This window comes from Lactuca serriola, chromosome 5, assembly GCF_051521515.1.
Source record: "Lactuca serriola cultivar US96UC23 chromosome 5, Lser_US96UC23_V15, whole genome shotgun sequence".
Classification (NCBI taxonomy): Eukaryota; Viridiplantae; Streptophyta; class Magnoliopsida; order Asterales; family Asteraceae; genus Lactuca; species Lactuca serriola.
The window spans coordinates 317,632,083-317,704,171 of NC_136412.1; the positions used below are offsets into that span (position 1 = coordinate 317,632,083).

Below are 72,089 nucleotides of genomic sequence, written 5' to 3' on the forward strand. Positions count from 1 at the left end.
AAAATACCAAGCTGCTGTTGTTTGATGTTTGTCTTTGGAGGAAGAGGCGAAGAAAACGAAAACAGTGAGAGTAGGAAAACCACTATGATATGCAAACAAAATGGCAGGGACAACGTATTCTGCAACCGCAATGAACATTTAAGTTCAACATGTAAATAAATAATATATGAAGAATACATGGATTGAAATCTATTTCCTGATTTTTTGAGATTCACTCTATTCTAAACGGAATGGAATGATGAAAAAATGTTGATAATCTGAACAAGAAAAAAAAACTAATTAAAGGGGAGAAGAAATGGTAATGTCGAATTCAATATGGAATATATATATATATATATATATATATATATATATATATATATATATATATATATTGTGGATAAATAGATTTTTTTATTGTTATGATTGAATTATATAAATTTTAAAATCATAGATGATTTACATGGATTACAAAAGAAAATGAAGGACATTTTGGGCAATTTAGTTTAGTAAAAGAAGCGGGAAAAATTGATTTTGGGGTGTTTGAAGATTGCCACGTGGCGAAATTATGTTTATTTATTAAATTAGGGGATATATATATATATATATATATATATATATATATATATATATATATATATATATATATAATCATCTTATTAAATTACATGACATTAATTATGTTTTACTTACAATCCAAAAGAATCTATATTTTTTATTTGAAGTCTAATATTCTTTTCTCTCTCTCTCTCTCTCTCTCTCTCTCTCTCTCTCTATATATATATATATATATATATATATATATATATATATATATATATATATATATATAATTTGTTTATTAAAAAATAAAAATAAAATAGAAAAAATGATGAATTAAATAAAAGTATTTTATTTTTGTAACCAATCTAAATATTATTTTTACATAATATTATAGATATGCCTATATACATCAAATATTATATATCTTTTTTACCAATTTTTAATTAAATAATTCGTTATCTTACTATATAAATAGATTTGTTATTAAACCCTAATTTCCACGGGTTATAATCTAGTAGACAATAGACTTCTATCCATTAAAGTTACCCATGGATTTCCCCTAAAATATAAACTTTAAATTATATACATATTAATATGGGTAGCATTTATGAATAGTGTCAAGGGTTTTCTTGGGTGGTTTCTGATTTTCATTTCGTTGGTTGGGATGATCCGCTTATCGGCTCTAATTTGTTTGAATTTTGTTGCATGCTCAATAGATGTTTCAATGTCGTGCATTAACTTATCATTGCTCTTTGGGATAATCTTCTGATTTTATGGCTTTGATTTCTTTTGCTATTGTTCTAAGTTTTATTTTGGTCACTTTGGATTAGTGTATGCTTTCTTACACTTCTCTCTACAAAATATTGTCGCCTTAGATGGGTTTCAATTTTGCTTGCTTCTTTGATGGCTTCTGATTTTATTGAGGCAATGATTTTCTGATTTTGATTGTTCTTTACCAAGATTGAGATGATGATGAGTTTTATTTGTGAAAAAAGTTTGATTATCAGACATCGTGTGAAATTCACAGTTGTGTTTTGGCAAGTCAAATCATAAGGCATATTCGATTAGAATATGCAACCACTGTTCACAGCCATACCGGTGTTGGATCCCTTTCTTTTAGCCTCCTTTACATATTCTTTGTCGATACTGGGTATGTGTGTATATTTTTTATTTAGAGTTTGCTTTGAATCTCAATTTCGCTTTAGATGATTTTGAAATTTGAAATTTCACGTGATTTTTGCAATGTTTGATGTATCCATGCAAAAAGGTGTTGAATAATGGTGCTCAAAACTTCCAGTAGCTTCTGTCCCTGTAACGACCGTCACTTGAGGTAATAATTATTTAATATTTCTTTAATTAATTGTTGGGCTAAGTATTTAATAGATGGATTACTTGAATGGACCATTAGTGAGTGGGTCGAATAGTTGGGCTGCCCAGAAGACGTACGTTGAGCGTAACCTTGGCGTATGCGGGGCGTAGAGGAGGTTCCCGAACTGTCAACATGAAAACAACACCCAATTAATGATTGGGTTCCAACACATAACCATAAGTCCATGCTTGGGGTAAAAGACTACTTTACCCCCCACCCCCCCACCACCCCCATCTTAGCTTGATTCAAGCCCAATGCCCAATCCAAAGGCCCAAAAGTCAAACTATGAACCAAAGCCCAACATAAAATTAGGCCCAAACCTTTACATGGTCTTACCATAAGGCCCAACCATTTATTCCAGTCCAAACATTTGGCCTTCTAATAGTCCAATATCTCACAATCATCAAGGCCCAATTATGGCCCATTTATGACCTAATTTTCCAAATTAGGCCTAAACCCCTCACATGGGCCTTACCCTAAAGCCCATCCAAATATTCTAGTCCATATACTTGTTCTTGGATGGCCCATCAATAGCCCAATCACAAAAGCCAAATAGAAAGGCCCAAGTAAAATTAGGGTTTTCACATAAAATGACGATTAGGGCTAATTGTTTCTTACTTAACCCATTAAGGAATTAACCCATAAATTCCAATATTGTGTTACAATAATTATAGGGGCATTATTATGTATTATTTAGAAATTTAATTAATGACTTCAATGCGGGTCCCGACAATCCAAAACTAATCATCACCAAAAGTATGGTTTTCTAAACCCTAATTAGGGTTTCCAACCCAATCGTGTGTCAATCAGTCCAATGGTTAAATTTTTAGATTAATTAATGTTAAATAAGTCAGGTACCACCCACTACCACCTCGGGTATTGGTGGTCAACGGTGGCAGCCACCACCTCGTGGTGGTGGTTATGATTCTAGACCAAAATACATCAATCCCATCCCAAACAACGGTCCAATCACATGTAAGAGCACACAGCTATCCAAAGTGGCGGTTGGTGGCGGCGAAATGACAACGTGAGGTGGCAGCCACCACCTTACGGTGGTGGTGGTGGGTGTTCCGGCCAAAAATCACACATACACATCGTACCCCAATAAAACTCATAAAATACGCTCCCACACACACACACACACATAATCACGCTTCACGGTGGCTGGTGGGGGCAGAAAGAGAAAAGGTGGCGGTAGCCATGGTGGGTTTCAAAGCTTTCCGGCCAACAAGCACACACACCTGCATCCGACATAGCAGAAGAAACCCACCTACATATGAGCGAAGACACCACCGAATAGTTGCATGGAAACGCACCCTATCATAGTCACCATCTAGGTGACTAGTGGAAGTTGGAGCAGCAGCAACAAGAGGAGCAGCCGTTCGGAGCAGCAATGTGTAAGTCCCCAAAATTGCTTGTGTATCAATCAGATCCAATTGATGGTGCGGAATCCCAATCAATTGGATGATGTTAGATCAAATAGAAGAGAAGGAGAAGAAGAAATAAGATGAATCTAATGATGTATTCAGTAAATTGAGTGATGCTCCATATACATAGATTCTCTCACACACACTATTCTTCTCTCTAGAACATGCTCTTCTTTCTCTCATCTAGCCTTACACTCACATGACTCCTCACCCTATATATATGAGATACGGGCCACCAGCAGCACACGAGTGTACAACTGCAAAATTACGGGAAAAATATATTTTCTTAGAAAAGCAAAGTATAAACCATCTTTTTGACCCAACAATCTCCCCCTTGGTTTATAGCTGTGTTTTCTAATTGGCCCAACAAACTCCCCTAAAAAGTGGCTAGCGTTTCTTGTTAATCTTCATTGGGAGCTTGGCTTCAGCTTTAATCTTCAAATTTCTTCACAACATCAAGATAAACATATGAATCTTCAATAAATGAATTCATCTTGAGCAGTTGGGATTTCTGCAGAATGTGACATTGAACGCACATTGGGTGAGGAGGCTTCTTGTAGAGATTCATGAAAGATGGCACTTTCAGCTTGAGAATCTTTAGAGAGAACAGAGAGAACGAATCTTCTGGATCACTTCAGCAGGTTTATAGATAGCATCAGATTGATTGAGGAGGCTTCAATGCAATCTGTCACATAATCTTCAATCACAGCTTGACCATGCTTCTGGGGTTGACAGATTGAATGTTGAAAGAATAATCTTCATTTCTTGCTCCTTCGAATGAAAATTCTTCGATGCTCACAGATGAAGCTTTGGCTCAGAAAATCTTCAATACAGTCTCCACGACTCTCATCTACGCCTGAAATCACTTTTCAAGACAAAACTAAACTAAAAGAAAAATTAGCACACAAAAAATATTTTTGGATTTTTAATATTTTCTAAAAAAAATAAAACAGAAATAACACTATTTTTTATTTTTAATTTTCTATTTTTTTTTTTGAATATTTTTTTTAATTCTCCCCCTAAATTTGTGCATAGAGGAAAAATATGAACAAATTTAACAAAAACAAAAATATTTGGGATCAAAGTTGTTAGACAGTCTTAATCCGTTTGTCAGTACCTTCCCCTGCATGAATAGATCTGGTCGATCGTCGGTATTGTGGTCCACTTAAACACGAAAAATTATGACAAATTTTGGACATGCTATAAGTGACAAGACAAGTTGATCCTATGTTCCTAGATAAAACTTCTTAAGGACCATTCATCTGACGACGACCAAAGATATTGTTGTCAACCTAAGTTGAGCAGCGAGATCTACAAACAATCTAGAATTGTTCAATTTTAGATGTACTAGAACATGTTTCCCGCTTCCTGATATACCCCAATAATCAAGAACTTTCGAGATACTCCTTACTTTAGGTGAGCAGACTATTATTCATAGAGAGGATAGATTTAGATTATGATTAATTATAGTTTTATGGGGATTGAGAAGTAGAAGGTTGCATATGCTGTGTACCAGGTCGGAGTGTTAATCAAACAAAGGAGATAGCATATAGCTAACAGATAGGAAGAATTTCATAGACATAAGATGCAGAGAAATAGATTTGCATATGTTGCAGTCCAGGTCAAATATCTTCCAATCACATAGAGGAGGCAACATATGACTAACAGTAAGAAAGAAAGAAAATAATTTTCTACAGACCTACTTTATTGGAATTCCCTAGTCGCTCCGTCAATACCAGAATTAAGGACAAAATCCGTACATCGAGGAAAAGTAAAACCACAGTTCTAGATACGGGTTCTTTAGTGTGACTGGTGGATTGTCATGTATATCTCCCTGCTCAACCTATCCGAGCGTTGTATTGTCAGGCTAAACGGATCTATCTAGGTCAAGAATTGTCAATTCATTTCATTTCTTAAGTTCATCTTTGCCTAGTCAAGCCCATTAAATTATTTGTGCCTACCAGCGCATCGAACACAGAGCCTAGACAATTCAGCTTTGGTACCTTACACAGATCCAGATTGCCTGTTATCACCTTTTGATATCACTTCCCAATAATAACTACTAACGAAAAACTATTAAGATAATGAAGAATTGTCTTTAAAATGAATCAGAGTAAGATAAACTCAGGAGTATAAAGAAGAAAAACTCAAATTGTAAGTCACCGATTGAATTTGCATCCAGAAGGTCTGAGAACAGCACGCATAAACTCAGAACAGATCCGAAAATTCTTCACATCGTTAAGCACAAACCCTAATGTGTGATCCCTTCCTTTCTTCCTTTCCCGCAAATGACACATACTCTCAAACAAAGTTCTGAGTGTTGCACAATTGAGAGATGCCTTCTATCATGTGCCTGGAACAACCACTATCAACACACCAATGTCTGATGATATGCCTCCATAGCTGCTCCGACACATAGCGAGATCAGTTGGTCTTTGGAAACCAGTCCATTTTGAAACTGGGTCGACCTTTGTCATCTTTGCAAGGAACATTCTCCCACGACATGTCCTGCTTATCACAAACAGAAGATGTAGAAATATTAGAATCGTTAGAAGATTTGGGAGAGTGAGCCTTTGGAACCCATTTGTAGTTGGGTTTAACCCATTTCTTTTTCGATCTGATGGGTGGCTCAGTACTAGCTTTTGATCTTGATGTCGGCCGTTGAGATGACTTTGATTTTGGCTTCACGGGAGCATCTTTTGGATTTTGCTTCTTGGTCGGCATTCCCTTCATGCCTTTAGGATTCAGATTCTTGGCCTTGTGGGTTTGATTCTTGGCCTTCTGGGCATTCCAGTCACCATTTTGTGATTGTGATCTCGAATGATTTCCTTTGGAGAATCTCACTCTTGGCGCATTTTGCCATCCTTGTCCGTAGTAGGGAACATATACGCGATTTGGAAAATTTATGGCAATGTGTCCAGGTGTTCCACAGTGAAAGCAATTCTTTTTCTTCACTGGGAAGTTGTTTCTTCCTGCCCCTGGTGGCGTATCCTTGTCTTGTCTCTTGCTTTTCCCACACACAGAATTGCAACATGCACTCTGTTTAGCTGTAAATGGTGGCCTGTATTTACCTACAATAGGTTGATTAGAAGCAACAGATTCAGAGTTTAAGGGTTCGTTTGTTTGTTCATTAGAACTCTCCTTGTTCTCATCCTCTATTACTTTGCCTGCACAAGAAGTAGAAGTATTAGTATTGTTCATGTCAACACCCTCAGTTGTCTGTTCAACAGCTGGTTTACCGTATACCATAAATGGTTCTTGGTCAATCTCTTCCTGAGTCAAAGGTTTTGCAGTATAATTATGATTGAAGGGAGGAGAGACACTCTCAAAACCTAGTCCTACTTTCTTTTGGTTTCCACAAGTGACATCCTTCCACTGCATTTGGTTTTATATTATTTTCGCAACAACTTCGCTTGACCCATCAAATTTTAAAATTGAATTCAGCATTTTCAAAATGTGTTTTCAATAAGTCAAGTTCAGCGGTCACAACTTCAAGTTTTCGTTTGATATGGTCATAGTTCTCACATTTGTTGCTGTAATCCTCTTGTAATTTCCTAAAGTCCTTTATTTTATTTTCTAGTTGAGTCTTTAAGGGTTTTTGGTTTTTCCTAAGTGTGTATCCCTCATATTTTAAGTCCTCGTTCTCTCTCTTGATTATATCTACTGATTCTCGCAAAAATTTCATAGTTTTAGCACAAGATGGAGAGCAATCGGATTCATTTACCTGAATTGTTGTGGAACTCATTTTCTTTTTTTTAATTTATTTATTTATTTTTTTTAATTTCCCTTTGACTTAAAAAACCGAGAAAGTCAACCTTAAAAGTCAAATTTAAAAAGTCAAACTCAAAAGTCAAACTTGAAAAGTCAAACCGAAAAGCTAAATTTGAAAATTTAAAAGTTAAACGAAAAAGTCAAAGATTAAAGTCAAAGGTCAAACTTGAAAGTCAAAAACAAAATATGAAGGTCAAAAGTTAAAAATAAAGTCTAAAATTTAAAACTAAAATTTTTGGGATGAAAATGGAATTTAAAAATTAAAAAAAAAAAATGATTTTTAGGGTTAAAAGTGCCAATTTTCGAAAGTAATAACCGAGAAAGAGTCTTTAAGAATTGAAAACGGGAGGAGAAGAACATCAGGGTTGCTAGAGCAGTTGGTAGGGCGCTGTGTTGTTGAACCAAGGGACCCGGGTTCGAATCCCGGCAGCCCCACTTCCCTTTCCCTTTTTTTTAAATGCGAAGGTTGCTGTGCGAGGATGGCTGCGAAGCGAGGACGAAGCCGAGAACGATGCTGCTGAGCCGTGAACCAGAGGCGAGACCGAGTCGTATACCGAAGCCACACACCAAGTCCGCACACGGAGCCGCACACCGAAACCCTAGCCGCACACCTTCAACAGCTTCGTGAAAAAACGACGTTTTTCACCTTTTTTTGTTCCAAAACTCGATCAAAAACTCGTTTTTATGAAAAATGCAAAGAAGAACCCCCCTCCCCCCCCCCCCCCCCTCTAATTTTCAGAGATCTATCCAAAAACGCTATTATCTTTTCAAAATAAGATCAAATAAGCTCCAGATCTGACAAAATTGACTGATACAATCCAAGCTCTGATACCAATTGTAAGTCCCCAAAATTGCTTGTGTATCAATCAGATCCAATTGATGTGCGGAATCCCAATCAATTGGATGATGTCAGATCAAATAGAAGAGAAGGAGAAGAAGAATTAAGATGAATCTAATGATGTATTCAATAAATTGAGTGATGCTCCATATACATAGATTCTCTCACACACACTATTCTTCTCTCTAGAACATGCTCTTCTTTCTCTCATCTAGCCTTACACTCACATGACTCCTCACCCTATATATATATATATATATATATATATATATATATATATATATATATATATATATATATATATATATATATGAGACATGGGCCACCACCAGCACACGAGTGTACAGCTGCAAAATTACAGAAAAATATATTTTCTTAGAAAAGCAAAGTATAAACCATCTTTTTGACCCAACACAACGACGATGGACATGGATAGAACGTAGCATCATGAACAGAGAAGAAGCTAAGACTACGAGCGATAGCAACAACAGTCTGATGAACGTCCGCTCGGGTCCTCGCTGTTGTCGGTAACGAACCAACGATGGAGCTGAACAATGACCCACAATAATGGCAAGGGTGTCGGTCGATAATGGTGTTTGCTCGAAGGCGTGACTGGTCGGAGGAACGTGAACAAATGGCGATGACGGATGAAGAGTCACACATGGCGGCTGACAAAAGTTTAGGGTTAGGGGTATGAATCGGTATCCTCCAAAACGAGAGGAAATGCGAATTTGACTGATCCCGTGAATTCAACCAAACATAGATCCATTTTTCCAATTCTGGTCCCTCTCGACAAAATCTTCTTTCAATTTAAGTCCCAATTTTACCAAACAGGCCCCTGCCCTTAGAAATCTTTTCAAAATAAATTTGGATTTTACCTTTTAGCCCTTGCTTCCAAAAAATCAATTCACAATAAGTCCATAATTTACCAAACACACCCTCACTTCTGAAATCCTTTTCAAATTAAATCCATAATTTACTAAACAACCCTCAACCTTCAAAATTCTTTAAAACTAATCCGGAAATTACATTTTAACCCCCAAACTCTTAATTATGACATATTCAGCCCTTTCTTTTCTTTTTCTTTCAATTAAATCCAAATTTACACAAATAGCCCCTCCTCTTAAAATTATTTTCAATATAAGTCCAAAAACTACAAAACGAGTGTAATTCATTATCCTTTAGCCATATGTTCAAATATTCTTTCCACTAAGAATCCTAAAAGCACTCTTTAGACCTCCAAAACAAACTATAACGCCAATTACACACTTTTTCACTAAACTCTTTATTTAAATATATACATATATCAGAATAAAATAATACTTAAAACACATCTTCAGATTTTAAGGTTTGTCTTGGAAACGGGGGGTTACAACTCCAATGGATCCTTCAGAAACGTAATGAGGTGTAACGACCCAAATTTCACATCCAAAAATTTTCTTTTCAAATCCATACTTTAGAAAACGATTGTAATTAAAACATTGTCGGGTGAAACCATTTCATAACATACATCGTATCTGAAAACCGAAACATGAAAACAATCAACTATCAGAGTACAAAATCCCAGAATGACTCATGGTGCAGAAAACAAGGTGCGTGTATGATGTACCGCTACCGCGCCAGCTCCTTCCCCCTTTCAGAAGAGGTACCTAAAAACAAATCTATAACCCGTAAGCACGAAGCTTAGTGAGTTCCCCCATAATACCTCATACCATACAAACATACATTGAACAGCTAGGAGATACGGGCCTCAGCCACACTCCGCTAGCTGGGAGATACGCGCCTCACCCACACTCCGCTATCTGGGAGATACGTGCCTAGCCCACACTCCGCTATCTGAGAGATACAGGCCATGCCCACACTCTTCTATCTAAGAGATATGGGCCTCACCCACACTCCACTATCAGAGAGATACGGGCCTCGCCCACATTCACTGCTCAACCATAACATACAAGTATCACACAGACAACTAGTATAAACAACTCTATCATACTAGCATATATCATAATCAACTCAACTATGAGATACGGGCTCTGCCCACACTCCGACACTAACATATCATTTATACAGGCCGACCTTGGTGCCTTAGACCCGTTGCTACTGGAAGGAAACTCACCTCGAAGAGTAGCTACCGAAAGTCTGATTGCTATACGTCTGGCTGCTGCACCGGCAATCCTCCGGCTACAAATCCATAAACATAGATTAGCCACTTATAAATACCCTTAGGTCAATTGACTGACCCACCCCTGGTCCGAGGTCAACTCCTTGGTCAAAGTCAGCTTCCAGTTGACTGGACTCGCCGAGTCATGGCACAGACTCACCGAGTCCTTCTCTTACTAACCTGGTCCTACTCGCCAAGTCCCTCTTCCCACTCACTAAGTCACCCTTAACTCACTACTCGGGACTATAGAACCGACTCGCGATCCGACTCGTCGAGTCCAAGAACAACTCACCGAGTCCCCACGAGCAGATCTCCCACTCGCTTCCAAATCCTCACCAAAGCATCCCTTAAGAGGATTTGGGGTTCTGGGACTATTGCTACACGTTAAATTGCTAATTCTGCGTGCAGATACAAAGGGTTGGACCTTCAACACTTAAACCCCTCTTACTCAGTGACAGTTCATATTGCTCGCCGAGTTTAAAGAACCAATCGTTGAGTTCCATGCAATCTTCATAGGACTCGCCGAGTTGTTCATCCAACTCGCTGAGTCTAAGACCATCTTCATAGAACTCACCGAGTCCCTTCGACCCACTTCCCATACAGACCAAAACTGAGACATGCGACGCTTCTAAACCATAGATCTATGCTTCTAGGGCATGCTTATCACGTAAAGTTGCAAACTTTACGTGCATGCATGGCCTTATTAGCTCAAGAAGGCAAATCCAAGCTCTTTAAGAGGTCATATACTCAATAGGGACCCCAATAACTCCAACCACAAAGACTTTACACTTCTAAGATGTCCATAAGGTCCCAATCTGAAGTCCTTTTAGAACATAGAGCATAAATACATGGAGTTTGAGGTTTTCGGGCTTGAAAACCACTAATTTGAGAAAAAAAGGGGTCTAATGAACTAGTGATCAAGGTAAGAACTTTTCTACCAGAATGGAAGCTTCCCACAGTGTAGATTCCGGATCTACCTCCCCTCCTTGTACACTTCAACCTCTTCCTTCTTCTTCTAAGCTCCAAACCTTCTTCACAAAGCCAAAATCACTCTCAAGAACAATATGGGGGCTAGGGTTTCGTTCTACAGCTCTCTGGAAGTGTTAGGGACAAAGGAGGCCAAGTTAGAGCGTTTAAATCGGGTGCAAACACCCGGATTAGGGTTTTTGCCCAGACAGGGTCTACTCGCCGAGTCCATGGACCGACTCGCCGAGTCCAAAGTTCAGACCCCGCGTCTTATCCCGCTCCTACTCAGCGAGTCAGTCCTTCAACTCGCCGAGTCCAAGGCTGTAACGCCCGTAGATCCGGGCTAGTCAATTTAGAGGCAATACGGGTCGAAAATGACTTTTCAACAAAAGATTATTTAGAATAAATAATCTTAAACAAATTGTATAATATGTCACAAGGTTTTCGTACATATAAAGAACGCCGAAATCCGAGTTATAACGAAGAAGTTATGACCCGTCGAAGTTTCGCGACAGAACCGGCACGACACCAGGAGCGTAAATAGTGAATTTATGATAGAGCGAGATTTAGCCTTAGCGATCTAAACGAAAATCGTATAGTATTTTAAACTAAGAACATCGATAAAAAGAACTCCCAAATCTGACTTCGTATGAAGAAGTTATGATTTTTCGAAGTTTCGGATTAGCGGTGTACAGCCTGAAATTCGAATTTTAGTTCGAGCGGTTTTTGGCTTACGCGTCCTAAATGAGAGTTGAAGCTATCATTAATAGGAACTCAACGATAAAAAGACAGACGAAAACGGAGTCCGTATGAAGGAGTTACGAATTTTTTGCGGCCATTTAGCAGTCTAATCTCCTCCTACTGTTAAATTTAAGATCGGTCAAGAACTAGCCGATGGAGTCTAAATGAAAGTTGTAGATCTTGTTTTTACCTACGCGTGGAAAAAAATAACGTCAATAACGGAGCTCGTATACGAGAGTAATGATTTTTCTAAGTCGAGAGGCTGTTGTGCGAAATCGGGTGACGTGGCGCAATCCTGGCCGTTGCTTCCTCCCCAAGGCTAGCCACCAGATGGTGACACCTGGCCATAAAACTCGACGAGTTTGAGGTAAACTCGACGAGTTTTGGTGATTTCCAGCCTATAAAAAGGGTGGCGGGGCATCCTCATTTCTCACACCTTCCAACTTCTCTTTCTCTCTGTAGAATCTCTCTCTAAGCCTCCTTAAGCCTCCTAAAGTCTAGGAAAACCCCCTAGCACCCGAAGGAAGCCCCGAGGCTCCCGGAGTCCCGAGAAAAGGGGTCTTTCGACTCGGGAACGCTGCTCCAACGAAGCCCGGTTTTCGAGAAACCCGCTGTAAGTGAGCTACGCCTAACCTATCTTTATTTTAGCTTACGTTTTAATATAGTAATGTTATTAGGACCTTATAATAAGTACTTGGGCTATTATTATGGGTTATATAAGTATCGTTTAATGCTTATATAATAATAATAATAGCTAGACTATTAATTAATCGCGGTTATCGTTAGACTAAACCCTAGTGGCAATGATACTAGGTTTTGCCAAAGGAAAAGTGTGTTAAGAGTAACGAAGTGCTGTCCAAGCGCCGAGTCACCACCTACTCAGGTGAGTGCATAGTTACTTTCAGCTTACACATAGATATGAAGTATTTTATATAAATTACGTGCTATGTGTGCATATTATTTGAATACTTGCTATCTATGTTGGATGAACATTGTTATACATGTTTTCAATGATTTAAACTGTATATGTATTTTATATCTACAAAATGTGTTGGGTAAAACATGGGTAGATGTAATAGTTGTTGTGTGATGAAATAAAATAATGAGAGGCCTCGTTATAGATGTTATTGATGAATCAGTCATCTAGCGGAGTATAGATGACGATCACGGACTATTCTAGACAGTCCAGTGGAACACTAGCAGGCTCACAACCTGTAGGTGTTTATTCGAACTGTGTGTTTATTTGAATTGTGTGCTCACCAAATGTACTCCATCCCCCACATGGTTGCCTCAAGGACATTTATTGCTGAGGAATCCCCTTAGCAGTAGTGTCCGTCCCGATGATAATCCTTAGGGTAGGTCCCTTATGATAAATGCTTAGGGACGTAATGTGAGGATAACGGGAACGGGTAATCGGGTTTGTTTAATTTAATGAAGTTAATAAATTTATTTATTGTTGGTTGAAAACCCTATGTGCTCACCAGGCTCCCAAGCCTGACCCACTCAGTTTCTTGTATTATAGGTAGTGGCGCATGAGCATAGATGTGATGTCTTGGGATGAGAGATTAATCTGATATAGGCCTGTAGATATGAAATAATGTAGTAAGGCTTATATTGTACTGTTTATGCTTTTGATCTGTACGAACATGACATCCCAAGTCTTTTAATGAAATACATTTCTATGGAAATGCTTTTGATAAATCTTTATCATATTTTGTTTTGGGACAAATCCGCAACACTTTTATTTAAAATGTTACTCTGATTTTTAAACAAAGCATAAACAAACCGGTCTTTTCTGGCCGTGATTTTGGGGATGTCACAGTTGGTATCAGAGCATTAGTTTAAGCAAACTAGGAATATGGATTTATTTATAGACTTAAACTTAGAATGCTAAGCGATGATTGTGAGGTGTGAGCACTAGATTATTTTAGGAATTATGCCTAAAATGCTTTATGTGCTAAATGCTTTGTGCCTGATATGCTATTATTTGTTCGGATCTATGGTCTGTTGCCGACCGGATCTGGAAACCTTATGTGTTTAGGATTCTAAACGTACGACTACGATATTAGAACTAGCATGTAACGTTTCGGGGGTGATAAGGACGATTTGAACATCAGTCCTAAGTAAAGATCTAAATTCACCTTATTCGGTGTATAGATCAAGATGGCAAGGACCCGTAGCGGAAACGTGAATGCAAATGGGAACAGAAACCAACCCCCAGTGATTGACCAAATACCGGTGATGGAAGCCGCTGTTGAGCCAGTCACAATGGCCGGAGTGCAAGCGATGATCCAAGCGATGTTGGATCGTCAAATGGAGGAAACTAGACGTTTTCTCCAACAAAATCGAGAGGAAGCCACTATTTAGATCGAACAGGCCGAGTTGAACGAAGGGCAGACTGAGGAAGGAGACTACAGTGAAACTGTTGGTCAAGTCAACCCACTAATAGCTCAACAAAATAACCAAGATGACGGATTCGAAAGAAATGGATGCAAGTACAAGGATTTTCAGACTTGCAAGCCATCGACTTTCACGGGAAAGGAAGATCCAATTGGGGTCATGGATTGGATCTCGGAAATGGAGTTAGCTTTCATGACATGCGGTTGCAGAGGGAAGCTACAGACCACATTTGCAGTGCGTCAGTTTCGAGGAGGCGCTGTACGTTGGTGGAACACGTTGGGGAAGACTCTGAGCCCCAACCAGCCCCTGCAATTGACATGGGCAGAATTTCTGGTGCAATTCAAACGAAAGTACTGCTCAGCTCAAAACCTGCTCGAGCTAGAGAACCAGTTTCTAACCCTGAAGAAGGGGAGCATGTCAATCGATGAATACACGAACAACTTCACAGAAAGGATGGAATTTGCCTTGCGTCTTGTTCCGGATGAGCTGACGAAAATTGATAAGTACACAAAGGGATTGCCATGGGAGTACGCGGTGCCAGTGCGTCAGGCACCTACCTTGGAGGCAGCTATCTGGGCTGCCAAGTCCGTGGAGGATATGATCAAGGGAAGAGCCGCCAACAAGACCGAGGTTGGTGAAAAGAGGAAGTTTGAGGGGTCTGCAAAGCCCGATGAGAGAAGCAAGACCAGTACCAGGAATTTTAGAGGAAGGAGTGAAGAAAGATGGTGCGAGAAGTGCAAAAAGAAACACTCTGGAAAATACGGTGAGGAGGTGACTTGTTTCAAGTGTGGGAAGCATGGGCATTATGCCAACGAGTGCAAATTCAACAAAAGGGTGTGTTACGAATGTAATGAGGAAGGGCACTTCAAGCAAGACTGCCCAAAGAGAGAGGGGGGCTACAAAGCCAAATGTGTCGCCAAAACCAAAGGCAAGAGCATTTCAAATGATCCTTGATGAAGCAGATGACAATGCGAGGATTCAGGAGTGAAGGCTTGACATCCGAAGGTCGAGTTATGAAGTAGCCATAGAATCATATGATGTATCCTGATAAAGGCATAGTCTAGGGTGAACTTGAACACCTATGTAATAGTTTCAAGGAATAATAAAAAAAACCCCTTCGTATTGATATTTGATGTGTTAAGCTGGTATGTGATTTTCTTGTGTGGTGACTTGGAAAACTACGGGACAATACTTAGGACGAGTATGAGTAGGTGTGAATGGTAGTAGAGGCCTATACTACCGGAAGCACATGACTCACACTTGGATCAGGGAAAGTCACAAGGTTACCAAGAAGCTAGTAATTGATTTCGTTTTATTCAAGTATGTCGTTACCATTATTTCGGTAATGACTAAGAAGATTGTTGTTATCCCGACCCTAGTGGTCATATCCCATTGAGTCCGACTACGATGAGTAGGTTACGTGGTTCAGAGAACCAAGTTTGATGTAGCGTCCGACTTAAACCAAACGATTGAAATCAAAGCGATCAATAGAAGTATCGTGCTCGTTGTTAAAGAAGTTGGTAGCCAAAAATGCCTAATGTTAAAGTGTGATTATATCACATTAGAACATGAAGGAAGGCATAGTCTGTTTTAGAATTTAACTCTAAAATACCTGAGTCTAAGCGATGCAACATACGATAATGGGTCATTAGAATATGACACATCGATCTATAGTAGTAATAAAAGAACTCATCTCAAGTTCGTATCCAGTAAGGATCGAGATTGTGACTTAAAGGTCATAATTAGTCTAACCTGAGGTAGAGAGCAGGTGTACGATCGAGTACTGCTTACAGTCAATGAGTCTAAGAGATAGACTTGAAGGAATATAGAAGTTATAATTATTACCTAGGATGAAGAGATGATGTATGGGGTCATTATATGAGCCCTTTTTCGTTGATGATTCCGGGACGTAATCATCCTAAGGGGGATATAATTGTAACGCCCGTAGATCCGGACTAGTCAATTTAGAGGCAATAGGGGTCGAAAACGATTTTTAGACAAAAGATTATTTAGAATAAATAATCTTAACCAAGTTGTATAATATGTCACAAGGTTTACGTACATATAAAGAACGCCGAAATCCGAGTTATAACGAAGAAGTTATGACCCGTCGAAGTTTCGCGACAGAACCGGCACGACACCGGGAAGCATAAATAGTGAATTTACGATAGAGCGAGATTTAGCCTTAGCGATCGAAACGAAAATCGTAGAGTATGTTAAACTAAGAAAATCGATAAAAAGAACTCCCAAATCTGACTTCTTATGAAGAAGTTATGATTTTTCGAAGTTTCGGATTAGCGGTGTACAGCCCAAAATTCGAATTTTAGTTCGAGCGGTTTTTGGCTTACGCGTCCTAAATGAGAATTGAAGCTATCATTAATAGGAACTCAACGGTAAAAAGACAGACGAAAACCGAGTCCATATGAAGGAGTTACGAATTTTTTGCGGCCATTTAGCAGTCTAATCTCCTCCTACTGTTAAATTTAAGATCGGTCAAGAACTAGCCGATGGAGTCTAAATGAAAGTTGTAGATCTTGTTTTTACCTACGCGTGGAAAAAAATAACGTCAATAACGGAGCTCGTATACGAGAGTAATGATTTTTCTAAGTCGAGAGGCTGTTGTGCGAAATCGGGTGACGTGGCGCAATCCTGGCCGTTGCTTCCTCCCCAAGGCTAGCCACCAGATGGTGACACCTGGCCATAAAACTCGACGAGTTTGAGGTAAACTCGACGAGTTTTGGTGATTTCCAGCCTATAAAAAGGGTGTCGGGGCATCCTCATTTCTCACACCTTCCAACTTCTCTTTCTCTCTGTAGAATCTCTCTCTAAGCCTCCTTAAGCCTCCTAAAGTCTAGGAAAACCCCCTAGCACCCGAAGGAAGCCCCGAGGCTCCCGGAGTCCCGAGAAAAGGGGTCTTTCGACTCGGGAACGCTGCTCCAACGAAGCCCGGTTTTCGAGAAACCCGCTGTAAGTGAGCTACGCCTAACCTATCTTTATTTTAGCTTACGTTTTAATATAGTAATGTTATTAGGACCTTATAATAAGTACTTGGGCTATTATTATGGGTTATATAAGTATCGTTTAATGCTTATATAATAATAATAATAGCTAGACTATTAATTAATCGCGGTTATCGTTAGACTAAACCCTAGTGGCAATGATACTAGGTTTTGTCAAAGGAAAAGTGTGTTAAGAGTAACGAAGTGCTGTCCAAGCGCCGAGTCACCACCTACTCAGGTGAGTGCATAGTTACTTTCAGCTTACACATAGATATGAAGTATTTTATATAAATTACGTGCTATGTGTGCATATTATTTGAATACTTGCTATCTATGCTGGATGAACATTGTTATACATGTTTTCAATGATTTAAACTGTATATGTATTTTATATCTACAAAATGTGTTGGGTAAAACATGGGTAGATGTAATAGTTGCTATGTGACGAAATAAAATAATGAGAGGCCTCGTTATAGATGTTATTGATGAATCAGTCATCTAGCGGAGTATAGATGACGACCACGGACTATTCTAGACAGTCCAGTGGAACACTAGCAGGCTCACAACCTATAGATGTTTATTCGAACTGTGTGTTTATTTGAACTGTGTGCTCACCAGATGTACTCCATCCCCCACATGGTTGCCTCAAGGACATTTATTGCTGAGGAATCCCCTTAGCAGTAGTGTCCGTCCCGATGATAATCCTTAGGGTAGGTCCCTTATGATAGATGCTTAGGGATGTAATGTGAGGATAACGGGAATGGGTAATCGGGTTTGTTTAATTTAATGAAGTTAATAAACTTATTTATTGTGGGTTGAAAACCTTATATGCTCACCAGGCTCCCAAGCCTGACCCACTCAGTTTCTTGTATTACAGGTAGTGGCGCATGAGCATAGATGTGATGTCTTGGGATGAGAGATTAATCGGATATAGGTCTGTAGATATGAAATAATGTAGTAAGGCTTATATTGTACTGTTTATGCTTTTGATCTGTACGAACATGACATCCCAAGTCTTTTAATGAAATACATTTCTATGGAAATGCTTTTGATAAATCTTTATCATATTTTGTTTTGGGACAAATCCGCAACACTTTTATTTAAAATGTTACTCTGATTTTTAAACAAAGCATAAACAAACCGGTCTTTTCTGACCGTGATTTTGGGGATGTCACAAAGGCAAAAATGCACTATTTTAAAAATATTAATCACAAGGAGTACGTACCAGGAACTAGGTGCTACATGAGGAAACTTCCTAACCATGAGAACTTTAATGTTAGCCTACATTCCTTCTCTTTTTCATCAACAAAACTAAACCAAAACCTCGTATACTTGAACCACAAATTCCTCTAAATCATTATATTAAAATCACCAAAATCAAATAGACCAATGATCTTCCAAATAGAATACGAAATTCTACTTTACTTAGGGTTTGAACCACCACACTGATTGATGTCTAAAATCAACAAAACCTCATACCAACTCAACTAGATACACACCAACCTTGACTCTCGGAATGCATAACATAACATGATATGATCCTCCGAACAATAACCAACCGATCATAAGAAAACTTCGAATCACAGATGGATACCTTGGAAACTTTCGTTATTATTACCTCCTCTAAAACATTAAGAATCCCATACAAATACACAAGCAATAACTCTGACAGTCCCAACGTAGCACCAATTCTCTAGCTAGCACAAATAGGCTAACCATACACCTCGCCTATAATTTCCTATCGAACAACTAATCTCAAGAATCAATCATAAATACAGGAGGCATCATTCTCATAACAAGGACACACAAGAGAAAATGGAAAGTGTTGGTACCAAATCTTCTCTCTTGATTACCTGAAGCACTCATCTAGAAAATGACCTAATTGATTTCAAAGAAGGAAGACCCTTGATCCTTCCATTTACAGTTTTAACTGAAATGAATCTGTTTCCTACATCTGAAATATACCGACGCAACCATAACACGAGAGCCCTCTTGCCCACTTCCACTCTTATAGCAGCATTCACAACCATCTAGACCATCCAAACGAATATCCATAGTCTTAACCTCTCACTTAAGTAGTTCCTGGACATATACTCACTCACTAGCCCCACATTGGGGCTATTCCCCAAATTTGAAAATATGCCCGACCTCTCCTCCCCTCGAACATATGATACTGGAAGAACATAACCTTGTCGTAGAAAACGACATCCCAACCCATCGGCCAACCACCCAGCCTTATGTTGCAATCCTCGATTCGATCATCACAATCGCTTCCTACTTGAGTATCGAGACTCAAACTGTCACTACTTATAACAAGGCCCTGAAGACCTTAGAATCAACTAACTCACATAGGTTTGTACCATTCAGACCTAAAATTCCATGACTACTAAGTCCTAAACAATTACTAGACTCGTCCTATTCCTAAACAACCATAACCGAAATACCGATAAAGACGAAAAAAATATTGCAACGGATCATGGTACCAAACCATGCTATTTACCCTCAACTGGCTTCTTAGTAACCGTTTTCAACTCTTCCTGATCCATGTACGGATCCTGTGCTTCTGGTAGTATGCCTATACTACATTCCACACCTATCCGTAATCGTCCCAAGAATTTTCTCACGGTTCCCAAGTTACTACTCATAACAAAAACCAATCGATCTAATCACATATACCTACGCTCAAACAAGTACACACCGTTAGTCTTCCTAGATTCTCCTTCTAGGATTTCTCTTATGAAAGTGCTCACACTGACACACTCTAACACTATTACTAGGCCACTAGGAATTGCCACTCCACCCTGATATCAACCGTAAAAGAATCTTCTATCAATGTCAACTAACTATCTTACAAATACAATTACATGCAATAAAAATTAAACAGTCCTTCAACTAAAGGATCTAACACTACAGAGGTTGGACTCAAACAATAGTTACACAATAGGGCCAATTCAAGCATTCTAAAACAATTTAATCTTTGAGGCATACAACCTAACTTATTCACTTAATAGTTAATTAATATCAATATGGGTTTCACATAGCACAAAGCAAGAAGCATTCGAGAAACAAATCCATAAGGCAACAAGGCTTCATACATATTAGAAAATTCTAAAATGCAATTCCTTAAGGTCCTTTGCCTACACACTTATCATGCATCTCTAACAATTCACATATAAGGCACAAAAAGCCATCTCTCTTAAGGAGGTGTCCTAGCATGCAACCCTGAGCATATCCTTATTCGAACCTCTAGCATGTGTATCATACTATAACATATATAACATATCAACATGTATGGCTACTCTGGGAATCATTTACTTGAGCTCCAACTGATTGCACGCGTTGCATCCTTTCTTTTTTTAAAACTTTATAGAAAATGTTTTTGTAAAAAGAAATCCTTCAGTACACAATTTGAGTTCTTACACACTATAGAGTGCGCCCGGATCCCTCAAACTAAGGATCTGATACCAATTTATAACTTCCCAAATTTCAAACAAAATTTTTCATTTTAAAAACATAGGAAACCATACCATTAAACAATAAAAAAGTGACATTCAATTATTTGATAACATAAATCAGAGTAATAAATTCATAAGTGATGAAAATCTCAAAACCATAAATGCAGATGCGATGCAATCATATCGTGCTCTTCCCCGTACTGTAAGCACAAAGATTTGCGAGTTCCCCAAGATACCACATACCAATATGGAGCTCACTCAACATACATATTGGGCCTTGCCCAACATACATAAGAGTCCTCGTCCCATAATATAACGGGTCTCACCCAACGGGACTCGCCCAATATGCATAACGAGTCTCAACCAACATACATAACATACATGCAAGAGTTACAAAGAAAATTTAGCATCTTCCATAGTATATTGAAAAGACTCACCTGAACTACTAAACAACAGAAGCTCAATAGCAACTTCATCAATATAACAACTAACCTGAGCTACCTAATGTTAAACCGAGACTAGTCCTTAGTTAAATACTAAATTCTACTAAAGTTTGACCAAAAGTCAAACTGGCCAAAAAAATATACGGTCAACCACTATTAACCACTGTGCTGCCACCGACTCCTTGGTCACACCACTATCATTAGAAGACATGACAGTCACAATACACATTTTGGAGAGCGTCGTGACAAACCTCCCACCGCATCGTGAAGAACAACATGCCAACATAATTCATTAAGCTCCTAAACCTTAACATCCAATGTTTCAAAGCTCAGATCTGAAGCTTCTAGTGGACTTAATGGATAAAGTTCCTGACTTTTATTCATTACACCATCAAGCCAAGTCCAAAACTCAAACCCTAATTCTCACACTAATCCAAAATGACCATTAAGATATGCAAGACACTTAAATGAAGATGAAGTCCAGATCTTAGCACCACAACGGGTATGGAATACTAAAAGATCCTACTTTTAACCCTGGAGTTGTCCAAACCCAACTCAAATCCGTTAAATGGAACCAAAACATGCATATAAACCAAGATCCATCAAACTATAAGCATAAAGGTGTAAGCCTGAAGACTTATAGAGGTACAAAATGAATCAATAAGGTCGATGAAGCTTGGATAAGAGCCAAGAACACCAAAAACTCTTGAATCTTCACACAAAAGGCTTCCCAAGACACAAAAATCACCAAATAAGGAAAAAAAGGAGTGAGGAAAGGATATGGTTTCATGGTTAGTTTTTTTTAAAAATGGATGCTGGAGGAAATGAAAAAACCCTAAACAAACATTCCTTAAATATGACCCCCATGGCTCAAGACCTACGACTTTGGGTTGTGGAGGCCACTGCACCGTGCAACAAACCTGCACCATGCCACTAACATCAAGCAAACACGATCTTTATTTAATTGACGTGGCCACACCGCGAACACCAAGCAACAACGTTGTGACTTAAGGTTTTTCTCCAAAACCTCATTCTTGAAATCTCAAAGTCTTTAGCTGATCGAACATGGAAATGGATGTTACAACACCATAGCGTCTTCAACTTCTGAATACATTTTCATGAAAACCATAGTATCTTAAATACTAATCTAAGACATGGTAGGTACCACATTCCTAATAAATGTATAAATAGAGGGACCACTAAACCCGGTTCGGGTGTCTGGCTAATATTCTGGAAATGTTGCTCCTTTTTCTAAAACTAGGACTGGTTCATACGGTAGGCAAGAAGGGTGTCTGCCTAGCCTATCTCTTCAAAGCTCAGATCTGAAGCTTCTAGTGGACTTAATGGATAAATTTCCTGACTTTTATTCATTACACCATCAAGCCAAGTCCAAAACTCAAACCCTAATTCTCACACTAATCCAAAATGACCCTTAAGATATGCAAGACACTTAAATGAAGATGAAGTCCAGATCTTAGCACCACAACGGGTATGGAATACTAAAAGATCCAACTTTTAACCCTGGAGTTGTCCAAACCCAACTCAAATCCGTTAAATGGAACCAAAACATGCATATAAACCAAGATCCATCAAACTATAAGCATAAAGGTGTAAGCCTGAAGACTTACAGAGGTACAAAATGAATCAATAAGGTCGATGAAGCTTGGATAAGAGCTAAGAACACCAAAAACTCTTGAATCTTCACACAAAAGGCTTCCCAAGACACAAAAATCACCAAATAAGGAAAAAAGGAGTGAGGAAAGGATATGGTTTCATGGTTAGCGTTTTTTAAAAATGGATGCTGGAGGAAATGAAAAAACCCTAAACAAACATTCCTTAAATATGACCCCCATGGCTCAAGACCTACGACTTTGGGTTGTGGAGGCCACTGCACCGTGCAACAAACCTGCACCATGCCACTAACATCAAGCAAACACGATGTTCATTTAATTGACGTGGCCACACCGCGAACACCAAGCAACAACGTTGTGACTTAAGGTTTTTCTCCAAAACCTCATTCTTGAAATCTCAAAGTCTTTAGCTGATCGAACATGGAAATGGATGTTACAACACCTAGCGTCTTCAACTTCTGAATACATTTTCGTGAAAACCATAGTATCTTAAATACTAATCTAAGACATGGTAGGTACCACATTCCTAATAAATGTATAAATAGAGGGACCACTAAACCCGGTTCGGGTGTCTGGCTAATATTCTGGAAATGTTGCTCCTTTTTCTAAAACTAGGACTGGTTCATACGGTAGGCAAAAAGGGTGTCTGCCTAGCCTATCTCTTATAGGGACCCAAATTTTTTAGTCCATATTACGTTTTTTGTTTAACAAAATAGTTTTATGGGCCCAAAACATCAATATTGTATTGTAGTGCATGAATTTTTTCTCTTTGAAGAAATTGATTGTCAACATGAAGACCAAGAGATAAAGAATGAATACATCGAATCAGAATTCGGAGGCTAAAACCGAAATGAAATGGGAAAACGATATAAAATTTACTACGTGTCTTGTTATTACTCTATGGAAACAACAATTCACCCTCCTAAAGGTTGTCCATCCCCATGGTTCTAACGGGAAGAAATGAATGATTCTTGTTTTAAAAGTTTAATCTATCTCAAGATTCTCACATCTAAGTTTCATATGAGAGGAATTTAATTTTTTGATTTTGGTTTGTTATATTATGATTATATTATACAAGTTAGTAATAATTTCTAGATTATATTGTATATAGATTAATTTGAATGTATGATTTTGTTTATATTTATATTTTCTTTTTCAATTTGGTTATATAATCTAAATAGGTGTCTTCAATCTTTTTTTTTCATTAATTCATAGTTTATATTCATTAGTCTTTGTTGATTTAGAATTTTTTTTTCATTAATTCATAGTTTGTAACTGCTTATTTTGTAAGTTGTGTGAATTACAAATTGGTCTTTTTTTCATGTATTTTAATTTGTTGCTGTTTTTAGTTTATTTGTTGTTATAGTAATATTTGAAGTTTCAAGTAAAAAAGTTGAACAAATATACAACTAGTACAACTTTAGTGATAAGGTGTTTTTGTTATTTTCTACTTGCTAGTTATTTTCTTGTACTCTTACTAGTGATTTTGCATCAAAACTTTTTAACAAAATATTTTCTTGATGAAGTAATGGACTTTTTTTAAGTTACATCTTAAAGGGACCTTAGTTTTTATTTAGTCTTGGGCTCAAAATATATTTGGACCGCCCTATCTAAGACACCTTATTAAGAACTCTATTTAATTTATATATAATAGAAAATGGTTTTCCGTTCTTCCTTGTTACCCATTTTTTTTATTATATCCTTCTGCCATCATATTTCTACTTGTTAGTTACTTTAATTGTTTTTATTTTGAAAAAAAAAACTATAAATTTCCATAGTTACAATCATTTACCAATATATGCTTGAATATAGTTTTACATTAAACAACTATAATAAGTGATAACGCTTAGCTTATAACAACACTATGAAGTAAGACTATAAAAATTATTCTTTAGAAAACTAACCAAATGATACACAGTTTTATTCAATTACTATGTACACGTGTCATATCCCTCTCTTTTTCTTTTAATATTGCATTTTTAGTTTGATAGCAGCATTGTTTTCCACGGATCCGATCCACAAATTGCCATCTCTCTCCATTACTTCACTAGCATATTTCCATTTTTTACCATGCACATCCTCCAAGATTTCTAATATCTCACCATTAACCCCTAACTTTATTGCCAACCCTTCACCTTTTCCTTTAGCGATGTGTGAACTCACTCTAACAAAGTTAATGGGAATAATCTTACTCAAAACATATACAATCCAAGGTTTTGAGTGAACCCATCTCAAAATTTTACTTTCTTTTGAATAAATTGCCACCCAAAATTCTCCTTTTTGGTTTCTCTTAATATTGTCAGGGTACCCTGGAAGATTAGCAAATACTTCAAGTGTTCCAGCTTTCGATGTTTTAAGCCAAAACCTCATAATTCTACATATTGTTGTCTCGGCAACAAGAAGAAAATTACCATCTTGACTTAATGTCACTCCATTTGGAAATGTAAGGTTATCGAGTATTACAGTGACCTTTCTGCTTTCAATGTCATATTTTAGTAATCTTCCACTTTTTTCATCAGTGAGTACGACAAGCATGTGATCCCTACATAAAATGGATACAAGATAAGAGATTAGAAAGAGAAAAAAAAAATGTAACTTATAAATTAGTTTTATGATAAATTATTGATAAGTTAGTTTATAAGCTAAAAATTAGTTATTAGTTACATTTTTATAAGGCATTTACCTACGGGTGTAACGTTGACTGCTGTCAGTAAAGTAGACAACTCCATTGGTTTGGTCAATGTCTAGCGAATTTGTGAACATTAATGGAAGACCTTGGTCTTTTGATACCAGTGACGTGGCTAGCCCACCATTTGGGCCCAATGAAAGTAGCCCAAAATAAGCATCAGCAATCAACAATTTTCCCCTGCTATTGTCAAACTTTAAGCCCAATGGTCGTCCACATATATGTTCCATTTCTGGCCCACCACACCCTTTCCTGTGAATAAAATAATACTTCGAGATATTTTATTTTTAAATAAGTAATATCATTCAAGAAAAAATTTTAAATACTATTACTCTAATTTTTGTTTGCTTATATTATCAAGTAAATTCTATACACTTAATAAAAAATTTTAATTGAATTTAAAAAAAATTGTATGTACGAAAATATTGATGCGTCATTGTTGGGTAACATATTCGAGTTGGTCAAAAATAGTTATCCAATAACTTAAATGAAGCATTTATATGTATAGAATTAGATGATATGTACAACAAAACGCTTGTAGAGCTAAAATGACGAACAACCACGATGTTTATTTATTTATTTATTTTTTGAGTAAATTACACGAATGGTCCTTATGGTTTGGGGTAATTTGCAAGTTTGGTCAATAACTTATTTTTTTAACTCGGAAGATCCCTACTGTTTGTTTTTATTGCACACTTGGTCTCTGTCTTACCTAAAAAAGACTATTTTTGCTCTTGATTTTTTAATTTATTTAAATAAAAACACCCAACCCCACCTCCACTCCACCTTACCTTACCTTACATATCCCATCTTATTTAAAATAAGTTAAAAAAATCAAGGGCATAATAGTCTTTTTAGGTAAGACAGGGACCAATCACACAACAAAACAAACAGTAAGAACCTTGCGAGTTAAAAAGATAAGTTAGAGACCAAACGTGCAAATGACCTCAAACCATATGGATCATTCGTGTAATTTACTTTTTTTTTGCCCTAAATAAAAATAGATTGGGAAAACTATAAGATTGAATAAAATAACTAAAAAATTTATTAAATTGGTTATGATGACTAGTTTTAAAGACTTTTTTTGTTATGAAGATATATATAACAATTAAGTTAGTCTTTATAGCCATTAATTATATTTGTAAAATGTTGGACTATAAATGTTGTTGTAATTATTATTAGCATTTGGAAATACACAAAAGCCAACATAGGTTAGGATAAATATCAAACACTATTACCAACATACACTTATTTACTAATTTTTGTTTCTCTTATTATCTTTATCTATTTATGCGGTGTGAATGAGCCTAGGCGGCTGTTGTGGACCACAGTGAAAAGCGCTCTCACCCAAATGTTATTGTAGTGTTTTTCTCTCCATTGTAAGACCATAGGACGTACATGACACGAACATCCTTACATAGGGCACACATGACTCGAACGTCTCATGGTGATGAGCCGGAGAAGGAAAATCATCGTGCACACCATCCCGATAGTCTTGTGGTAATGACCTAGAGCCACGATCGTGGCCTCATGTGGTATATACCACGAGAGACGACAACCAACAATAATCTTCCTCTTTGTTCCTCTATCTTCATCTTTCGTCTCTGTTTCTTTATGTTACAGTATCTTTCTTTATTGTAGGTACACCGACAATAGTCTTGTGGTAATGATCTAAAGTCAGGATCATGGCCTCATGTGGTATATACAACGAGAAACCACAAACCAATGATAATTCTTCTTCTCTGTTTCTTTATCTTCCTCTTTCTTCTTTATTCCTCTATATGTTCCACTATCCTTTTTTATTAGTAGTACACCAACAATGGTGTGGAAGGAGATGGTGGTAAGGTGGACCTGTCTGATTTGTCCGTGGCCTATGTTTCTACCAATCTACTCCGTTTTTGTATTTTCCACTTCTATTTATAGAGGTGATCGTTTTTTTTTTGGAGAAATGAAAAAGTGAACGAAAAATATGCTAAGGTGCAATGGCGGACCTTAGTGGGGCATTTGGGGTCCCGGGCCACTGTTCAATTTCCGGCATGCAGTGTAATTTTTTTTTTCTTTTTCTTTTTATTAGGTACATCAGACGAGGGACATTCCTATTAAAACAGTTTGCGGCCGCCATTAGCTAAGATGACATGTAAAAATAAATAAATTTGTGGCACACCGTGCACCCTAAAGCCTTAACCGTCATATTCTTTTTTTAATAGTTTTTAATAAAATATTCAACTTAATATATAATAATACACTTTTAAAGATCACCAATAAACAAGAATGCATGAAGTTGACATAAAACGTGTTATATTGTATTGTTGTGAAGTTAAAACAATATCATATCATCATGTAAATATAATAATTAAATGTTATTGTTTACTTTTAGTAAATATAATACTCAAAAGGAATGATTATTTTGTGACAGTGTATCAAAACTATAAATAGTATATAATACATAGTCGGTGTTGATTCACCTGTTCGGCGAAGTGATCGCAAAATCAGTCCACCGCCCTTCAGTCGCTATCCATTTGATTATCCGGCCATCAGAAACGCCGGTGTAGGGACCTGTTCCGTCAACTGGATTGAAATCAAAGCTCTCCGGTCCAATTGCACCACCGTCTATCGGAATAACTTCGACATCTTTATAAATGGAGTGATTATTGGAAAGGAATATTCCGAGAGATAGCAACAGAGATATGAGCAGAATAACCGTCGATACACTCAGGAATAGCTTCGAATTAAGCATGGCGAGATAGAGAGAGAAAAGAAGAAGAAGAAGAAGAAAGAAAGTCCAAGCCGATTCATGTTTAGCTCAATGGATCAACAACCTGCCTTAATAGTTGGGGACTTCAAAACGAGTTTGGTCGATAAAAAATAAAAAAGTTATTTCTAATATTAGACCAATGAATTTAAACTGTCGTCAAATATTTAAATATATTAATTTAAAACTGCTGGTATTTTAAAACAGTAAGATGGTCTATAACTTTTCATTAATATATGAGTTAATATATGAGTGTTATAAATGTATAAAATTATATAAAAGGACAACGATTTGAAAATGATAAATATATAAGTAATATTTTTAAAAATAATTTCGTAAATTTGTTATAATACGTATGAGTTTTTAAGTAAATCATACTTGAAATTAAATAGTTTTTGGATTAGAGATTTTTTATTTAAAATAAAAACACAAAACTTCTAAGTCAAATGAAAGAACTTTCCTTTTTAAGAGTTGTTTTTAAAAATAAAATAAAAGCTAAAATACCCAACACGCCCATAATTTAGCAATTTGTTTTTATTCAATTTATTTTAAAATAAGTTTCTAAAATTAAAATAACAAAATAATATACGTGTAAATAAATTTGTCAAAATTGTCATCTTGAGTTTTGTTTTTATTCTTTATTATTAAGTAGTCTTTCTTTTACGTTTTGTCTCGATCTATAAGATGTTTGTATTGATTGTGATTTGTGATATACTTGCCTATGTGTTACGTATTCATTTCACTGTTCTAATTTGCAAGCAATACAACCATAGATGAGGGATAAACCATGCCATGTTGCACCAATCAACACATGTTTGTTGCTACCACACATTTGTAATCAACACCGAATAAACTGCCACCACCCATGAAAAACTTAGGCATGTTTGTTTTGTGAATTTATGAAATTCAAGAGTTATTATATGAAATGCTTTCATGTATACTCTATCACAAAATTACACGCTTGCGGTTTGCAAAAGGTATTACAATGAGGATAATTATGAGAAACATTACATGGTGGTCCTTGTGGTTTCATGTTTTTGCATTGTTAGTGTGTCATCCTCTATTTTTCAAAAGCGAAAAAAAACTTATTCTTTATGCTTTAAAAACCATAACATCTTTATTTGCGGAAAATCACAATATATTAAAGCATTTTAGAGTACATATGTTTGGTACAAAATAATAAGATTCTAAGGATGTCATAATTAATACATAACATAAATACAACATAAAAACTTAACAATCGAGAATACTATTTCAAGTCTTCTCTTTAATCACTCAGCATCATATTTAAGTCTTCAATAGTCTTAACACCGTTATTTGTGATGCATATAACTTGAGTGGGTCAGGTTTGGGAAAACATGGCGAGACACATATGATTTTCAAGCCCATGATATTATTATGATCATAATCCATAATCAATAACCTGCAAAACCAACTGTTAACAAAACTATAGATATATACTCCAACAAAAATATCTATAACACAGTATACCCTTCCATACCCTCGCTCAATCGATTCTCACGAATCCTAATCAACGATCATCCGGAAGAATTACCTTACCTGACGAATCATTTGTAAATTGTAGCAACAGTTTGACTACACAGCTAGGGAATTCATTGGCCGATGTAAGTCATAAAAGGAAACCATGGGGGGATGGATTACTCGAATGAACACACAATCCATACTCCCTGATAGTATGATTCATTAACACCTACATGTAATGAGCTGCTAGTGTTCCACCAGACGGTCTAGAATGGTCAATGGTCATCACCTTACTCCATAAATGACTTGTACGAAACCTGCACCCAGGTTCGCGATAGTGACACGGAAACAGAACACGCTTCTCCATTGTAAACACACACACACACACACCACAAAAAGTAACTTCCCAATATCCAACTTACCAGGTAACTCTAGTACGTAACTCGTACCCTGACACATGATAATGACATAGAACAAAGCTTTACTTTTTGTTTCAATCTTGCATTCATCACTTGTATGATTACTACTCATGTATTCAACTTACTTCAAACTAAGCATCATTTATGTTAGGTCCCAAAAACCATAGTAAAATTTCTCCTTTTCAAATGACATTTTCATAGAAATCATAAATCATCCGATTCATTGTTTCAAAACATAATAATAAAATCATAGTATTAAATAACGTTTCTCAAACATAAATCCATGGGATGACGTGTACGATCACGCCTTTGATTTTCCCCGATCCTCAAAAGTACCTGAAATATTTAAATTGACAACTGTAAGCCAAAGCTTAGTTAGTTCCCCTAAAATACCCCACAAAATAATACACATGTAATGCATACACACATGAGCCTACAGTCTAACTTGACTGCCTCACAAGGACTACATTACACATGGACTGCTCTCCTTGGGCCTACAATCTGAATGGAGTGCCTCGTAAGGCCTATAGTACACCTAGACCGCCCGGGTATCTTGGCCTACAACACAAAGCAGGACCGCCTCAACCCAACCTCAATATGTCAACATACGCAAATAGATAAACAATAACCATGAAACACATGTAATCATAATAGATTTACCAATCTAACCGATCACTACAACATACCAACATCCTACACACAAGGATACATATTGTAATATAATGTATAGTGAGAAAACTCACCTTATAGTCTAGCGGATAAACAGTACAACTCACATGAATCAAAGAACTAGTACTATGAGTCATCTATACACAAACTTGGACTAATCCTCAATATATAACGCAAAAACCCTCAAGCTGGCCAAAAGTCAACTTGGTCAAAAATTCAACGGTCTAAAGTCCATTAGACGCCCACCACGTCGTGGCAAAGCATTTTCCACGTTGTGGTGACCTCATGACAAAACAGTCGCGAAGACTGCCTATCGCCATGTTGTCGTGGCCAACCAACCACGTCGTCGAACATGTTCTGGCCAGCTTAATGTATTAAGCTCTTAATCCTTCAAACTTCTCATTCATACATTCTAGGAGACTTTCTTACACCCGAAGCATCATAAAAATTGTTGCTTTATGGACATGCATTAACAACGCATGTCTTGAACTCTATTTAGGTCAAAATGGTGAAAATGAGGTCAAAACCTTATGCATGGAATCAAAATTTCATAATACTTCCGATTTGGAACATAGAAATACAAAGAGACCCCAAGGATCCATAAATTTTCCAACTTTAGGGAATCCATTCACTCAAACTCTCCCAAACATGGAGAAACATACATACAAGCCTAGATCTAGAAGCATAGTACACAAAGATCATATCTAGAGGACTTATAAGAATCCAAAATGTGTGTAAGAAGATGATGAAGAGATTTTTTTGCTAGATCTATGCACCAAGGACACTTTCTTCTTCTTCTTCTTCAAGACACCAAAAACACCACCAAAAGCTCACAAATGTCAACAATGGAGGCTAGGGTTGCTTTAGGCCGAAAAGGGAGGTGATGGAGGTTGAAGGTGTGAAAACCCTAGCCATCACATCTCTTTAATAAGACCTATAACCTGTAAGATTAAAGTTTTGCACCCTGGCGGTTACCACATTGTGGCTATACTTCCACGTCATGGTGCGCATAAATGATACACATCTCCTCTAGATATGATAATGATGTGGAGACTCCTTCGCCACATCGTGGTCACCATAAATCGACAATTTAGGTATTTAATTGACATAAACTCAAGGGAATTATTGACTTGGAACTGGTGTTACAAATCTCCCCCACATGAACTATATTTCTTCCTTGAAATCCGACTCGTTTAGAATTTCTGGAAACTTCACTAACATAATTCATATGCTCCATCCAACCACTTCATAACATCAACACATCAAACTGAAAACTAGAGATACCATGTGATACCCAACTAATGCCATCAGTCAACCAAAACACTTGAAAACATTCCCCTAATGGTACGACCACACTAAAAGCAAAACTACTCAAACCAAGAAAAAATTCAAGTTTGTGAATGAACCGATTCATACTTCACAAAACCAAGAATCCAACATCGTAAAACTCCAGGGACATACATAATAGTTGAGGATCATCCACTTGTCATACCACCCCTCCCTGAACAGGAACACCACTATACTGTGCAGAATGAGTACTCCAACCAATTTGGTCATGAACCCCAACCCACATCCTATAATGGCTTAGGAATACAATCATCTAAAGATTTATCCAAATACCTGATACAAAACCCATCACTGGAAGATTAATTTTCATGAAACCATTATAACATGAATCCACAAGAAGAAACTCAACAAGGAGTTGTTGATTTGACCTTTCCCATAAGTCGACATCCTACCCAAGCCCGACTCGAAATGAAACGTCCCAATAATTTCATTTTTGTATTAATAAAACCATCAACGAAACATGTTTATGAAATTCATAAGGAAATCAGAGTATGTCATCAATCATCCAAAATTACATCAACATCACATAAAGCGTAAAATCATGGTGTGCATGACGTGATCATCCTGAGCTCTTCCCATTCGAACCATATGTACCTGAAATATAAATTGGAAACCGTAAGCAAAAAGGTTAGTGAGGTTCCCCCAAAATAACACATACCATGCATACAATGAGCCCCGCCTAATCTCCAACAGGCCTTGCCGAACATTGGGCCACAAATCTGTCGATAACATACGACGGGCCCCGTCCAACACACTCACCAGGCCTCGCCTGGCATCGTGCCCCGCCCTACACATATAAAAATACATACAAACCATGCAAGAGTCACACAGACAGCTAGAATTCTAATAACAATAATCTATGGGTCGGCATTGGTGCCTTCAACCTGCTAAAAACTATGAGAAGACTCACCTGGATAGCTGATAAACAAATAACACTCAGGATGTTGAACCGTAAAATCCCCACACTAAATCACAAATAATAAAACCCTAATTAATAATTAGATCATTAACCGAAACCGAGAGTCCAAATCCTTAATCCCGATTCCTCGGGTAAAAGATTATTTTACCCTTCCTTTATTAGGCCTAACTTATCACAATCCAAACCTAAAATAGCCCAAGGTCCAAGAAGGCCCAAGAGACCTAAAGCCCACCATAGCGGGCCCAAAAAGGCATAAGATCTAATAACGGCCCAAACAACTTGAAAACCATAAAGGATTCTTTGTGAGTACACTAAGCATACCACCAATACACCTTGTATACTAGATTGTGTCACTAGAATAGGTAACCCAGACGCGTATGCTCAAAATACACTTACGTACGCCCGACGTTCATTCTAGTTAGACAAAACGCCATTAAGCACTTAATGCTTTAAGTTCAGACATCTTATTTGAAGATCAAGTTCTTAGGGAATGTCTTAAACGATAAAGTCACTAACTTGATGCCTTTGCATGGCTCAAAGAGACTCAAGTCCAAGATTTAACATTGTACTTCCATCAAATGATCATTAACTCATGCATTGTTAATATAAAACCATCAAGATGCAAACTTTATGAGCTAGGAACCTCATGAACATCAAAGGGACAACTCAAATCTTCTGGAGTACCATTTACTCATAAGAACTCACCCATGGGACCAAAATGTGCTCAAAACTTAACTAGTCCTAGATCTAAGCATGGAATAGACAAGGTCAATACTTTATACATCTATGAAGCTGAAAAGGATGGATGTAACCTAGATCTACAAGATCCTACTTGATCAATGCTCCTCAGCTAAGCTTCTTCTTCTTCAAGATACACCAAATGCACACCAAAACACACAAAAATATCAACTCTCTTTAGAAATGGGTTAGGGTTTCGAGATAGTGCTTAAAAGGGGCAATAGAGGTTAATAAGGAGAGAACCTTGGGACATAAGGTGTTTAAATAGGGTGAAAACCCTAAAAATTAGGGTTTTTTTTTCTAACTCACGTATGCCTAATGTATTAGGGGGTTAACCCTGTGTCCAACATCCTTTGAGGTAGGCCCAACGTACCTCGTGTACGCCCAATGTATGAGGTCCTTAAGATAAGAGAAATTAATAACTAATGGTCGTTACAACTCTATCCCACTTGAATCAGACTTCTCCTCGAAGTCTGCCTCCGAAAACAACTCTGGGTAATGTTCTTTCATCTCTTCCTTAGGCTCCCATGTGTATTCTGACCTTTTCGATGCTCTCACTACACCTTTACCAATTCTACACCCTTGTTTCGAAGAGTATTTGTCTTCCTTTCAAGGATCGCCACTGGTCTCTCTATATAGTTCAAGCACTCGTCTACCTGAATATCCTCGAACGGAACCACTACTGTATCATCGACCATACATTTCTGCAACCGAGAGACGTGAAATGTGTTATGAATCTAACTGAGCTCCTAGGGCAGATCCAAACGATATGTAACCCTGCCCACCCGAGCTACAACCCTGAAACGACAAATATACCTGGGGCTCATCTTTTCCCACTTCCTGAATCGGATGACACCTTTCCAAGGTGACGCACTCAGGAGCATCTTGTTACCAACTTGGAACTCTAAGTCCAACTGGCGTCTATCGACATAGCTCTTTTGTTGACTATGTGTTGTCTGAAGTTTGCTGCGAACCTGTTGAATCAATTCTGTCATCTTGAGTACCACTTCCGTACTCCCCATCACCTGCTGGACAACCTCACCCTAATATATCAGGGTCCTACACTTCCTCCCATAGAGCATCTCGAAAGGAGGTTGATCAATGATGGCATGATAATTGTTGTTATATGAAAACTTTGCCAAAGGAGGATACATATCCCAACTCCTGCCAAAATTTACTACACATGCCCGAAGCATGTCCTCCAAAGTTTGAATAGTCCAGTCACTCTAGCCATAAGCCTGCGGGTGGTAAGTCATGCTAATATGCAAACGAGTACTCAACTCCTCATGAAATCTCTTCCAGAACCTGGAATTAAACCAAACATCCCTATTTGAAACAATTGAAACCAACACCCCATGTCGTGCCACAACCTACTAGATGTAGATGTTTGCCAACTTCTCCGTAGAGATACTCTCCTAAATCGGGATGAAATGCATGCTCTTGTCCATTCAATCCATGATGACCCATATCGAATTCACTCCTCGTGCTGTCCGTGATAACTTCGTAATGAAGTCCATCATGATATTGTCCCATTTCCAAAAGGGAATACCTAACGAATCCATTTTGTCGTGAGATCGCTGGTGCTCGACCTTTATTTTCCTACAAGTCAAACACCTCTCCACATACCCAGGCAACATGCCGCTTCATGCACAACGACCAATAATCTGGATGGAGATCTCTATACATTTTTGTCTCTCCAGGATGAATGGAGAACCTCGAATTGTGCACTTCCTCCATCAAAACTTGATGCACGCCACCCCAATATGTAACCTGCACCCTCTGATGAAGAGTCAACAAACCCCGACTATCATAATCGAATGAAGACACCTAACCCACTATACACTCTCTGTTCTGGTGTTCCTCCTTCATAGGTTCAACCTGTGCTTCCCGAATCTACTCCAGAAGCAGAGTAATCATGGTCATCCTCAGACACACATCTCTGATCGGGGAGGTAGCCACCTTGCGGCTATGAGCATCAGCCATCACATTAGCCTTCCCCGGGTGATAAAGGATCTCATAATCATAATACTTCACCACATCCAACCACCTACGCTGCCTCAAGTTCAGATTTGGCTGATCTATCAGATACCTTAAACTCTCATGATCTGTGTAAATGGTACATTGGACCCCATAGAGGTAATATTGCTAAATTTTGAGGGCGAAAACTACAGCCCTAACTCCAAATCATGCGTAGGATAGTTGGCCTGATGAGGCTTCATCTGTCTCGAAGTGTAGGAAATCACATGACCACACTGCATCAGAACTACACCCAAACACGTGATCAACACATCACAACATACCACAAAGTTCTCAACAACCTCCGACAGGGTCAGAATTGGTTCTTCACACAACCTTTGTCTCAGAGTCTCAAAATTTTCATGTTGCTTAGGCCCCCAATGAAAGGTGATGGTCTTCTTCGTCAACCGGGTCAAAGGCACCTCTAGCTTGGAGAAATCCTGAATGAATCTCTAATAGTAACCTGCAACCCAAGGAACCTATGAAACTCATATGGAGACCTCGGAAGCTACCACCTCATTACTTCCTTAACCTTGGCCGGATCGACCATGATACCATTCTGATTGACAAGGTATCCTAGAAACAACACCTCGCGCAACCAAAAATCAAACTTCGAGAGCTTTGCATACAAGTTCTCCCTCTTCAAGGTCACCAACACCTCTCTTAGATGTTTCTTATGTTGTTCCTATGTCTTGGAATAGATTAGGATGTCATCAATAAATACAATCATAGACTGATCCATCATAGGCCTGCATATACGGTGCATGAGATCCATGAATGCTACTGGAGCACTGGTAAGCCTAAAGGGCATCACCACGAACTCGTAATGACCATAACGAGTTTAGAAGGGTGTTTGAAGGTTTGTATCGATCGAATAAACTTCAAGTATTAAGAACAAACATAAAACTAATGTAAGCAAAAAAATAAATAGAAAGTAAATAACACAGAACTTCTCCAAATTGTGTCTTTCACAAAGAGAGAGTTTTGTCTTCACCAAGAAGATGAGTTCGTCACAAAGACGATTGACACAAATCCATGAGCACAACATTAGGTTATTCCCTAATGTTATATATAAACTAATCTATACATGTATATCCCATCATTCAAGGGATTGCTTCTAATCTATAATAAGAATCGATCTTATCACAAAGATACCAGATCTATGATCTATTATATACTTATCTATATCATTACCTAATATACAAAAGATTATAATCAGATAACTGTAATATAATCTGACGATGATAAGCTTGAAACGTTAGCACTATAGATGTAGTAGATGCTAATGCTGATCTATCAGCTTGTCATGTGTTTGACTTATCATATCATAAGTTGTGCCCTTACAATCTCCCCCTATCTGATGATGTTAAAACTAATCTTCAATGAATGCTTTTGGATCGTGCTCCTCCTAAGAGTAAGAGTGAAATCTTGACTCTTGCAGTTTTAACGAATTCTCCCCTTGAGAAGATGAATGAGTTATCAAGCACTTATGAATTGCAACAGAGGGTAGATGAATAGATAATGAGCTTAAGCTGAATTGAGAATGTTGACATCGGCTTGACTTGACTCCCCCTTAGGATGTGCTTTTATGTAGTTCTAGTAGCGAGAACATTGATATCAGCTTGACCTGACTTCCTTTTAGAATGTGCTTTTTTTTGTAGTTCTAGTAGCGAGATTTCTTCAGCGAGATATTTAGTTTTACCAAGATTTTCTCCCCCTTTTTGACATAAGAAAAGAACTTCGAGCATAATAGAGTTTCAACTTGTAGTCTAGTAAGATTTTGATGTCTCCTGATAATGTGGGCTTAAACTACCATTCAATGACATAGTATTGTGTGATACCATTAGTGTTTGGTTTCATATGTTGAATCATTAATCACTTTTGTTAGAAGAAAAAAGGCAAGAGTGGTATGTTACGTGTAATACATTCTAGAATGAAATGTACCCATCAGCAAAGATTTTTTGAATTCTCATCAGCATTTCGTATCATATGCTGAATCATAAAATTCTAAAGACGAATATCAGTGAAAGAATGGATTGGTGCGTGTGATAGTCTTTGGTACATAGACTAACCCTCAGCACATGCTTTCAAACTTTTATCAGTGTGTGGTTTTACATAGTGAATCATCAAGTTCTGTATTAGAAGACTTGTAGAGAGAATGGATGGTTTTAGTCAGACTGAGGTGAAATCAACGTGAATCATTAACAGTATAACTCATCAACATGAAGTGGTTTAAACTTCCGTATCATGGAATAAGTTGTAATATAGAATCAAAGATTCACCGTTAAATCATAACGGTACCATGTCATACCTCAGACTAGGAGGTCAGGGACATGAACAACCCTTTTTCATTTAAGAACCAGAAAAGTAACTCTTACACTGATAACTATGCAATCAGGGTAAGTCATTGGGTTATGCTTAATGTTTCAACAAAACATGAGATTTGATGCATACGACAAGCATTCTTACAGGGATAGGGCCAGGTAAAGATGGTTAAATTAAAAACGAACACCCCAACCTTTCTATCAATATTTTTATTATTTGGACCAGGCAATCCCACTTTGAAAGTTTAGACAATGCTAGACAATCAGTGTGAGAGGGTGACTTAATGTTCTCAGCAGATGGTCTCACTAATGAGAAACTTAGAGAGATTTAGTCACATACAACATGCTTCTAGGGACGATAATGTGTCAAAAGTTGCATACTAGGATTAGAGTTTCCACCATTGGATTCCTTTCCAAAATGGCACAAAAGAATACACAATATAAGAATACAAACAAAAGAATTAGTCGAAAGAGAAAATAGTTTAAACAGGGAAATATGTTCAACTTTTTCATAAAGGTGATAAAGACTAATTCCATCAAATCTTTGGAATTGAATGGTCATTAATGCATTTCCATTTTTTGAGATATCTATTCTTAGAAGCTGACTATAAAAGAAAACATTAGTAGGGATAAATACATCAATATACAACTCATATCACCATAAATCATGAATGATGAAGCTATTTATCATTAAGACGTTTTGGATAAACTTCAGTATTCTTGTTTATCAAGAGCATAAGAGAAGCCGAGATAAGTCTTTGTAACCAACAAGTTAACTGGATCAAATCCATTAAAACATTGTATCCTCAAGATCAACATGATGGCATTCGAGGTGTAATCAGATTACGAGTCAGTATACGAAAACAAGACTTACTGCATCGATGGTTGCTCTTTGCATCCATAACCGTGAGTGGATGAGCAAATGGTTTTTTTGCAAAAATAAGAGGACATGATGCCACTCCTTTTCTCAGCTCCAAGAGCATTGAGATCTTTCAGGATCTTACAAATTCTGAAAAAAAAAAAGATGCAAACAAGATTTAGATAGATTGGAAAGATGAAAAGAGAGAAAAGAGAATACATGTAAATACTAGAAGCAGGATTAAACAAACTTTTGTAAACGTCTGTAAAATTAATAAAAATAACATTTGTTTTTGTATTTTTTTGTTTTTTTAGATATCAATCATAAGCAATCAAAACAGTTAGAAAGCAGTTAAATCATTGAAAGCATGCCAAGATCTGCAATTAATTTGTTTAAATTCTTCTCGTCCAGCGATTTAGTGAAAATGTGAGCCAATTAATCAGTGGATGGGATGTAAAAAACTCCATTTTCCCTTTTTAACTATGGCCCTGATGAAATGATGAAGGATGTCGATGTTCTTAGTCTTAGAATGCTGCACTGGATTTTGTATCATCTGAATGGCACTGGTGTTGTCACAGAAGATGGGTATCTTTGAGAAGTTTAGACCATAATCCAAGAGTTGATTTTGAATCCATAGAATCTGAGCATGAAACCTTCCAACAACAACATATTCAGCCTCAACGATAGAACAAGCCACTAATGTCTACTTTTTGCTGGACCAGCTTACCAATCTATTTCCATGAATTTGAGCTCCTCCTGAAGTGCTTTTACAATCAATTCTACACCCTCCATAATCACAGTCACAAGGATACCATAACCCAAGTTTGGGTGTGTGCTATAAGTACCAGAATATCCTTTTCATAGCGTGAAAATGAGATTCCTTAGGACTGGCTTGATAACGAGCACACAATAGGGTAGCAAACATAATGTCAGGGCAATTGGTTGTAAGATAGAGTAGAGAGTCTATAATTCCTTGAAATAGAGTTGCATTCACATTAGTGCCACTTTCATCAGTACCAAAAGACGTTGATGAAGACATCAGAGTCTTTGGTAGTTTGCAATCAGAGAAACCATACTTCTTCAACATATCTGCAATATATTTAGATTGTCAAACAAAAATACCATTTGTTAGTTGTTTGACCTACAAGCCTAAATATAAAGTCAGTTCACCCATTATGCTTATCTCGAACTTCTTGCCCATGACCTTCGCAAATTCTGAACTTAGCTTTTCATTAGTGGATCCGAAGATGATATCGTCCACATACACTTGATCAAGAATGATATGAGATCCTGATTGCTTTATGAATAAAGTGTTATCGGTCATTATTCATTTTCATCCACTTGAGAATAGACAGCTTGCCAATATGTCATACCATTCTCTAGGAGCCTGCTTTAAGCCATAAACAACTTTATCAAGACGATACACATGATCTGGAAACTCTTCATTTTGAAACCCTAGCAGTTGTTTTAGAAAGACTTCTTCTTGAAGATTTCCATGTTGAAACACAGTCTTGACGTCTATTTGGTAGACTTTGAAGTTCATGAAGGAGGCAAAATCTAGGAACAGACGAATCACTTCAACTCTTGCAACAGGAGAAAATGTTTCATCATAGTCTAACTCTTCAAGCAGACAAAACCCTTGAGCCACAAGGCTAGCTTTGTTTCTTATGATGATTCCGTCTTCATCCATTTTGTTCTCTAAAACTTAGCCAGTGCCAATGCTAGTCTTTCCTTGAGGTTTGGGAATAAGAGTTCACACACAATGACGTTCGAATTCATAAAGCTCATCCTGCATGGCTTTAATCCAATCAACTTCATTCAAGGAGTCAATGAAATTTTTGATGGGTTTGAGCCATAAGAACATTCCTATATGCACATGCAAACCCTAATGCTTGGATCTAGGTTTCTCTAATTGAACATGCATTGTATCCAAGACTTCTAATGATAATTCTAGTAAATAACATAAGAAATCAGATCTGAAAGATCACCTTGAATTACTTGCTTGAATCTTCTTGTCCTTGGAGCTTAGAGTCACAAATGTCACTCCTATAATGGCTTACAAACACCAACTTAGCAAGAGAATGATTAGAGATAGAGGATAGGGGAGGAAGTCGGCCAGGGTTTCTTCAAAAGAAAGAGTGCTGATTTCCTTGACCCCAAGGGTCTATTTATACTAGTGAGGATCCTAGGGTTTCACCCTTAAACCCTAATTGGATAACTTAGGCCCTAAGCAATCCCATCTCCTTATGATAAGCCCTTGGATGATTTCTAGGCCTATCCTAACCTTAAAATCGTCCACCCCTTATCCATAAGGGATTATAGCCTAAAGTACAACTATCAATCAATTGGCAGTTTATACCCCTTTATTCAATTAATCTCTTTAAGTCACCAAATTAATTCCTAATTAATTTATGACTTATATTAATCAAATAACAATATTATTATTCCTTATATTATTCTCATAATATATTAATAATATTTCTTCTCTCATTATAAATCATCCTTTCAAGTTGCTATGGTGAAGGCAACCCAAAAGGACCATGCACAACCGGGTCAAATACTTGCCTAATATAGTTGTAGCCTTAGACACTATTCCAACAGTTTCCCACTTGGATAAGTCTAGTAACTATATACACAAGCACAATCCGATTAGCAATTGTAACTCTTAAAGACGCTGTCAAACTCTGATCTTATCAATCTTGTCCTTTAGATAAGGGATCGTACAGTCCTCTGTTTAGATATTATGCAGACAATTCTATGGAACCAATTGTCCGGCAGTTGGTTTCACGATCTCAGATTTATTTGACATAGAACTTAATCAAACACATCAATTTAGTTCTGACCGGGCCCAGCACATAAGTCAAATCAAATCATCGAGCAGCCGAGATATCGCTTTTACCCTCTTAGGATAAAAGTAACAGATAAACTTCGACTTATATGCATTTACTTATTCATTAATCAATTATACACAACAATGCGTTTTATAACATCAATTTACTGATGCGGTTTCGCATTATCAATGTACAAGCAATTAACAAATAACAAACCATATATCTATGTCTTAAGACCATATGATATTATCGTCTTGCGATCAACCTTTTCGTCAGATTCCATAAGGTGATTCCAGCAAGCGCGGGTTTGTTCTAATGCTCAAAACTAGTTCATAAGCATTCATGAACATTGCAGCAAACTTTTGCTATGTCTAATACCATTTAGACAATCTACACACCAATTCATGACAATCTTCATTCATACCTCAATTATGTGGACTGTTTGAATAATTCGATTATTCTAAATAAACTCAATTATTTTGGAAATCAAAACATGCAAAGTGAAACAATAGTTAAACAATTAACATAAGACAGTAGCTTTACTTATAAATAATACTCCTTTATTTAATCATCAAATGTTAATTACATTTATCTATTACAAGTTTCTAAAACTATCTAATCTAATCTAATATTATCTCTCAGTCCAATACTCATAGCATGCTGCAAATGCTTAACCCTACTCAGTCCCTTCGTAAGCGAATCTGCTGGGTTATCTTCTGATGATATCCTCCTAACCACGAGTTTTCCTTCTTCTACACGATGTCTAATAAAGTGATACTTTCTGTCGATATGACGAGATCTACCATGATCCCTTGGTTCCTTGGTCAAGGCAACCGCTCCTTCATTATCACAGAAAATTTCCATAGGCTCCTTTATGGCAGGCACAACTCCAAGATCACCAATGAAGTTCTTTAACCATATTGCCTCCTTCGACGCTTCTCTCGCTGCAATGTACTCTGATTCGCATGTTGAATCAGCTACGGTTTCCTGCTTGGAACTTTTCCAAGTTACTGCTCCTCCATTAAGGGTAAAGACCCAGCCCGACTGCGAACGGTAGTTGTCCCTATCGGTCTAAAAACTGGCGTCACTATACCCTCGCACCTTCAAGTCATCACTCCCCCCGAGGACTAAAAACCATTCCTTGGTCCTCCGAAGGTACTTAAGGATATTCTTGACCGCAATCCAATGGGCTCTGCCAGGGTTCCCTTGATATCTACTAACCATGCTCAAAGCAAAGGCTACATCAGGGCGAGTACAAGTCATAGCATACATGATTGAGCCAACTGTGGAAGCGTATGAAACTCGGCTCATCTCTGCTATTTCAGCTTCGGTACTCGGACTTTGAGTCTTACTCAACTTGGCATTACTTTGTATCGGTAATTCTCCCTTCTTCGAATTTTCTATACTAAAACGTTTTAGTACTTTATATAAGTAAGTGTTCTGACTAAGTCCTATTAGTGTCTTACTTCTTTCTCTCACTATCCTTATTCCTAAAATATAGGAAGCCTCTTCGAGATCCTTCATAGCGAAGCACTTCCCGAGCCAGGACTTAACCTCCTGCAGTGTTGGGACGTCGTTTCCTATGAGTAGTATGTCATCAACATACAGAACGAGGAAGCTTACTATACTCCCACTGGCTTTGACATATACACACGATTCATCTTCGCTTCGTACAAATCCAAACTCTTTGACTTTCTCATCGAAACAAAGATTCCATCTGCGAGACACTTGCTTAAGTCCATAAATGGACTTCTCAAGCTTACACACTCTATTTGGATGCTTCGGATCAACAAAACCCTCTGGCTGAGCCATGTAAACATCCTCAGCCAACTTACCATTAAGGAAAGCGGTCTTGACATCCATTTGCCAAATCTCATAATCATGAAATACGGCAATAGCTAGCATCACTCTAATAGACTTTATCTGCGCAACTGGTGAGAAGGTCTCATCATAGTCAACTCCGAGAGTTTGAGTAAAGCCCTTCGCAACCAATCGCGCCTTATATGTGTGTACGTTTCCATCCATGTCGTTCTTCTTCTTGAAGATCCATTTACACCCAACGGTCTTATGTCCAGGCACATTATCAACCAAATTCCAAACTTGGTTGTCATACATGGATTGGATCTCGCTGTCCATTGCCTCTTTCCATTTCGCAGACTCCGGGCCTGCCATGGCTTCCTTATAGCTATTAGGTTCATCTAGATTTATCAGTGTACCATCACTAATATATGTGTCCCCTTCGGTAGTAATCTGAAAACCATAAAACTAGGGTTGAACTCTAACTCTTTCGGAACGGCTAAGAGGTAAGGATTCGTCAATCGGTTCAACTGGAGTTTCCTCCTCTGGTTAAGCACTAGCGGTAGAGGTTCCTTCATCAATCGATTCTTGAATCTCTTCAAGCTTGATTTGCCTCCCACTACCTCCTTGGCTTATGAGTTCTCGCTCTCGGAAAACTCCTCTCCTCGCAACGAAGACAACATTTTCCTTCGGTCTATAGAAGAGATATCCAAAGGATTTCTACGGGTAGCCGATGAAAATACATCGCTCACTACGAGGTTCGAACTTGTCATGAGTATCTCGTCTTACGAAAGCCTCGCAACCCGAAACCTTGATATGTGCTAACAAGGGAGCTTTCCCTGTCCACATCTTGTGAGGTGTTTTGGCAACCTTCTTAGTAGGGACTCGGTTAAGGATATGGGTGGCAGTCTCTAAGGCATACCCCCAGAATGAGATAGGTAGTGAAGCACGACTCATCATAGAACGGACCATGTCTAACAAGGTTCGATTACGCCTTTCTGCCACACCATTCAACTGCGGTGTCCTAGGTGGCATCAATTGTGAAACTATTCCACACTCTTTTAGATAGTCGTGGAATTCAAGACTTAGGTACTCTCCTCCTCGATTGGATCGAAGCATCTTGATTTTCCTGCCCAATTGATTCTCCACTTCATTCTTGAACTCTTTGAACTTTTCAAATGTTTCTGACTTTTGTTTGATTAAGTAGATATACCCATATCTACTATAGTCATCGGTAAAAGTCACATAGAAGTGGTTCCCATCCTTTGTGGTTGATCTAAAGGGTCCACATACATCGGTATGTATGAGGTCCAACAAACCCTCACCCCTTTCACATGTGCTAGTGAAGGGTGACTTGGTCATCTTTCCAAGTAGACAAGACTCACATGTGTCATATTCCCTAAGGTCGAATGACTCCAACACTCCATCCTTTTGGAGTTGGGCTATGCACTTCTTGTTGACATGTCCAAGACGACAATGCCACAAGGATGCTCTATCCATACTATTGGAAGAATCCATACATAAAACATCATTTCCTAGGTTATCTACAATCATAACAGTTTCATAAATTCCATTACATGGCATTGCTTCAAAATATAAGACACCATTTAGATAAGCATAAATTGAACTATTCTCATTATTAAAAAGACAATCTAAATCCTTGTCTAAACAAACCATGAAATGAAATGATGTTTCTTGCCATTTCTGGCGAGTAGCAACAATTATTTAATTCCAAACATAATCCATTACTAAGCACTAGAGAATACACTCCAATCTTGGTCACAGGCGACGATCTTCTGTTCCCCATGATTAGATTTATTCTTCCATGCTCCACATCTCTATTTCTTCTTAGTCCCTGCAATTCAGAAAAAATGTTGTAACCACACCCGATATCGAGGACCCAAGAAATAGCATGAGATGAATCATTAGATTTAATTGTGTATATACCTGCGAAAGACGACTTGATCTTTCCTTCCATGATGGCTTGCAGTTATTCTGGGCAACTTCTCTTCCAATGCCCTATTTTGTGGCAATGGTGGCACTCTGCCTCCTTTGGGTTAGGGTTAGGCTTAGCAGGATCAACTTTGGTCCCACTAGAAGAGGAACCATCTCGGGACTTTCCCTTGCGGTGGCTCTTAGACGGAGCCTTCCTCTTCTTGCCTCTTCCCTGCCCAATGGCCAAAATAGGAGCAGCGGGTGGCTTGGGAGTGGGTGCAACAGACTTGTCCTTGAGGTTGCTCTCAGCAACCCTAAGGAAACCTTGGAGCTTATTTAGGCTGACCTCTTCCTTGTTCATGTGGTAGGTCATCCTAAATTGGTTGTAACACGGAGGCAAGGAGTGAAGGACCATGTCGATAGCCAAATCTTCCCCAAAGTCGACATTCAACTTGTGAAGACGATCGACATACCTTTGCATCTTTTGCAAGTGTACGGTTAGAGATTCACCATGTCCCATTTTAGCGGAGATCATGTTAGTGAAGATCTCGTAACGTTCCTGCCTCGCGTTTTGGTGGTATCTCTCCAACAAGTCTTGGTGTATTTCGTACGGATACATGTCCTCATAGGACTTTTGGAATTCGGCGTTCATTGTGGCTGTCATGATGCAATGAACCTTCATCACATCAAGTTCATGAGTCTCAAAAGCAGTCATTTCAGCCGGAGTAGCGATTTCTGGGTTGATTTTCTCGAGCTTCTCATCAAGGACATACTCCTTGTCCTCGTAGCGAGCAATCGTGTGAATGTATCTTATCCATTCGATAAATTTTGTTTCATCGAAAGTCACCTTTTGGCAAAGGCTCATCAATGTGAACGAGCTAGCAGCAGCGTTGTTCGCATTCGACATCTACAAATAGAAAGGACAAAGATTGATTAGAATTTAAAATCCCTAATTATCACACAATAAGAAAAATTAGGGCTAGGATCCAACAACATTATTTACATATTAGAAAAGGGATGCCGTAATCTAACATGCAAACAATTTGAAGGTAAGTGAATGACGATTCACTAATTCTCCACCATGAAAACCTAACTTTAAGTTCTAAATGTATTGAGAATTCCTAGGTTTCGATGAGATTCATTGAACTTTTCAATGGCATGTTTAAATCTTGATATGCCCCTCTCGTTTGTGACTGGGATACCGAGGATCACAAAGTGGGTGTGAATAACCATGCAAATGTACACGGTGCCTTGATTGTAACAATCACCTATTCGATGTGCCGGTAAACCACACACGCTCCATCGAACTATGATAAACAATGAATCACCCTTTGCCACCTTTTCTTAGAACCAATTAGTGTGCCGGTAAACCACACACGCTCCACTAACTTCTTAGTAAGGGTGCAAAGTGTAATTTCATGGGATTGCATCAATTCACTTTTCCTAAAGTAACTAGGATTGGGAATTTGAAAAACATTTAGTTACTTTATATTTAATAGTATACTTTTAATGAAGAGATTGAGTTGCCCTATCCTACCCGTTTGGCTAACGAACCTCCACCGATTAAGCAAGCGGTGGGTGAGAGTGTACACCCATTAAGCGCCATTTTATAGGCAGCAACCTTATACCCACCTTATAGACCGGCTTCGTGAATGAGGCCTACTAACGGTAAGACTAGCATTTTAATTATACATATATATATATATATATATATATATATATATATATATATATATATATATATAAATCTTGTAATATTATATTAGACTTTTAATCACAAAACATATTTTCAAAACTTGAGGACAAGTTTTGAACTTTTCAAAACATAACGGACACTACAAGAAAAAGACCCTTTTACGACGCGCAAACCACGACACTCATTGATTTATGTTACGCAAAAGAGAGTGACATTAAAAAAGTGTCATCTCTTCAAAAAAATTAAGGATTTAAGTCACGCATTATTGCGTGACCTTAAATTAGTGTCATAAGAAAAAAATTAAGAACACGGAGGGCGCTGTATCTTAAATGGGTGTCTTCTATAAGTGTCGCTTTATAATTTTAATGAACGCATGTGTTTAGTAGATACGGGCGAAAATGAAATCCCCAAAATTTTGAAAACCCGCCTTGTTTTTTGCTACCTTCTATCTTTCATCTTCGCAATCGATTCTCCCCTCTCCCTCCTCTCCTATCCGCTTCACCACCATTGAACCCTAAAAAATCAATCCACATTTCATGCTTATGTGATTCTCTCCTCTTTGGCTCTCCAATCTCCGATTTCACTCTAAAAACATCGATTGAACTCCTCACTTCACCTATCTTCTACCAAAAATAAATGTTGATTGCAACCACCTTCAAGCACGATGCCTCTCAGCTACACATCCAGAACAAGAACATACATCACTCTCAAACACCCCCTTAGCTTCTTCATTATTCTCGACGTCATGTGGTTTCTAGGGCTTGAAGCAACCTCCTCTATATTACATTGAAAATCATTTCCCCATCACATCACTGACCCTTATGGAGCTATTTCTAGGGTTTGAATCAACATTTACCCTTGTCAACAAGTCGGCCTTAAAATCCCCTGGATCGCCTCACATGTTTCCTACTATTTTAGCCGTGATTCATTGGCTTGAACATATTGCAATGTATAACGAGCACCTTGCAAATTCCACGCAGTCACACTTGATTTCTGGCGACAACATGTTCATCTATACTCTGAATACTTACCTGCTTTACATAAGGGGTGACGATGATGCAATTGAAAGGGATGATGAAAATTTCATGGAGAAGTTACACCAGGTATTAATCACTTTTCTTCGTATAATAAAAATACCTAAAAATTAGTTTACTCAGGTTAATTTGGGTTCTTGAAACGCTGATAATAGGAGAAAATCTCTTTTGAGGAGAATATATAGGTCAAATCAGGAGATGTGAAGGATTTGGAGGCAAAACCGGAGACAATGAAGTCTGGGCCATCAGAGTTCGATCCGGGAGGAAACAGTGTTTTCCTACATTCATGGTACTCCTTCGGCTCAATTTCAAATTGACTTGCTCCAATGTTTTCGTAGGATTGAAACCCATAATCTCTAAAACCTTCGATGTTTCATGAGGAACCCAACAACTCTTCCCCATAGTCACAGGGATCGCTCTATCATCCATGATCCATGTTCTAAACGTTTCGTTCCCAATCATGGTACGTTATCGTTCCGATCGTAGGTGGAAACGTACTTCGGTATGGAAACTCAACGACCCCACTGAATGGCAAAATCGATTGCTGGAACGTGTTTTTAGCGAACGGATTTGGTCTAATACGTGATTAGGATCGCCAATTTGGAGTTTGGGTCGCCAATTTTGCATTTTTGGAACGCCAATTTGGTACCCTGGTACCAACGTTTTGTCTAATTGGTCTCAAAATCTACCAGTTTTGCTATTGATTTTTTATTTTCCTTATAAATTAGGATTCGATTGAAGCAACTGGTATGATTGAATTTATTGATTATACTCAATTTATTGATTTCAATCGGTTCACAACTTCACATTAGTTAATGAATCACTTAATTGATTTCAGATTTCAAATGCCCATTAGGCGATTTCACATCTGCAACTAATTAGAAATAGTTAATTTGTTGGGTCAAGGAATACATGGCCGAATTTTATTGTTTAGCACACAATCTTAATTTCAAGTTATTAATGTTCCTGCTTTTTTTTACTATTCCTGTTATGGTGTTAATGTTGTTGTTGTTGATTTTACTTTTAGGACAGATCTTAAAGCTGGAAGGGGAAATTTCATACATTCCAGTGGTCATGGATATTAACAACAAACTGGGGAATGAAGAAGGTAATCACTACTTGTTGGATGATATTTCTTTAGGCATGCCTTTATCTTTACTACTTCCATTGTGTTCCCTTTTTCAATACCAAACTCCTGCCATGATCAAACCTTTGAGAATGTTTTATTACAGTGAGCTTCAAATATCTACATATGGGTTTTCTGATTTGAGTGTTGTGGCAGAAAGTGAATTAGGGGTTGTTTTTCTTGTACCATGTTACCTCTTAATATACCAATTATTTTATAACTTTTTTTTGCTTTATATAAGTTTAACTTTTTTTTAATGCTCTTTTAGGTAAGATTGAACGAATTAATAACTACTGGAGTGAAGGCAGCACAGACAAACGGATTATCTAATAAAAACCATGGATGGTTGATGGGGCTGGACTTCCACTTAATGTTGGAGACCTTCTACCTACACTGGTAAAATATCTATTTAATAGGTAATTTAGGCTGGAAAAATATTTAATATTTATTTAACTAGTTTAATATGTGATTAATAGGTAAAGCTGACTAAAAAAGTTACTGAACAAGTGAGACTTCTAGCAGGTCACTACGTACCCCAACTTGCTTCTCTCATTCTCTCAAAAAACAAGAAAACTAATGGAACAAACATTAATCTTCGTGGGATTGCGGTAAGTAGTTAGTAGACGAAACAAGAAAAAACATGTCTTGTCACATGTAACAGACGCCACATAAGCACGAATACAACCAATGGGTGTTTTGTATTGTGATTGTGCAGATTGGGAATGTTGTGATAGATGACAATGCAACTGATGAAGGGGTTTATGATTACTACTGGAAACATGCTCTAAACTATGATGAGACAAATGCAGGGATCAACAAGTATTGTGGCTATGGTTCTGGGAATTTCTCAGCAGAGTGTTTTCATTATCAAAGCTAATCAGGTAGTGAATATGGTGAGATTGATAATGTCATATTATTAGTTAAAAAGAAAATTAATGTGAGCAGGTGATTTTGGGAGGTCACAACCTGCATCTGATGCACTGTCAAAAGGTGCTTGGTATGCATCAGTGTAGTATCAAAAATGTCCGTGGAAGTAACAGTTCCCCTTGTTAATATCCTTAAGATTTTCTCTTTTTTTTGTTTAGGTCTTGAAGAGAGAAATAGATGTCCAACAACTTCGGTGGTATGGCTACTGTTTATTTTCCATGATACCAGTTAACATTTGGTATGAATCCCTAGAACCCTAGTTGAAGTGCTAGAAGGGAAAAGTCTAAGAGACAATGGCTGGAGGAACTGGCTAAAATTTCAGAAAAGGTAAGCTATATTTTAAAGATGATTGTCAACAAAATTAATAGAAACTTGATATTTCATGTTATTTTTATTTCTTCCAATCTCAAACTGCAGCCCTATACTCATGTAACCAGAAATGTCTAAAGACAAAAACAAATATAAATATTCGTCATTTTTCCAATCCTCAAACTGCAGCCTTATTTCCTCCAATGTATATTTTCTCAATTTTAGCTAAAGCATGATCATCTAGATGGTCCCTCTCCTTTCCTTTTTCCAATTCTGCCCTTATAAACTAATATAAATATTCGTCATCGTCATCATTGTTTGTTTTTTTGTTTTTTTCTTTCAGAGGTGAGCAAACAAATGTTGGAACTATACGAACAAAACAAAGTGGCACCAGCTCAGACAAGTGAAGTGGTTGACGGGACTACAGGTGGCAGGGTGAATCAAAAGGGGGTTGCTACCACGAGAGCTGTTGGATATTTTTTGATGAAATGCTTTGGTTAGATATTTTTTTCCATAAAAGACTAAGTGAACTGCTTGAAATCTAGAGAATATCAAGGCTGCAATTTCAGGTAATTGATTACAAAATGTGTCTCATAGAGGCAGGAAAGTAATACATCAAACAAGGGTATATAAGGAATTTGGTAGTATCAAATTAGTCTCTAAAGAATCAAAAAATCATAAGCAATTTTACCCTACTTATCAATCTAATAATCCTATAATGGAAATTATAAGTAGGTTAATAAAAAAATACATTGTATTTATGTATAATAATGAGTTTTTTTAATTGTGGGGTTACATATATTGGTAGATTTGGGCCAGATATTGCATTTGTTCGAGAGGAATTTGGTAGAAGGTCAGCAACAAGTATGTTTAGTGGGAAGAAACCCGTTGCAGCTGCTGTGAGTCTCTCAATTGCATCAATTCAAACTACATTTTGTTATTTTGTAGCTTTGAATACCGATTGAGGGTTAGTCTTGGACCTGTTGGAGACTTGCTGTTAACATCTCGTGTCAGAAATACAAACACAAATCGAAAACCATTTTCTTTCACTGTTGCATATAACACCTATTTTTCTGTTTCCGATATCAGGTATTAGGTCTTTTTCGTTCTCTTCCATGTATATATTACATATAATCATGTTAGAATTTGGTTTATATTAGTTCCTATCAAATGGACTTAATATCATGTTTTTTATTATTACATCATCTTAGTTGTTCCCAATAGAATGGTGTAGCTGTGTGTTTTCAAAAAGGATTTCATTCTCTTGTTTCAGTGAAATCTGTGTAGAAGGATTGAAGACGCTGAAATTAAGCACAAGGTACAACCAACATTCAACACTCTTATTTTAGATCAGATCACAAATTCACAATATATTTATGTGTCTTTGTTATACATATAGATAAGGAAGGTAGATCAGACTTGGGACATGGAGGCTGATGAAGGAGACAATTCCACACATATTCCAGTAAGAAACATAGTTGGATGATTATTTGATAGTTTTATAGGAATGTATAACCCATGTTAGCAATGTATTATTTTTGTTTAACATTTGAATGATTATTTGTATGACATATTATAATTTGTGCAATTTATTTTATTTTTTGTGTATGAAATTTTATTTTATATTATGCAATGGATTGTATTTTTTGTATATGATATTTTATTTCTATTATGATACATTAAATGAAAATTTAATTTAAAATCTATAAATAATATTTTTTTTAAACATTTAAAATTATGATACGCAAAAATGTGTGTCATCTTCATTTATGACATGGCCTTTCTTGACAGGGGCTTTCTTGATACGCATTGCGTGTCATTAACACGCTCGTCGTAAGGTTACGACACACGAATGCGTGTCGTCTTCCTTTATTACAGGGCCTTCCTTGATACGCATTGCGTGTCGTAAACGGGCGTCATAATTGCGCGTCGTAAATGAGCGTCGTAAATGCGCGTCATCTCTCTTTATGACAGGGCCTTCCTTGACGCGCATTTGCGCGTCGTCTGAGCCTTTTACGACGCGCAATGAGCGTCGTAAAAGGCTGTTTATCTAGTAGTGGGATCAAATAACAAATAATCCAAATTAACATTTAATCACATAATTATCCATATTTGATTTATTTAATTATTTCTTGCAAAACAATTTACCAATTTAATAAAATAATCAATCAATTATCACATAAGGAAATTATTATTCAATTTATTGGTAAATATCTTTAATTAGGTCAAGGATATACTCAAATATATGTTAAAATCCGATTTATATTGACCCATTAAGATAAAGGCAAGTTTCCTTAAGATAAACAACAAGAAATCCCGAACTTAGCTCCTTCTGATGCTCGAACTCGCCGAGTACCACAATGGACTCGCCGAGTTGAGGCCTACTCGCTGAGTACCACTATGGGACTCGCCGAGTTCATCAGGCAGAAGACAAAAATCGAATTTTGCAATCAACAATCAAGCAACTAGTACATCAATTCAATAGAAACCAATCAAGGCTCTGATACCACTGATGGGTTTGAGCCATAAGAACATTCCTATGTGCACATGCAAACCCTAATGCTTGGATCTAGGTTTCTCTAATTGAACATGCATTGTATCCAAGACTTCTAATGATAATTCTGATGGGTTTTAGTCATAAGAACATCCTATGTGCTCATACAAACCCTAATGCTAGGATCTAGGTTTCTCTATTGTACATGCAATTTATCCAAGACTATAAACCCTAATTCTAGCATACAAGTAATCATATTAACATAAGAATGGGTTTAAGATATTACCTTGATTGTTATGTAGCAATAACAATCCCAAATCTCCTTGTATTGACTTTAGAAAGCTTAGAGTCACAAATTTCACTCCTCTAATGGTTCACAAACACCATAAGCAAGAGGATGAAGATGAGAGAGGATGGAGGCTGCCCAAAATGTGTTCTAACCCTAGAAGGAGTCATGTCCACGTTTTTGGTCCTTAAGGGATCTATATATAGTGAGGCTATTAGGGTTATCTAACAAGGAAACCCTAATTTGGATGCTTAAGCCCTAAGCAACCCATACACTCCTTTAATTAAGGCCTTGGACGATTTCTTCTTGGGTTTCCCCATAGAATTCGTCCACTCCTTAATACAAGGCAATCCATGGCCCAATTGCAATTATCTTATAATTACAATTCCAGTCCCTTAAGTTTAATTAATCTCTTTTAGTCACAAAACTAATTACCAATTAATTCTTGACTAATATCAATTAAACAATATGATTTCTCCTTTAATATATTATTCTCATAATATATTAATAAATCATATTTAATCCTTTCTCTCCATAATTCATCCTATCAAGTTGCTTTGGTGAAGGCAACCCAAAAGGACCATGCACCATCGGGTCAAGTACATACCAAAATAATTATGGACTTAGACACTAATCCAACAGTCTCCCACTTGGATAAGTCTAATAACTATTATGCGTATGACTTCAGATCCTGATCTACAATCGTAGCTTTCCAAAGTCGCTGTCAACTCTGATCCTATCAGATACGCGTGTCCTTTAGATAAGGGATCATATATTCCTCCATTCTAGATATCTTATGAGACATGATTTCTAATCATTCTCTTTGTACTATATCTCGATTCCCGATTTATGACGACTGACTAATTGAACAAATCAAATTAGCCCTAGCCCGGCCGAGCATTTACGTTTGTCATCACTAAATCATCGAGGGGCCCACAGATATCGCTTTCATCCTACTTTGGATGAAAGGAACGGATAAACTTTGATACAATGCTTGCTTGCACTCACTCACAACAATATGTTTTATAACACCAAGTTACTAGTGCGTTTACATATTATCAATGTGCAACCGATTTGCAAGATACAACTCACACATCTCGGTTTCAAGAATATAAGATGTTATCGTCTCACCAATCACTCGGGATATAATTCATGGAGTGATCCAAGTGAGCGTGGGTTTAATCCAATGCTCAAATCATATTCATAAGCACTCATGAACGTTGCAACAAACATTTGCTTATGTCTAATACTGTTTAGACAATCCACACACCAATTCACGACAGTCTTCATTCATACCTACTTCCAACATATGAACGACTGTGGCCCGTTCGAATAATTTGACTGTTCTTAACCAATTAAATTATTCAGGAAGTCAAAACATGCAAAGTGAAACACAAGGATAATACTAATACCATATGGCCTCAACCCTTTGAGCATAAATAAAACACCTTTTACTTATCACCATATCGATTACTCATTATTTGTTGTTTCGGGTAATCAACTTCTTACTTGAATTATTACACTTGTCCCATGCTCTTAGCATGCACACAATGTTTACCTATGGTTCTTACTTTGTAAAATAGATCAAATGAACACATTTCCAATCATACTCATTTCATAACTCCAAATCCTTTTTCATAAGTGAAAGAATATCAAATTCTTGCCACTTATTGAATATGCTAGATTCTAACATTTTATGCAATGATCCTTTCGTAATGTCACTGCACCAAAGTCACAAAGACTATTGCCAATGATATTACAAAGTCCTCTATCGGAGATTGTTTCAAAACAATTCCTTAGATATGATGTCTCTCACTCAAAGTACATTCCTTTGAACATCCTTTTGCATAAAAGTTTCTAATCTAGACATAGATTTTTTAATATTCAATTCCCAATATGGACACGCTTCCATATTTTCCATATGACAACTCATTCTTAATAGAATCTTATCTATTCATAATAATGTCGATATGGTCCATCCAATATGGAAACATTTCCATATTTTCCAATACTATATTTCCAACTACTCACAAGCAACCAATCCTCGTCGAACTTTGGATTGTCCTTTGATAGTTGTTTAATTATTTTAGTCAAAACCGATTCTAGTCCTTTTTCCCTCTAAATGCGCTAGACATTTGGAAAATTTTAGAATGGTCAAACATTAAAGCATTTGCAATCGATCCTATACCTGAAGCGTCAGGGACACGACACATAATGTTTTATTTGCTATGTTCTCAAAATTCGAATTGTGAAGAGGAATGCTGTAATCATAATCGAAATTTTGAGAACACACTATATACCTTTGACTAAATTTATTAACATTCCACAACCTAAGCCTTTATATTTGAAATGAAGCATAATATTCTCTCCCTTAATTATAGCAAAACAACCTTTCAACTCTTACAACTTTGCAAAGTATGACTCTTGTTTTCTATAATTAACATTGCTAACTTTGCAATACTTTCCTTAATAATCATTCAATCATAACATTTATGCTCCCACTATCATGATGATTATTATAAACATAACACTTATGCTCTCAATAGCTTCGACATGTATTCATAAACATCTTAACTTTCAGAAAAACAATACCTATTGAATTTCTTAAGTCCATGTTTCTAATACTTAATGCTTTGATAACCTTTTATCAAGGCTTTTTGAACTTATACACCTTTGCCTTAGATAGTTCATATGTGTGTCTAAACAATTAAGAGTAATTGCCAAACCTCACAATTCAAATTATGGAAAGAGATACCGTAACCATAATCGAATTCGAGAATGCAATTTTACAATCACTATCTTCTTAAAATCTTTCTTAGTGAAAGTATTTCCTCACAATCATTTTCATGAAGGAGGAAATCTTATGACACTTAGATTTAAACGGTGTATGTGTTCCTATCCATGTGAATTTGTTAAAACCAAAGTTTACGACAAATTCAAACTCATATGGACCGAACTTTCTTAATCTTGATTTCTTGCCTTATGGTAGCACATCTGCCCACCATGTCTTCCAAGTAGTTAAGCAGCTCACCTTTTCCTATCAATGTACCTTTAATTGATTAAGGTGCTTTGACTTTTATGTGTTCAAAATGAGAACTCATAGAACTCACATGCATAATTAACTCAATTGGAACAGCACATAAACAAAATAATGTCAGCATGATAGGTTGTAAACCTCAACTCGTGTGCTAGTGATGATCGATAAGGTCTAATTTGATTTGTTCTTGAAACCTTTCAAGACCATTATGACTCCCACTGACTCCTTGACATATAAGATTCTCTTGTCAATAAACATTTCTTGACAAACAAATATTCAAGAGTTAGTGCAATGTTTATCAAAACACTTCATAAATAGGTCCTAGTTGGTCTTTGTCTTATCCAAGACATCACAACTTTCCTCATTTGATGAAGTTATAAACCTTCTTAATATTTATCACTCAATGTCACAATCTTAACTCTAAGACTTGTTTCGGAACGAAGTATGATTGACTTCTTGATTTAACCATTTCTTCAATTCTTGATTCCTCTTCTTAAACATACAATTGTACTAAGACTCACTTAGAGGATCAATTGAGATATGGTTCTTAATAATTAAGACCTATCATAAAGCATAAAAGGTACTCTCCCTTCTTCTTAGAATGGAGAAACTTTTATCTTTCTTCCTACTTAATTCTTCTTATTTGTTCTGCTATTGATTTAAACTTTTCAATCAATTCAGAATTACACTTAATCTTGTAAGTATGATCATATTTACTAAACCTTTAGTAAATCATGACAAATGTCTTTGTTACTCTTGTGGTAGACTTGATCAACACACAACTTTGTGTACTCGATCTCTTAGTCCTTCACTTGACACTTTGTCAATGAATTAGTCTAATTTCCAAATATGAAATTTCTCATTCATCGTGCAACCAAGTTGCATGATTCCAAGTTTCTGTCCAATTGAAACTTGGGCGATGAGAAACTCTCCCTATTTGGTAAATTCTCGAAATTTCCATAACTAAGAATCAAATCCATTATTGCTAATAATAGAAACATCCAAACATCAATTTTTCATATATGTCATTGCAAGGATAAATAAATAATATAAAATTAAAATTTATTTTATTGCGGAAAAATTTTTGTCCTTACAATGCAATTCATTGAAAAACTATGCTAATACATCTTTCTTAGCAATCTAATTCTAATTCTAAGTAGTAGCTCAAGAATCTAATCTCCGAGAAATGCGATCGAAATCCATTCCTTCACGGTTAGATTTTGCTCACTTCTTCCCTTAAGCTTCATTTCTTTTCTTCGATCCTACAAAACATCAGTTGTAATCTTATCACATTATGTATTAAGACTCTAGTACAGAAGCTTAAAAGAGTTAGTTAATGGATTTTACCTATATTAGAGCCATACGTTTCGACTCTGCCATCTCTTAGATTTCTTAGGTAAATGGGGCAGCTTCGTCTCCAATGCCCCTTCTCTTGGCAATAAAAGCATATTGACTCTTTTGGAAGACATGGAACTACTTCAGACATTGCCATTCTCTTATGATCAAACTTTTCGATCATAGAATGTCTTTCGTTGCCATTATCTATATCCATAGAGGTCTTGAAGGCAGATTCACCAATCAACTTTGCTTTTCTATTGCGCCAAACCATTTCAGATTCAACAGCTATAAGCATATAGGTGAGAGCTATAACGGTCACGTTGTAGTTCATCATATAGTACTCTCTTACGAACTCACTATATGAGTTAGGAAGTGAATAAAGAACCCAATCAACAGCCATTTCCTCACAGACAACGGATCCCAACATTCTTAACCTATCAATGTGCGACTTCATCCCTAGGACGTGTGCACACACCGACTTTCCCTCTTCATGTTTACTTGCCAAAAGGGCTTGAGTGAGCTTGAACTTTTCAAGCCTTCGAACTTGTGGGTTAGGGAGAATAAATTGAGGAGGTGGAGGAAGCGAAACATGATCTCTTGTTCCTCGATCGAATCGTGGAATATCATCTTCATGTGGAAAGCTTGTTCCACGGGATTTAGGAAGACCATAATTGTCAAACTTTGACATCTACAAAATGGGAGAAAAACGAATTCAAGTTAGTTGATAGATTGAGTCCTTAGTAAATCACCCAAATGAAATACTAAGGCTAGGACCCAACACAATATTCTACAACTCGGGAGAGGGATGCCGTAACCCTAATAGCAGAATATTTGAAGGTAAGTGAATGACGATTCACTAATTTCCACCACAAAAAACGAAAAAGAAATTGAATTTTTTAAATCTATGAAAACTCCTAGATCCTTTGAGATTCATTGAACTTTCAATGGCATGTTTAAATCTCGATATGCCCCTTTAGTTTGTGACTGGGATGCCGAGGATCACAAAGCGGGTGTGAATAACCATGCAAACTTACATGGTGCCCTCACATGTTACAGTCATCTATTCGATGTGCCGGTAAACCACACACGCTCCACCGAACTATGAAAAACATTGAGTCACCCTTTGCTACCTTTGCTTAGAACCATTTAGTGTGCCGGTAAACCACACACGCTCCACTAACGTCTTCGCAAGGGCACAAAGTGTAATTTCATGGAATTGCATCAATTCACTTTTGCCTAAGTAACTAAGATTGGGAATTTGTAAAACATTTAGTTACTTTTGTACTTTATTATACTTATAATGGAAGGTTTTGTCCTATCCTACCCGTTCGGCTAACGACCCTCCACTAGTCAAGAGTGCGGTGGGTAAGAGTGGATACCCATTCAATCGCCATTTTATAGGCAATTTCCTTAAGCACCCCTTATAGACTAGCTTCGTGAATGAGGCCTACTAACGGTAAGACTGACTTTTAGTCATACATATATATATATATATATATATATATATATATATATATATATATATATATATATATATATAATGTTAGACTTTTAATGTTATATATAGTATAGGGTGTATTTTACACTTTTAAAATATTAGGTGGTCAAATCTAAAAATTATACTTTTAATTCAATTGTAAACCAAAACTTTATGGATTTATTAAACTTCTTTTCATTATACACCTTAATTAATTAATAAAACCATAAGGGTGTGATTTGAACTTTTCAAAACAATACTAGGGTTTTAGAATTTAACATTCCTAATTAAACTTTTAATCAACTTTTAAATTCCAAAACTTGAGGGCAAGTTTTGAAACATTTCAAAACATTAGGGTTTAGAACTTAAATATACATCAAATTAAACTATTAATAAAAATTTAAATTCCAAAACTTGAGGGCAAGTTTTGAAACCTTTTTCAAAACATTAGGGTTTCAACTATTTAAATTTCAAAACAACAAAACTTTTGGGTTCAAATTTAAACTATAAAACCTAAAGGGGAAAATATGAAACATTTCATAACATAAGGATCAAATAACAAATAATCTAAATTAACAATTAATCACATAATTATCCATATTTGATTTATTTAATGATTTCTTGCAAAACAATTTACCAATTTAATTGAAATAATTAATCAATTATCACATAAGGAAACAAATATTTTATTAATTGATAAATATCTTCAATTAGATCAAGAATATAGTCATATATATCAAAAAATCAGATTTATATTGATCTAATGCGATAAGGCAACTTTCCATAAGCAAAAACAGCAAGAAATCGCGAAGATAGCCCCATCTGACGAGTTGACTCGTTGAGTCAAGCATGGACTCGTCGAGTCAGCATGGACTCGGCGAGTTCAGCTATGGACTCGGCGAGTCCAGCCTCCAGAACACCAAAAATTGAATTTTTTAATCATATAATGCATCAATACAATAGAAACCAGTCTAGGCTCTGATACCACTTATGGGTTTTAGTCATAAGAACATCGTATGTGCTCATACAAACCCTAATGCTAGGATCTAGGTTTCTCTATTGTACATGCAATTTATCCAGGACTATAAACCCTAATTCTAGCATACAAGTAATCATATGAACATAAGAATGGGTTTAAGATATTACCTTGATTGTTATGTAGCAATAACAATCCCAAATCTCCTTGTATTGACTTTAGAAAGCTTAGAGTCACAAATGTCACTCCTCTAATGGCTTACAAACACCAACTTAGCAAGAGGATGATTAGAGAGAGAGGAGAAGGGAGGAATTCGGCTAGGGTTTCTTCAAAAGCAAGAATGCCGATTTCCTTGACCCCAAGGGTCTATTTATACTAGTAAGGCTCCTAGGGTTTCACCCTTAAACCCTAATTGGATAACTTAGGCCCTAAGCAATCCAGTCTCCTTATGATAAGCCCTTGGACGACTTCTAGGCCTATCCTAACCTTAAAATCATCCACCCCTTATCCATAAGGCATTATAGCCCAAAGTACAACTATCAAACAATTGACAGTTTATACCCTTTTATTCAATTAATCTCTTTAAGTCACCAAATTAATTCCTAATTAATTTATGACTTATATTAATCAAATAACAATATTATTATTCCTTATATTATTCTCATAATATATTAATAATATTTCTTCTCTCATTATAAATCATCCTGTCAAGTTGCTATGGTGAAGGCAACCCAAAAGGACCATGCACAACCGGGTCAAATACTTGCCTAATATAGTTGCAGCCTTAGACACTATTCCAACAATTTTTTGGTTCAATAATTGAGATGAAGTTTACAAACATGCATAAGTTGCTGCTAACTCTATTGCGAGTGAGAATCTCAAAATTTACTGTTGGGGTTTTGAGCATTGTAACACTCCTAAGTTTACATGAAACCCTAAATACCTTGGATCTATGTTTTCTCTATTATACATACAAATATGAATATTCCAAGGTATTACCCTATCTAGAATTCAATCATAAGTAATAGTTTAACAAAACTATATACAATACATACCTTTTTGATGTAACTTGATTCCATGGAGCTCAAGATCCTAGTGCCCCAAGTGTGACACCTCAAATGGTTCTCACAACATCAAATACACTTGGAATAACTTAGAGAGAAATGAACCACTTCATGAAATTGGCTAGCCCTCACCATTCCATCATAGTGCATGATTTTTGGAAGAATAAGATGATTATATAGTGTGTCACAATTAGGGTTACACCATGTAAACCCTAATTGTCATGGCCTTTCATTTCCATGATCCATGGGTACAAAAACACCATGGAAAATCCATGGAGCATCCCATGGGTTTTAGCCCAACTTGATAATCCATGGAGCACTAGCCCACTATACAAGTATGGATGATTTACACAATCAACCCATATATTTAACTAGTCTCCTTTTGATCACTTAATTAATTCCAAATTAATTCTTGATCAATACTAATTAAATAATCTTATTAATATATTAGAACTTATAATATATTAATAAACCTTAAGTGTTATTTCTCTCATTTTAGTCTATCCAAATGCATGATGTCATGCAACCCAAATGGACCATGCCAATCGGGTAAAGTACATACCAAATATAGTTATGGACTTAGACACTAATCCAACATTTACATCTCCAATGATTTGGGATTCAGGATGATCTCGAAGGATTCTTAAATAAGAACTTTCATTTGAATTTCTTTGGGTAGAGTCTTCCTGATTGGATGGTTCAACTTCTTTAGGTATAACAAGATGATCTTCAGAGATAGGTTGTGAATTTATTAATTAATCAACATTGGGAACAATGGGATCACCTTCATTTGACAAGAGCTCAGGAACATGGTCTGAAGGACTGTAAGTAAGTTCATTCAGAATTGATGAGGGATGATCAACTCAATCTTGAATGAATGAGTCCATGTCAAAAGTGACATGAACCGTTTCTTCAAAATTTGGCTTGAAAGATGAATTACTCTAAAAGCCTTGGATATGCTATAGTATCCTAGGAACACTCCTTCACCAAATTTAGCTTCAAACTTCAAACACAAATCTCTTTGATTCAAGATGTAACAAACACATCCAAACACATGAAAATAAGAGATGTTCGGTTTCCTTCCTTTTAGTAGTTCATAAGCAGCGTTCCCATGACGCTTAACAATAATAGACTGGTTTTGGGTATAACTCATTATATTGATAGCTTCACCCTAAAATGAAAAAGAAAGACCAACTTCAACGACCATAGTTCTTCCAGCTTCAATGAGAGTTTTGTTTCTTCTTTTTGCAATACCATTTTGCTAAGGAGTTATAACTACAGAAAATTTTTGAGAAATTCCTGGGATTGAGAAAAATTCCTCCAGAGAGGAGTTTCTGAATTTGGTTCCATAATCACTACGTAATTTCCTTACTTTGTGATAATAGAGAACTTCCCACTGTTTGATGAGAGCAATGATTTCATCAGCAACATGAATTTTCTTCCTTAAGAAGACTAACCATGTAAACTGTGAAAATTCATCCACAATGACGAGAGTATATTTCTTCCTAGCTCTTGACTTAAGTGGAACAGTTCCAAACAGATCCATGAGAAGGAGATGAAGAGGTTTGATAATAGAGGATCATGACTTTATCTTGAATGAAGACTTGGTTTTCTTCCTTTTTTTCACACATTAATCATAACTTATCCTTGACAAACTGCATTTTAGGACTTCCTCTTACAAACGGATTCCATGTAATCTTCGAAATGTTCTTGAAATTCAGATATGACAGCCTCTTGTACCACTACCAATTTAGAGGAGACTGAGCACGAGAGAAGAAACAACGACAAAGAGAGTTGTCATCAGAACTCATATCCAGAACATAAATATCATTTTGTCGATTTGCAGTAAGAACGGTGACATTATTTTGATCAACAACTTTTCCTTCTCTATTGTTAAATGAAACTTCATAACCAGCGTCGGATAGTTGGCTGATAGAAACCAGATTATGATAAAGACCTTTTGCGTAAGAGACATTCTTGAAAACAATAGAATTGCACTTGATGGATCCATATCCCTTTATAGCTCCTTTGCCATTATCTCCATATATAACAGCGGACCATCCTTCTTTATGAAATCTTCCAAGAAAGACTCTAATCCTGTCATATGCCTTGAACAACTGATGTCTAAATACCAAATACGGTCTTTGCCCTGATACTAACATATATAGTAAGACATAAAAAACAAAAAATACATATACTACACACTGACCCATTTGCAAAGGGTCACTCATTAAAAGATATTATAACAACCACTAGGGAGACAGTTCAACGAATTTGCCTTTTTGATCCACTTATCGTTGCAAGTTTTGATATTTTCAGCATGAATGGAGTCCTTTTCAAAAGTGCACTTGCTAACTTTATGAGAGGCATCACCACATCGATAATAGACTTTGATCCATAATTCTTTCACTTAACATTGTATTTTGATTTCTTTTCAACTTCTAAATTTAATTTGAGAGTTCTAGGACAAGGGATGTCAATTGTGGTATGCTCAGATACTACCTTTTCATGAGGCTCATGATGCATTGAAGACTCATTAGAAGTGTAAGACTTTGATTGATCTTCTAGTTCAGAATTGCTTACTGAGCACTGAGGAAACATGCTACGAATCAAATTTACAGAATGAACTTTTCCATTACATATAGGAAACTTTAGCAAAATATTAGTGGAGGGAAGAACATACTCACAATGAGAAGGTTGGTGAGAAGGATCAAGAGTAGATAACTTAGAAATACATTTGGTAATGCCATTTGAGTCAGTAGAGTATTGAGTATCAATTAAATATTGATTTATAAAATGAGAACTCACAGCTATACTCTTAAAGTCTTGATTTAAGCAATCAGCTACATAAAAGGTTTGTTTAGTCTCAACAACTTTGGTTAAAGAAATAGCACCTTCTATATCACCTCCAAGAATTTTCTTATATTGATCTGGAATTTGAGCATTAATGATTATTGTGGCATTAAAGTTAGATGATGCCTAGTTTTTCAAAATAATTTGAGTGCGAACATGATCAAAAAAATTTTCTTTTTCAGTGTAATTATTGGTTAGGGAGATATAAGTGTTTTCCTCTTTTAGAGCAAAAAGTGATTTTTCAAGAAAAGAGTTTTTTTCTTTGAGTTTCTTTAACTCAATACTAAGAGATGATTTTTATTTATTTGAGACCAATAAATTTAAGCTTAAGAGATTTTTCAATAAATTAACACTAAGGTATCGTCTCATTCTGACTTGAGGTCCATTGGAGCGTGAGGAGGATCAATATCAAGGATCTCAATACTATAATGATCAATGTAAATGTGTGGTTCAACACTATGAGCCATGAGACACTTACATTCATCGTCCGAGGAGTTTTCCTTTTTTGAAAGCAGATGATAGAATGATCAGCATCTATTGAGCCATTGATCAGTTTTGAACAAAATGATAGACAGAAAATGGGAGTGAGTTTCCAATAGCAGACTGTTGGATAAGGTTTCTAAGTCCATAACTATATTTAGTATGTACTTGGATGGTCCATTTGGGTTGCATGGCATCTCAACGATTGGATAGACAAAATGAGAATAAGGACACTTATGATTTGTTAATATATTCTAATATATTAATATGAAATCATATTATTTAATTAGTATTGATCAAGAATTAATTTGGAATTAATTTTGTGATCAAAAGAGACTAATTAAATATATGGGGATTGATTATGTAAATCGTTCATTCTTATATAGTGGGCTTATGGTCCATGATTAACTAGATTGGGCTAGGACACATTGGGTTCTCCATGGATGCTCCATGGAGGTTAAAACCCATGGATCATGGGGAAAATGAAAAGCCATGCACATTAGGGTTTACATGGTGTAACACTACATGTGACACACTATATAAGGAACCTCATATGGAGAAAAATGGCATCTTAGACACAAGAAGTGAGGACTAGCCGAATTTTGTGCTCAAGTGTACTTCTCTCAAGTTATTCCAAGAGTTGTGGTGTTGTGTGAAGAATTTGACGCATCGCATTTGGGGTGCTAGGCTCACAAGGTCTTTAGGAATCCAATCAACAAGAAAGGTATGTCATTCTACTAATTTTTATATTACAGGTACACCATGGTTTGCTAGTTAGAATGAGAACCTTGGAAAATCATATTTGCGTGTATATTAGAGAAAATATAGATCCAAGATTTCTAGGGTTGCATGTACACCATAGGAGTGTTAGAATGCTCAAAACCCATCAATGGTATGAGAGCCTAGGCTTGTTTTCTTTATACTTGATGCAAACTGCTTGAAAAAGTCAAAATTCTACAAACTGTACAGTGAACTCACCAAGTCCATGGGGGGGGGGGGGGGACTCGACGATTCTAAGTGTAAACTCATCCTACTCATCAAGTAGGTTCTTGCACTCGACGAGTAGGAGGCCCTATGTGCAGATTTTCGAGTTTTGCTGCTGGAAATGGACTAGAATCATTAACCTAAACTGTTTTGGACTTATAAAACCTGTTTTTGATGTGATAATGATTATGCTAATCCATTTTCAATGGTTATTATCAAATTTTCAAGTTTTATATGTGTTTTATATGATTCTTGAAATTGTTGATATGAATATTAATACTTATGAGTTTTAGTAGATCATAGGAATTATTTGCAAATTGTTTGTTAAGTGTAATTCTTGATCTAAATGCCAATTAATGGACTCCATAACTTGTCCTCAAGTTATGGAATTTCAAAAGTCTTTTCTTTAAATCCATTAAAACTCATAAGTTATAGAATTGAAAAGTTTTTGAATAGTTTGAAAACTTGCTCTCAAGTTTTGGAATTTGTAAAGTCACTTTAGAAAACTTTAATTCCAAACCCTAGAGTTTTAAAAGTTAAAATTCAACCCTTATACTTTATAGTATTATAAGTTAATATATATATATGTATGTATGTATGTATGTATAAGAGGAAGTCAATTTTACTGTTAGTAGGCCTCATTCACGAAGCTGGTCTATAAGGGGGGGTATAAAGTGGTTGCCTATAAAATGGTAGCTTAATGAGTGTCCACTCTCACCCACCGCTTCCTTGACTGGTGGAGGGTCGTTAGTCGATCGGGTAGAACAAGGACTATAATTCTCATTAAAATTATAATGATAAATATAAAGTAACTAAACCTTTTATAAATTCCCAATCTTAGTTACTTTAAGAAAATGTGAATTTTGTGTTATCCCATGAAATTACAATTTGTACCTTACCATGTCGTTGGTGGAGCGTGTGTGGGTAACTGACACACTAACATGGACTAGTAAGAGTGGCAAAGGGTGACTTAATGTTTATTATAGATCAATGGAGCTCGTGTGGGTAACCGGCACATTGATTAGGTGATAAAGATTAAGGGTACCAAGTTAATTTAAATGGTTATTCGCACCTTGTTTGTGATCCTCGGCATCCCAGTCACGACCTTGAGAGGGCACAATCAAGATTTAAACATGCCATTGAAAAGTTCAATGAATCTCAAAAGATCTAGGTGTTTCAATCCAATTAAAACCTAATAATTTATTTCGTTTTCATGGTGGAATTTGGTGAATCATCATTCGCCTACCTTTAAGTATTTTATAGCTTGGATTACGATATCCCTCTTCTAAGTTATAAAGTATTGTGTTGGGTCCTAGCTTTAATATTACATTTGGGTGTCTTACTAAGGATCTTATATCTAATCTAAACTTGTCTTTCTTCTTTTCAGATGTCTTCCAACAATGCTGCTTCTAGCTCAAACCATACCAACTCCTTCTCTCTCATGAACCTTTGTGGGAGAGTCATCTTTGATAGTTCAAACTTTAATGATTGGATCAGGAACATCAGGATGGTCACGCGTTACGAGGACAAGGAATATGTCCTTGACAAGGAGCTGAAATAAATTGATGAGTCTACTGCTATTCCAGAGGAGATCGCTGACTTTAGGGCACATGAGAGAGTTGCTACCAAGGTGGCATGTAAAATGTTGGCGACAATGACAACTGAACTCCATGAGTCCTATGATGACTTTTACCCTTTTGAGATGCACATGGACTTGATGGACTGCTACAATCAGAGTGCTCATCAAGAGAGGTATGAAATTATTTCTTCCATGATAACAACCCGAATGAAGGATGGTGAATCCATCATGGGCCACATGCAGAAAATGAAAAGTTTTATGGACCGTTTGCTGAAGTTGATTGTGAACTTCCCCGAGGAGTTGGCTATTGACATCATATTGCACTCCTTACGTAATTGTTATGATCAGTTCCGAATGACCTATCACATGAACACGGAGGGGGTCACACTCAGCAAGTTTCAAGGACTTCTGAAGACCACCAAAACTGGTCTCAAAGGTAAATCGGTTGTTACTACTCCTACTCCTAACACCGCCCCTGTTCTGGCAATCGGGCAAAGTAGAAGGAAGAAGAGGAAGACCCCTTTGAAGAGTACCAAGGGAAAGTCTCTGAATGGCTCCTCTTCAAGTCGAACTAAAGTTGGTTCTGTCACTCCTTCTTCTAACCCAAAGGAAGCTCAATGCTTCTATTGTTAGGAAAAAGGGGAACTAGAAACAAAACTGCCCCAAGTACTTGCAAGATGTTAAGGATGGGAAGGTCAAACCTACCCATGCAGGTATTTACACTATATTTTCTAATAACTCACTGCATACTAATTATTGGGGTCCTTGATACAAGTTGTGGTATTCATATATGTTCTAATTTGCAAGGCCTAAGAAGAAGTGAGGATGTGGAGCACGAAAAGATAGAATTGATCATGGGGAATAGGAAAGCTTCACCTGTCACCAAGATTGGAGTTTATCCTTTGTTCCTAAGTAGTGGGTTAGTGTTAGATTTGAATAAGTGTTGTTACTCGTCCGAAATGGCGAGAAATATTATTTCTTTTCACAGTTTGTACAAACAAGGATTTACTTTTTCATTTGATAATGAATGTGGTAGTATTAATGCTTTTTATAATAATGTTCTTTATCTTTGTGGCATTGTCGTCTTGGACATGTTAACAAGAAGCGCATAGGCCAATTCTAGAAGACTAGAGTCTTGGAGTCATTTGACTTAAGGTAAGATGATAGTTGCGAGTCTTGTTTGCTTGGAAAAATGACAAAGTCACCCTTAATTGGTACTTGTGCTAGGGGTGAAGGTTTGTTGGACCTCATACATGCAGATGGGTGTGGACCCTTCAGAACTACCACAAAGAATGCTAACCACTTCTATGTGACTTTTACCGATGATTATAGTAGATATGGTTATGTCTACTTAATCAAGCATAAATCCGAAACCTTTGAAAAGTTCAAGGAGTTTAAATAGGAAGTGGAGAATTAGCTAGGCAGGAACATTAAGATGCTTCGATCTGATCAAGGAGGAGAGTATTTTAGTACAAAGTTCCTTAACTATCTTAAGGAATGTGGAATTGTTTCATAATTGACACTTCCCAGAACACCACAGCTTAATGGTGTGGCTGAGAGGCGCAATCGAACCTTGTTGGACATGGTTCGTTCCATGATGAGTCAAGCTTTGTTGCCAATCTCATTCTAGGGGTATGCCTTAGAGACTAACGCCCATATCCTAAATCTAGTCCCTACGAAGAAGGTTGGAAAAACACCTCACGAGATGTGGACTAGGAAAGTTCCTAATTTAGACCATGTCAAGATTAAATGTTGCAAGGATTTCGTGAGATGTGAGACTCAGGAAAAGCTCGAACATCATAGTGAGCGGTGTATTTTCATCGGCTATCCATAGAAATCCTTTGATTACCTCTTCTACAGACCCAGTGAGAATATTTCACACCCCAAAACCACGAACGGTGGAAACGTTCAGGGGTGGAGGACGTCATGTACAGTATCACAACAGTGTAATATAATAAACAAGCAACAACATCATCCATTGCATTATAAGTAAAGTTTTAATACATGTGTGTTCTTTCATTGTAGTAAGACACCAAAAATATACAATCAAAATAAAAGAAGAGACTTGTCTGCTCCGTCTTCTCAAAACCTGGCCATCGTACCTGTCTAATGTTGACCTGAGAATACAAGTTATTTTGAAAGAGAGTATCAACTTTAAAGCTGGTGAATTCATAAGTATATAAGTGTCATTGCCTTGCTTGCTAAAAGCTGTTTTAAAAGTCATGTAAACCTTTAAATGAAAATGTTGATGTAAGTATGAAAAACCCTAGAAAATCCCTTATTTTCTATCAGTTTGGCATGTAGTCTTCTACCAAGACCTGAATGTTTTGTTATGACAATGTAGTCTTCTACCAAGACCCGAATGTTTTGTTATGAAGATGTAGTCTTCTACCAAGACCCGAATGTTTTGTTATGAATATGTAGTCTTCTACCAAGACTCGAATGTTTTGTTATGAAGATGTAGTCTTCTACCAAGACCCGAATGTTTTGTTAGTAAAATGATAGTTTTTCCTTCTTTTTGACTACTACAAACAGTAATTAGTCTAACTCATCGCTTATGTGAGTATATCACAAAATAAAGTAAACAGGAAAAAGCCTAATCATGTAAGTGTTATCCCTGGGTGACCAGGATTATCACTACATCGCCGAAGCGAAAGGTATACCCTATGAACATCCAAAGATTGTCCCCTCACCCTCTGTAGCAGCAGCAAGGTGGAAGGGAGGGTTAGTCCCATAACAGCGTTAACCTAATGATCATCCGAAGAGTCTCATATCATCCTCTGTTGCAACAGGAGATGGAGGAATGGTTAGTTCCGTAACTGACTCCTAATATCAGAAACAACCTTAGACATCCGTAGATGTTCATCACCCAATGTTGCTAACAGCTGGGTTCCAGAATAGTTAGTCCCGTATAGACATCCCATTGAACAAGGATAGGCAGGAAAATTTACACAGAAGGTACGAATAAATCTTCCTAATAACTCTAGGTACAATTATCCAGGTAAGTGAATACAGGATAATATATCTATGTAATAGTGTTCATGTATGGTATTCATGTAAGTGTGTTCATGTATCAGGTAAGTATATGTAAATGTAATCATGTATCAGGTAATGTACTGGTGTGGACTCATGAATGAACTGACTCTTGTGTGATTCCTTGTAATAGAATAATGTTTGATATCATTCAAATTATCCCTATGATAATTTACTGAAAGGTAATTGGTTGCTCAAGTAAGTTTATACACTCTTACTACTCAAGGGTGTGGGAAACTAAATGAAAGATGTAAACTATAACATCAATACATACATATATATATATATATATATATATATATATATATATATATATATATAATATAAATGTACATGCATAGTTTAGTTCAAGAATGTAAAATGGTTTTGTAAGACATCCAAGGGTTTTTGAACAAACATAACAGTGACTTGATGTCATTATGATAAACCTTTCAAAAGTAATACAGTTGATAACAAAGTATTTTAAAGATAGAAAACCATTTCATGCATCACATTTTGTAGTATGTGAAATCCGTTGAATGAAAACACAGTTATAAAATACATACAGATGATTTAATAATATGTTATTTTCTACTTGTATTCCCCCCCCCCCACCCCATTAAAGCATTTAAAATCATTTAAAACATTGATTAGGGGTATGAACTCACCTGTAGATGGTGATTGGAATGAATTGAACTGTATAGGATTGCTAGGTGTCAAGCGAGGACTTGTACACACACTACGATCCTAATGAACATATAATCACACATATATGCACTCAGTTAGTCTCAAATTACTAATTGATAATGTTAAGACATCCTAGACATAATAAACACTTTATATAAGTGTTTTAAGCCCTAAGGATTGCATCTAAGCTATTGTGGGACAAGGCACTTGAGTTTAGGGTTCCAAAGGACCCCATATATGAGTTTACTCCCTATATACCATCACACATGGAGTTTATGGTTGTAAACTCTTGATTTTACGGCCATAAACTCCCAACCATGGGTGTATGATGTGTTTTGAAGTTCCAAATGATTTCTAGAATTATTCCAACTTGGTGGTTCAATTCTTGAAAGGGTTTAAGGCATAGAAACACTCCATTTAGGAGTTTACGGCCCCAAGGCAATTTCCCTTGGAGTTTACGGTTGTAAACTCCCTTGGGGTGTTGTTTTTGTTGTTTTCAAGCCTCTTGCATTTGAAGGATAGGTTCTAGACATTTGTTTAAAGCTAATGAGGACCCTAGGCACACTTTGGTGCCCTTGTTTGGTGTTTACGGCCTAGGAGCATTACCAAGGCCGTAAACTCACTTCAAGAGGTGTTTATGATGTGGTTTTGCCCTTCAATTAAGTGGGAAACATTTCCATGTAAAGGTCTAGGGCTTTTGGTGTCTTAAAAGCACCCTTTGGTTCATTTCAATGGAGTTTACGGCCTAAGATACACTTGGGTCGTGAACTCCCATGTGTTTGTGTTCTTTGATTGTTTTCTTGTCCTTAATATACATACAAATGAGTCTAAGGCAGTAGTATAACACAAGGAATAATCTAGGCTCGGTTTCGGGAGTTTACTGCCCAAGAACACCTTGGGGAGTAAACTCCTAGATCTAATGATTTAGCCATCTAAATCATGTTATAAGCACATAATAAGCTTTCTAACACTACTAGAAAGAGTTACTCACGTTTTGGTATAAAAACTCGAAGATCCGTGAGAGAGAAAATGGCTTTTCTCTAGTTGGAAATGTGAATAATGAATGAATTTGGTTCAGAAATCTATTTATAGTCCTAAGATATTTTGGCAGAAAATATTATTATTCCCGAAATGATCTCTAATATAATAGAGTGTTGGAATAACAGTGTTGCACAAAACCCTAGTGCACCCACTCTCCTGATATTTCCTGAAGTGTAAACCCTGAATTACTCA

At 36.8% G+C, this 72,089-nt stretch overlaps 1 protein-coding gene across 1 annotated transcript; it reads right to left on the reverse strand.

Moving 5' to 3' along the window:
• Nucleotides 1–24,593: 24,593 nt before the first annotated feature.
• Nucleotides 24,594–28,241, reverse strand: LOC145055032 (protein STRICTOSIDINE SYNTHASE-LIKE 10-like). The gene is made up of 3 exons (XM_079003315.1): nt 27,875–28,241; nt 25,407–25,661; nt 24,594–25,265 (listed from the first exon to the last, which is right to left on the reverse strand). The coding sequence occupies exons 1-3, from the start codon at nt 28,144–28,146 to the stop codon at nt 24,689–24,691; spliced, it is 1,104 nt and encodes a 367-aa protein (XP_078859441.1). The 5' UTR covers nt 28,147–28,241; the 3' UTR covers nt 24,594–24,688.
• Between the last annotated feature and the right edge of the window lie 43,848 nt (nt 28,242–72,089).

Coding starts and splice junctions, on each gene's coding strand:
- LOC145055032 (XM_079003315.1), bottom strand. CDS start 28,146: ATGCTTAATTCGAAGCTATTCCTGAGTGTATCGACGGTTATTCTGCTC. Junction 25,662..27,874: donor GCGATCACTTCGCCGAACAG/GTGAATCAACAC, acceptor TTTTATTCACAG/GAAAGGGTGTGGTGGGCCAG. Junction 25,266..25,406: donor AGTCAACGTTACACCCGTAG/GTAAATGCCTTA, acceptor CATTTTATGTAG/GGATCACATGCTTGTCGTAC.